Here is a 68,761-nt window from a genome sequence, read left to right as displayed (position 1 = left end):
AGCTTGGCCGCACTTCCTCCTCGAGTTTCCCCCAGGAAAACTCCCCCCTTGGCCGCCCCCCGCCACCCCCTTTGCACCCCCTCCTTGGAATGCACCTGTCTCAATTAAGCGTGCAAATCGCATGCCTGTCAAAATAAAATGTTTGGCGTGTAAAAATACGTTGGCAGCCAGCGGAGATCTAAGGCGATCATAAAGATGCTCGGAATATGGCCAAAGTTTTCGAGTTTCGGGATCTGAAAAGGGAGGAGTAGGGCTGGGCATCCGCGGGTGGGACACACCCAGGAGATGTCGTTGTCAACATCACTTTGATCGTGCCCCAGGTTGATTATTTGCGCAGCGTTTTGCGACCAGTTCTGGGGCTCTTGAGGCCCAGAGGAATGCCAGGGCACCGCTAATGATGTTCATGCGCAGAAAAAATATGTGATAATTGAGTGAGGGGGTGTGGATAAGGTCTGGGTTCCCTCCTAAAAAGTGTACTACCCATTTATATATTAAAATCTCAGAAAGCAAGCTTTTTTAATTATTGCTTTTTCGTTTGCTCAATAATAAATAAATACTAAAAAACCTATGCGCCCATAAATCATTTTCCTCTAACATTAGAAATAGTTAAGGAGCGTGTTGAGCGTCTCATAAATTAATTAAAATATAAAAAGGAATAGTATTGCATTTATTTACTTTACATATGTTTTTGATCGTATACTTTATTAGGTAATGAAACTAATTTTGGAATAACAGCCGCATGTCCCCGGTTTCCAAACTCCTGATGAATCCAACGCTTTGTCAGCCTTCCCCTGACAGCGTTGATGTTTTGATGGATCTCATTAGGTCCGCACTGAACTCGGCAATCGGGCAACAGTCTGCCTCAAATCAAATTGATTTCTTGCAAAAAACTGCGCCGAAACGCGGCATCAACGCCTCGTTAATTAGAGGATGGAGCTGAGGCCAGGGCTAAAGATCCGTGACAGGCGGCGGGGCAATTGACATTTTGATAAATCCCGGGGAGGGGAACTCCACTGCGCGGCTACACATGTTGCCAGGTCTTTAAATCAGATAGACGCAGTGCAAAACTTAATGATCTGTGCCTAAATGGAGAGAGCCGAAGTCAGATATGACAAGTAAAAAGAATTTATGGCACTAAACAACATCAACAAAGGCGCACAAACTAACCGAAGCAACCACCCCGTATCGCGTTTCCCATTTTCCACCCCGCCCGCCGACTTTTCCAAATTTTATCAGCCTCAACGAGACGGAGAAATTCGCACAAATCACGAAAAAATGCTGCACACTTAACGTGAGGGTGAAATGTTGGGAAAGTAGATGTGGCAAGTACATTCGGTTCAGGGGCTGCTCACCCTTGTCACCCAGGCGCTGATAAGAACTTGCAGCCTAATGCAGCGGGGCAACGAATTTTGCAACAATTTCCGATTTCCATTCGGGAAAGGGACAAAGGCTGCCGGCCAAGTGGCAACATTTCAATGGCCCCGAATCAGAATCGGAATACGAGTCCAAAAAAACCGAATTGAAAAGTCATAAATTGCAGAGCGGCATTTAGGAGCGGACCGGCACGGAAATGCGCACCATGCGTGACCAATTATTGAAATACGACTTTAATTGAATTTCAATAAAATGTCGAGCATTTTGCACTCGCCGGCGGAAGGGGAAGGGGAAGAGCCGGGATCCTGCGACCAGGACCAATATCAATATCAATATCGCCACCAGCAGCCGAAAGCGTTTCATGTTTATTTATGGCAAATGGCGAAATGTTAAAACTGTGGCAATTGTTTTATTCCGCGCTTTTGTTGCCATTATTTGCTCGCGCTTTGGCCCAGCCGGAAAATTCACGGATGCCTCCCCACGTATATATCGATATAGTCTCGGCCGATTTGGGGGCAATTTGTTTAGAATATGGCGGGGCCAACTGGCTGTGTGCGAACCTGATGTCCGCGGATCCCGCTGATTTATGGCCCGAACGGGTTGTGTCAATAGTTCGTGGCTGATTTATGGAGCCCCTGGCAAGGTAGCTCCGCCCTGGGGCAGGGGAAGTTATGAAAATTACTGTGGGGCCAAGGTTTACTGGAAAAGCCCTCATATGGACGAGCTCAGCCAACTGCGAAATGTCAACGTGGCCCACCCGCAGAGCAGTTTCCGCGATGATTACTCCATAAATGCACTGGGAGAAAGCCCTATAAAAATCCATAATAATAAGCTTACCATATACTCGCATGTTTTAGATATACATCTTAAAATTATTTGGAATTATAAATGTAGTCTTATAAGTTTAAGTTAAATATCTTTTATTTGTTATAAATATTACTTGATTATATATTTTAATATTTCTCATATAGTAATATTTGTTACATATAACATACCTAATGGGAGGTCACCTACATTTCTTGTAAACTTTAATTAATCCATTTTCTGAACCTGGCTCTTTAAAGCAATATGAGAATATATTCTTCTCTTCCAAGTATTTAACTATATGCTAGTGGAAAAACCAAATTCAGAACCATTTTTTCTGAAAGTGCAATGCCAAGTCAAGGGATTACAAGCGGCCTTCCGAAGTGAACACTGGAATAAATCGAGGGGAGGTAAATTGGGGGTGGAGAGTCGGGGTCCGTTGATTGAAGGTGGAAGGCCGCTCGGCCGTGTGTTCGGGGTGGAATCGAGAGGAAAACCTTTGCCATCGGATTGGCAAGGGTTCATCGGCTGTCGTGTGTCGATTGTCGTTTTTCGCCCGTACATATAGGTAGCGTTTGACATCGGCGCATGACAAAAGTCACATGGCCAGCGGATTAGTTACACCTTCTGAATCCGCATTTGAATCCACGTCGCACGGTGAGGTGGAAGGTTTTTCGCGGTGGTTCGGGGCTCGGGGCTCGGAATTTGGGATTCCCTTCCGGAAGTTAGTACATTGTTGCTGCCCGCTGAACTGTGAATGAAGGGAAAACCGAATGCATTTTCCGGGAGCGAGTGCAGAGCGTGCCTTGATTTATTCCCGATTGTGCGGAGATTAGCGCTAATGGCCGAGGCCAGTGCGCCGGCAGCTGCTTTCCGGCGGTCCCGAAACCTTTCAGCATAATTGAATTGGGCCGGGACATTCACCTACTTAAGCCCAAAAAATGGCCTCTGATAACTAAGCCAAATATTAGCCGGGCGGCCAAAGACAAATGCCATGTGTGTCAACAGTTCATCGAGGCGTCAATTACTTTGCATAGCGCTGGGGATTGAGTCCTTCAAGACAGCAAATGAATTTTAAGTGTGGCCCGGCCATACATGTTCCATACGGGTGGGGCCAAAGAAACGGCCGAGAAACGTGTGCGTACGACTTAATCTGCTCTTGGCCCGCTTAGCACACACATGTACGGCCTTATGTGGCGGCTTCTAGGCCTTCCAGATATTATCCGCTTATTTATGGCCGTCGTTAACATATCTTAGCCAACTGGAGTTTATCTGGCGGCGGGCTCTAAGTTAAATGAGCCGGATTTCGAGTATACATTGGCTAAGTGAAATTGTTTAGTTTTTGCACGCCTCCCGCTGACAGTGCAAGTGAAAGTCTCCCAGTACGTGACGATTTGTTTTATTTTAAGCGAATTAAAAGCCAAATTATTTGTGGCCCCGGCAGATGAGTCAGTTGAAAGCCTTGCCGGCCAATCAATAATGAAGTTCCTCGCTGCCGAGGATAAATGCCAGGGCATTAGGCCAGACCAGGGGCATATTTAGAAACCCATTTTCGCATGGCTCGCAAACCAAAGCTGACCCAATCTGCCAATCTGAATGCCAGCCCGGCCGAAAGATAATGATTAATCGTCAATTTAGGTGGCTCAATGACAACAGGCCGGCCCGAAATGGCCAATAAACGGTTCGTTTTGGTCCCATTCGCTCGACAGTTACCTTAAAAGCCTGCAACAATTTCGGCATTCGGCTCTGCTAAGCCTACCACTGTCCCATCTCAGGGCCACCAGATACCAGATACCCACTCACATGTCCATCAACATGAAGATGCGGTCTGGAGTTCCCAACTCGACTGGCCTGACATGTGGAAATAAATGTACTAGAAAATTACCAACTTATGTAATCTTGGTTAGCATCATTTATCAAGCGGACGTTTTGCAATTTTTCTTACTTTTGCGGCCAGGAGGCAGCCAGTGAAACAGGACGAGCTCTCAGGACATGTCGAGAAGTCGGACTCCGGAGCACACATGTGTGCGGACTCAGTCACAGTCGCAGGAAACTGCCATTTCTCAGTCGCCCTGGGCAGGGATGGAGGTGAATTTGTCATACCTTGGAGAAGGGCTCTGTCGGCTAATTGAAAGAAGTGGGCCTTGACTTAGTCACGCATTTCTGGGATTTCTCGAAGTTCCCTTTACCTGAAGTTGAACTGTTCAGGGAGTATTTAGTTAGAACAAACCATTATTAGATATCGCATACTGCTTTGATTTTAAATATCACCTTTACACCTATCTTTGCTTAATATCTAGTCTTCCAAGAACGACCGAAAGAAGTCCTCCGCAGCCTTCGTTTCCCATCAAGGCTTTGAGCCAGATGTCACTGACTATCTGATTATTGTGTGAAAGTGATGAGAATCCAAATTCCAAGTGAATCAAGCGCCCATTACCGAAAAGACCGGCCACTCAAAATCGCTTCGCTAGTTCAGCTCCGCAAGGGAAGGCATTCGCAAAGGCGCCGTAAGATGCGCGATTGGCCGGATTGTGGACTGCTGTTATGAGCCAGCACAATACGCAGTACACCTTCAACTCCAAGGAAGACTACAGCACCACTTTGGACAACATGAGTCGCGAGTTCGACGAGCGATGGAACCACCAGGTCCAGTCGCCCTACACCAACCTGGATAACTACATAACACGGGCGGTCCTCGGCAACGGAAGCTTCGGCACTGTGGTATATGCAACGCGTATTCTTGGGTACTTCTTACCATTACAGTGTGGCACCCTTAGATGCTGGTCAAGGAAAAGGGTGGCAAGAACTACTACGCCGCCAAGATGATGAGCAAGGAGGATCTGGTGCGGCTCAAGCAGGTGGCCCACGTGCACAACGAGAAGCACGTGCTGCACGCCGCCCGATTCCCGTTCCTCATCTACCTGGTGGACTCCACGAAGTGCTTCGACTACCTCTACCTCATCCTGCCCCTGGTGAACGGCGGGGAGCTGTTCAGCTACCACCGCAGGTGAGTATCTAAGTCCTAGCGAGGTCTCACCATCTGATCGCAGATGGGTATCCCCCACCTTGAAGGGTTCGCAAGTTCAACGAGAAGCAGGCCCGATTCTATGCCGCACAGGTGGCTCTGGCCCTGGAATATATGCACAAGATGCACCTGATGTACCGGGATCTCAAGCCGGAGAACATCCTGCTCGACGGGAAGGGCTATATTAAACTCACGGACTTCGGTTTCACAAAGGTGGGTAGCGGCGGAGCGCAGCCAGAAACCTTTTTATACCTTTGAGTTTCCTCAGCGCGTTGATGGCCGCACTTCGACGCTATGTGGGACCCCGGAATACTTGGCCCCCGAGATCGTGCAGCTCCGGCCGTACAACAAATCCGTGGACTGGTGGGCCTTCGGCATCCTGGTGTACGAGTTTGTGGCCGGGCGATCCCCCTTCGCCATCCACAACCGCGACGTGATCCTGATGTACTCCAAGATCTGCGTCTGCGACTACAAGATGCCGAGCTATTTTACGGCCCAGCTGAGGAACCTCATCGAGAGCCTCATGCAGGTGGACACCTCAAAGCGGTGAGTGGATTGGGCGGGGACCTGCTCTTCCCAGGGGAGCCGCTCATGCCAACCCTTCTCAGTTTAGGAAACTCGAACGAGGGCGCCGTCGATGTGAAGAGCCACCCGTGGTTCCAGGGGGTCGAGTGGTTCGGCATCCTCAACCAGGAGGTCGCCGCTCCCTACCTGCCAACCATTTCCGGCGCCGAGGATCTGTCCAACTTCGAAAACTTCGAGTTCAAGGATCGCTTGAAGTCCCGAATAAATCGGCATCCCGACCTGTTTGCGAATTTTTAAATGTCAATATGTTGGTAATAATCGTCTTCTTAAGGTTTTACTTGATTTGTAAGTTAATGGGGAGAACAAGGGATTGGATTTTATAAAGTATGTTACTATGCATTTAAACACTTTTTTTTATATTTTTATCTGACTAAAAGTATGCAACAATACATTTTAAACTCAGAAGTGAAGTAATTTCTTTGGAAAGGCGACTATCCATCATTGACTGCATACTTTTAGGACCCTTCAATGACATTTATAAGTTATTTAAAAATGATATCTTGAAATTCCTAAAACTTTTTTAATAAATACGTAGCCCTAGAGCCCCAAGTCACTTTCCACCCGGTTTTTTGATAATGACCTAGACAAAAAATTCGAAATTCCAGTGTAGTATATTATAGCGATAACTGAAAGCCCAAAGAAGCTAATTGGCATCGCAATGGGACCGCAGCCTGAGCAAGCGCAGATGCACTTCAGTCCCAAGGTGGACTACATCCTCATCCTGGACAAGTTGCGCGAGGATTTCAACAAGAAGTTCGCCGTTAATGTGCCATCGCCCAGCACGGGACTGGATGACTACGATGTGAAGGCCACCCTGGGCTCGGGATCCTTTGGCAAGGTGCAGTTGGTGAGGGAGAAGGAGTCCGGGGTGTACTATGCCTCCAAGCAGTTGAGCAAGGATCAAATCGTGAAGACCAAACAGGTCAGCCACGTGATGAGCGAGAAGAACGTCCTGCGATCGATGACGTTCCCGAACACGGTCAATCTGATAGCCTCGTACAAGGATTTCGACAGTCTGTATCTCGTACTTCCTCTTATAGGCGGCGGAGAGCTCTTCACCTATCACAGGAAGTGAGATCTCTATAGTAAAGCTTAGAACTTATCTCTAATATATACACTTTTTTTAGAGTGCGAAAGTTTACTGAAAAGCAGGCTCGTTTCTATGCTGCCCAGGTTTTCTTGGCCCTGGAGTATATGCATCACTGCAGTCTGCTCTACAGAGACCTGAAACCCGAGAACATAATGATGGATAAGAACGGGTACTTGAAAGTAACCGATTTCGGATTTGCCAAGGTTAGCTATCGCAACTTTTTAAAACCAAGAAGTATCTTAAAGTTCTTAACACTCTTAGAAAGTGGAGACCCGTACCATGACCTTGTGTGGAACTCCGGAGTACCTGCCGCCGGAGATCATACAATCGAAGCCCTATGGAACCAGTGTGGACTGGTGGGCCTTTGGGGTCCTGGTCTTTGAGTTCGTGGCGGGTCACTCGCCCTTCTCAGCCCACAATCGAGATGTTATGAGCATGTACAACAAGATTTGCGAGGCGGACTACAAGATGCCTAGTTACTTCAGTGGAGCCCTACGCCATTTGGTGGACCACTTGCTGCAGGTGGACCTCTCCAAGCGGTGGGCTCACCACTTATAATATATAAATAGAACAAAAGTTATTTCTATTACAGCTTTGGAAACCTGATCAATGGCAATCGGGACATCAAGGAGCACGAGTGGTTCAAGGATGTGGAGTGGATCCCCCTGCTGAACCAAACAGTGAACGCCCCCTATGTGCCCAACATCAGCAATCCGGAGGACATATCTAACTTCGACAAGGTCTCCGAAAAGCCAAGGCCCAAGGCCAAAACCATGCGCCACGAGGAAGCCTTCGCGGATTTCTGAGCTTTGTTTGACTTGTGATAGTGATAGACCCTTTGGTTCCGTAAATTTCGACAGCATTAGCTAAACACTCGACCCCAGATCCCCCAGTCTTTCTTTTTGGATATGCGACAGCTGCTGCTCACATGTGTGATGTCAACAGCTCTGAATTCAGAGGGGTATACTTTTCCCTTGGAATTTTCCGGGAAAACAGCTGGCTTTCCCACACTTGTTGCGCTATTTTCCCCGATTTCTGGGCAGCCCCAATTTTCAATTCGACAAACTTGACTTGTAATTAGACTGGCGGCAGTGCCATAAATCTTGTGCGTTGTCGCTGTTGCAAGTGGATGGATGGATTTATGGCCACTTTGTTTATTTATCTCCAAGTGGGTGTAGCTTTCGCTGAAAGAGTTCGCCTTCATCGGGAAACTTTTGCACGAAATTATGTTAAACAATATTTAAACGAGCTCGCTTGCTGGGCAGCAAGCACCATAAATCTTTTATACCTTTTTCTGCTCTTCTGCATATCGGGCCACATTGATTTATATGCAAAGACTTAATAAAAATAGAGCAACGGCCAGACGGCAGAAAAACTAGACGCCATGTCCTACGGTCCAAGGTCTACCTTTGCAAGGGTCCTTTGTCCGGCTAACAAAACAAGGGACCTCGGCGATGGGGTGCGTGGGGGAGAAAGTTATGATTATCATAATTTTCGTTACGTGAGTTTTCATGTGGAAAAGATGAAACATCATCGTCTCCGTCGCAGTTCGCCCCGGAGTCACCCGGCTTTTCCTTGGCTTTCCTTCGGGGTGGAAGTCGTCATCGCTGTAATCATGGCACGCATTTACTCCTGTTTTTACCTCTGCTTTTTGGCGCCCGCCAGGCCGGCGCCACTTTCAGTTCAGCTCCAGACTCCCAGCTATCCCCCTCCCATATAGCAGATGTATACATCTTCTATGGCTTCGCAGCTTCTGAGCTTCAGACCTTCCTCCAGACCTCCAGTCCTCCAGACTTCCAGACACATTTTCTCCGTGTTGTGTTTTGCTTTTCGCATGCGTTTTCGGTGGTTTTCTGCTCGCAGGAAACAGGGGGCTCGCACTTCCTGGCCAGACTGCGAATCAGATAGTAAGACATCATGCATTCTAATGAGAATTTTAATTGCAGCCCATTGACCACTTGAAGAGTCCTGTCAGCGTTCGTTCCGGCGAGCAGTTCGCAAGACACGTGGCTCGGATGCGCTTCATGCCCGAGTGCCCTGGGAATCGCGAGGATAACTCGTCACCCGATGACAAATTTCGAAATTAGCGATGCCCCGTGCCCAGATACATTTCACATTATGGATGGACGATTGAATACTGTTTTCCGGGGGTTGCTGCTGCTCATCTGTAAGTGAATTAATTGCTGTTTTGATTGCGCTGGGAAAGTAGTTCTGTATCTTTAGGAAAATGAATTGTGCACGTTTATTGCATGGATCGGTGAAAATTCGTTACGAAACTTATGAGAGACTAAGGCTAAGCAGACTACGACTGCTCCAGTTCCACCTCGACGGAAACCGAGGGCAGATCCTCCTTGAACTCGGGCGTGTATACTTTTCCCGAGGCCAGGACGAACTTCTCCTGGCAGTCCACAACGAAGTAGGCAAAAGGACGATTGATTTCGAAGCGTTCCACGCCGGGCTGTTCGGGTTCGGGTTCTGGAACAGGAAGAACGGTGGACTCCACGCTGGGAGTTGGAGACCTGGCCTGCGCGTTGGCTGCCGACAGGGAGTTGGCACTGCTGCCTCCCTCGTCCACGCGCACATTCACGAACTGCACTATCTCGTCCACATGGACGTCGGGATCCTCGGAGAGCAGACCCAGCTGAGCCTCGGTCCTCGAGAAGACCTTCTTCAGGCCCATCTGCTTGAGCATCGCCTCTGAGCGGGAGGTCTCCTCCACCTGGAACTTGGGCAGTGAGACGTGCAGGTTCTTCTCCTGGAACTGCTTCTTGGCCAGCAGGAAGTCACTGGGCTGCAGCTGGGCGATCACATCACTCAATCCCTCGGTTTCGTCAGGCAGGACGATGCACAGGGCGTAGCGGGATGTCTCGTAGGGCAGACTGAGGACTCGAGCCTTGACCTGGGGAAGATCGGCCACCTGGAACTTGCCGCGGGCATGCATCATGGGCGCCTTCATGGCGTCCTCGTTGGTCATGAAGAAGAACTCATCGCTGCCATCCCTCAGCTGGAAGAAGGGAGTTTTCCAGCTGCCGCGGTAGTAGAGCCCGTTGAAGAGCAGCATCTTGGACTTGGATCCCGCAGAGCGACCCGTGATAGAGTTGGCACTCAGGGCGGAGGCGATGTCGTCCTGGTGGAACAGACTCCGGGCACCATAGACCTGAAAAATATTAAAAAATGTTAGTTTGAAAGCTCTATTTTATTATTCTACTATTATGATAAATTGTTCATGGTTTTGTGAAATTTAATCATATTTTCGATTTTTTGTGAAATTGTTCTTAAACAACTATATTCTTTTGCATTATAAATACTATTCTCGCTTCTAAAAACTTATTAATCTAACTGATTTATATGCAGTGTATCACATATTGCTTTCTAAAACCTTTTCTCAATTAAATTTTGGCATATCTGCATAAGGAATTCAACTCACCCGACTGACAGAGGCCAAGTGCGACTCCAGGGCGAGCATGATTTCATCGGCTCCATCCTTGGTCGCCGACTTGACGGCGTTTTCCAGCTTCTGGAGGGGCAGGCGCACCTTCTCGGGTTCACCGGCGGTCACCGCGGGAGTCGCGTTGATCTTGGCCAGCTTCTCCGCCTCCTGCACCGTCTCGTTCTCCTCCAGGTTCTTGATCTGGCTCTCCTCCTGGTCGCTGCGCTTGTTCTGCAGCTTCTCGGCTGGGTTTTCCTCGGCTGCCATGTCTGGTTTTTCCTGTTTTTCCACAGCCAGAGTGGTGGTTTCCTCGGGCTGGGACTCCAACTCCGATTCTGTGGTGGTGGCCTGTTCTTTTTGCAGCAGCTCTGCCTCGGCCTGGGCAACTGGTTTTTCCACATACTGCTTGTCGTCTATGTCGCGATCGAACTTTGAGGCCTCTTTGTCGATGACTTCCTGGCCATAGCCATCAGCCGGAACGGCGGGGATGTCCTCGTCGTCCAGGTTGATCCTTTTGAGGGTCTCGAATCCAATCACATCCTTGCTGTTGCTCTGCTCGGTGCTTCCCTCGGTGGAGTCCGCGTTGTCCTTCTCCTCGGAGAGCTGCAACGAGGTGTTGGGCTCGTTCCAATCGTACTGCTGCCTGTTAATATCCTTCACATCCACGTAGTAGTGCTTCTCGAGCAGATCCTTGAACTCCTCCCTGGCACTGTTGTTCCGGTAGATGTACAGCCAGGTCTGGAAAGAGGGCAGGGCGACGGCGGCATCCCTGTTCTGGTAGCTTCCCAGGACCCTCTTGTAGACCTCCCTCAGCTGAGTGCGATCCTTGGGATAGCCGAAGACCTGCTGGAACTCCGAGTAGGTGTCGCCCTCGGAAGCCTCTGCCAGAACGGCCAGGATGGAGGCCACTCCCAGCGGGGAGTGCACCTGGTTGGCATCGATGTCCTTGTTGAACTTGAGCAGCTGCAGGGCAATCAGCTGGGAAACCCTACCGGCAAAGGATCCCTGGCCCTTGCCCTCTTCCTCCAGCTGGGTGGTGGGCAGACCCCGGCCCAAAGTGGCCAGCAAAGTGACAAAAATCGCGCAGAGAACCGCTTTCATGGTGACGACGAGCGCGAATGAAGCCCAAGAAAGTTGGCCAAAGACTTTTTATGAAAGCCAGAGCCCGAGAACCGGCGAGAACGAAGCGCCAAACTGGTTAGGAAAACGTCGGAGATACGCTCCCCAAGAGGGGGCCTCCAGAGGAGGGGCTTTGTGTTTGATCAAGCCCCGATCACAAAGAAAGCCAACGAAAGTGGAAGTGGCGTGGGCCGCTCTCGAGGGCCCAGGCAAATGGGTCAAGCCAACAATCAATATGTAAATGCTACACAAAAAAACAGCTCACAGAAACCAGCGCAAACAAAAGTTCAAAGTCATTGAAATGTTAGAGAGCCAACAGGTTTCTTTGAACAGCAACAAACTACGTGATTGACATTTGATTTTCTGGCCGGTTAATTGCATTTTCTTGTACTTATCGTAGTTTTTACAGTGTGTGGAAATTGTTTCCCCGAATCGCTTGAAAACGGGATGTGGATTGCCTCACAGCCTCAAAGAGCTCCGAAATTTGGCAATCTTCGGATCTCGGGATCTACCTGACCACGCTTAACCCAGTTTTCTGCTAGGCAATCAAGTGGCCAGACACATAAGAACACAAATCATATCCCAATCACAAAAAGCTGGCCAAAACAGTTTCAACACACTTGGAGGCCACTGAACTTGGCCATCGCATTGTTGCTGCCTCTGCCGCTGATTACCAAATACGATGGGCGGGCGAAAGCGGCCAGAAGCGAGAACATGGTAAAAATCTAGTACCAAGCACAGCAAAAAATTGGCAAGCTCAAGCATAATAACGAACTTCATCAGGTAAAACTATTGCATTATTAATGTTAAATACCCATTACTAACCCCTTAAAAATATCTGATTGAAGAATACTATGGAAAATAAACCTTAACCATCTCAACACTCCCAACTTTTCTCAAAGTGCAGACGGCAGAACCAGGTGTGACGCTTATACTTGCTAATAAAAAGTGCTAAATTAAAGCACGGCTAACAAACTCTGGTTCTTTTGGAGGCTTGTAAACGAGTTTTCCGCTTTAGAACGAGTCACACTAAACGTTGCACAATTTATAAGACGACGAGGTGGGCCTTTCGAAGGGGGCGTGGGGATAAACACATATACTATATAGTGAGTCGCCAGTGCAGCGAACTTTCCAGAGAGCCACAAAGAATCCGAGGAGCAAAAGATACTGAGCGGCTTATGTAATTTATTCGACAAGTTCCGCATTTGTTCTCCATACCCTCGATATAAGAAAAGGTTACTGAACTTCGTGATTAATCAGAGGTGGTAAAAGTCCAGTTTAATTAGCATGCATTGGAATCGGTTCGAGATTGATACAACTTATTTGGGGCGATACAAAGAGTTTGAAAAAGTTATTTTTAAAAGCCATTCATGTTTGACTTCAAAGTTGCTTCTTTGCTTCCTACTTTCCTGGTGATACATGAATGGGTTTGTATTGCATTAAGCATTTTTACTAAAATAAATATTTTTTAGAACAAGACAATAATAGAGGTACACTTTTCTTATAGAGCATTTCATCTTCGACCCAATCTAAGCCACCAGAACTTTTTCAGTGGCTGTCACCTTGGGCCGGCCGTTATATTTTGAAACAAATACGAGTATTTTGTATTTTTGTTCGGCTTTTTGTCCATAAATTTCAATGCCCAAAACCATAAATTAGTGCTTCTCCGAGTGCTGAGTGGTTGAGGCTTCCGCCTCGAGTGCGACTCCGCACGAGCAGCCCGAAAAGGGTCGAAAGTCGGGTTAGGTGAATTAGAAGTTATTATGGCAAAACGGCAAACTAGCAAATGTCGCATAAATTAGAGGAGGAATCCGGCAGGACACCTTCCCCAGGACTCCTTGCAGGCGGAAACCTTGTAAGACGAGGCTCAAGCATCCAAACAACACCGCGGGGACACATTAAGGACCAAAATAAGAAGAGTCCTGGCAGTGGACAGCAGTAGTTTTTGGGCTGGGAATAGTTGGGACCACTCCGGCATTCGAATTACTCTTTATAGACGGCGTGACTAATTGTTTGATTTATGCAAATGTACTGGAAAACTTGTTTCTCAACTTTCAGTAATTAGTGGGGGCAGGAGTTCTCTTTAAGAAAGTTCTCTGGGCCCAGCTTTAAGAGTTGAGGAATCCTTTCCGACTGCCTCTCTATTTGTCAAGAGGTGAGCTGTCATCTGTCAGCTGTCGTACGGAACGCAATACATCATAAGTCAAAAGGTGAGCCCTTGGCTCAATCGCCATTGCCCCGAGGCAACTCGCAAAATAATTAAACTTCTGTTTATTCTCCATGGCCCGTCCTTCCCCTCGGAGAACTTCTTAATTATGTTTGATAAACTAACACAGGCCTCCTGCGGATCCCACTCCCCGCTATCCTCACACATGTCACGTTGACATTTGGCACTCGACAGGACTCGAGGTGATGAATCTCCCTGCTCCTGCGGCGGCCATGTGTGCGACATAATTACGGAACAAAAGGCTCGGGGAGCGGAGTTAGGCAAGGTGAAAGGCACTTGGAGAAATGTTTTGGAAATAGCCATTTTATATTAAACATAAAAAACGAGAAAAGATTCCAAAAGAATTTTTTATTATATGTTAAATGCAGCGGTATCCAAAAGTATGCTACAATAAATTGTCAATGCAGAAGTCCGTTGATATAGATCCGTTCGTTTTTTCATTGCATACTTTTAGATATATTTATACTCTGAAGTAAATCTAATTCAATCTTAATAACTCTCGTTTAAAAATGTTAGAAGTTATCAATATAATATACAAAAATAAGTGAAAATTTTAAAATTTTCCTACAAATGTAACTTTTTTTCCAAGTACCCACTTCAAGGGTGTTATTAGGAGGTGGGGTCCAAAACAGTTGACGGAATTCATGCGCTTCATTTGCTCCACTTAATTTGCTACCCTGGCAGTCGCAGAACTTTTCGTTGCCTCAATTTAGTCACGTTTTAAACTCGAGACTTAAAAGCTACGACGCGAGGGGGAAAGTCTCTGCAAGGGGAGTCACCTCTAACGAGTTGCTCGCCACGAAGGCGCAAATCCTGGCGTATCCTGTCGTATCCTGGCGGTCCTGGGCTCGAAACTTGCTGGCAACGTGGCGGCAATCCCACTCGTAATTGATTTATGACATCAAAGACATATTTTTCGCAATGTTGCGTGGCCTACGTGCGTGACAGGCCGACTGGCTGGAGGTCCTGGTTCCTCTGGTCTGGTCCTGATTTGGTCCTGCTCCTGGCCTGGCCATCTTGTTGATAATTTTGACTTATGGCTGGTGCGGCTGTTGGTTGTTCGCTTTTGGCCCTTGGCCCAGGATTTGTCGCATAACTCTGTCAGTCAAAAGTCGCCCAAAGAGCAGAAGCGGGGCCCACGATCCAACCCATCTGTTTCTGTATCTCTAGCCGCCTTCTGTATCTGTATCTCTGCACTTCAACTGGCAATCGGTGGCAAAGTTTTTCTATTAGGCGCAATTATTTCAAGGTATTATTGCTTTTAATTAATTCAATTAAACGCTTCATAAATTTTTACTTTTTGATTTCGCTGCCTGCGGCTGCCTGGGCTGGGTTTTCCTTTAATGGAAAAACTTTGCCCACAGATTTCCAGCAGCCGAAAAGGGTTTAATTAACGGTTGACTGGGGGGTTGGAGCTCTCCCTGGAATTCGCTACTTTGGCAAAGATTTCGGATGTTTATTAAGGGATTCCCGTGGCTCGTCGTAAAATTTGATTTCGCAACTGCAGAAGGCAACCGAGTGGTCGCGTTTATTTGCATTTTTGTGTGCATGGCTGCGAATACCAGAGATACAAATTACATTACCCAGAAAAATGGGAAATAAGAGTGCTCCCAAGAAAGCTGTAACTTCAATTAAAAGGCCATCAGCAGTCGACACAGCAGCAGGGAAAATGACCGGGGGGGCTTACCTAAAATGTTATTGATATGTACGAAGCATGCTCGCACCTTCCCCAGAAAAAACAGAGGGAAAGCCCTCCACATGTGATGACTTCCATCATTATCAACACATAGACGGACAGGAAAACTTTCCCTGCTTTCTTCTGCCACCCCATTGGGGGTCGAATAATCGAACTAGCGTCGAACAACAATTTGTTTTAAATGCCAAAAGTGAGGGCCGGACAATCGAACCCCCCCGCCCGAGCCCCTTAATAATTTATGAAGAGCGCTCCACATGTGGGTCCTCGGCAGGCTGGCAAAGTTTTCTATCACTCCGCTCTAATAGAGATTAAATGCATGTCGAAAAGGCAATTAGTTGGAGCGACCAACCCTCCGGAGGAGGAAGTCCCCGCACCCTCGCCACTTTGCCAACTTGAAGTCCAACTTTCGACCTTTGGCCGCTCATTGAATCAAAGTGTTGCCCAATTCTCCTTACGGCCTAGGTGTTGCTGTGAATCTGAATGATATGGGGGTTGGTAGCTGCCGGAAGCAATTTAGCCGAACCCTTCTCAAAGGGTTTCCTGTTCCTGCGAAACTCAGACGCCGCGTCACTGCTAATTAAACTCGCGCTGTCGCCGCTAATGAGCAATGAAAACAACGTGTTGTCCGAGAAAAGCTCTCGAGGAAAACTCAAAACGAAAACCCAAAAAAAAAGGCTCAAAACTCCATCTGCAGCTGGGCGGGAATGGACTGATAAGGGGTTCCTTCGGAGTCGTCAGGTTGAATCAGCCATCAAAATAATGAAGGCACGGATTTCTCATTACTTTTAAATATTTTCCAGCAATTTTTCCGGCTTTAAGCCATTTAAAAGGATTAACTCGCTCATGATTTTTTCAAAGGATTCCGCTTAGGGGTTCTATCGCATTTTCCACCTTTTTCAGCTAGTTCTAAGCCCCGATTTTTTGTTCACTCAAGAAAAGTACGTGAAAAGAACGTTTTTAATTCAATTTTCTGCCTGCTGGGGGAGATAAGCTGAGCCAAGGGGTTATAATTAAGAGCGACAGTGGGTAGGACGGCCAGGAGACATATATTTCTCCACCGTTTTTGTCTTCCTTGCCATCTATTGTTTGGCCAATAAATTCGCACACATTACAATTGTCATTTTTATGGGCCAAGAAAGTCGAATGTTACAAGGAAACCCCGAATATTCGACTGGAAAACACTCTGCAGGAGATGCTTCTTCCCATTTGATCTGCGAACTTCCACCTGACGACCGGCGAATGCTACCCCAGATATTCGAAAGTGTATGGTCGATGTAATTCATATTGCGTAGCACTTTGCCATAAAAATTACAATTGACTTTGAACTCGGGCGAGCGAGCAGCAGGACATTTCCACATTTTTACATTTTGTCAGGCAGCCAACAGGGCAGCGATACATGGAAACTAACTCAGGACCCCGACTCCGATACTCCAGTCCCCGTAGTCCCGCACTTTTCCTGCTGCAGTTGTTGGTCTGCTTCCTTTTATGACACCAAGGTACACGGCCGAGACGACAGCGACTCCGACAGTGGCAAGGACTACGGATGTGTCTGGGACTACGCTGAGATAAAAAACTAAACCTATATTAAATTGTTAGTCCACAACTAACAACATTTAAAAAAAATGTCTGTGAAGCTGATTTAAAGACGTGTCTAAAAGTATGCAACAATATATTTCCATACCAAACGATGACCTTATTTTATTTACTGCATACTTTTAGACAGTTTTATAAAGTTTTGTTCGCCTTTTTCTTTCAGTGCCCCACGGCAATGCAGCTTTAGTTCCAAGGTGGCAGTGCCGTCCTGGCCAAAATGTTATGGTGTTATGGCGGAATTATGCGACGCCGCCGTTGCCCCTGGTGCGTTTATGGCCCCCCTGTTGTGGGGCGGAGTGCAAGGGGGTTGGCCAGATGATGAGCAACGCACTTTGCCGACACCCATTTCCCACCCCCTTTGCTCCCTGCGAAAATTATAAATTACATCCTTGGAAGGAGAGGCCCTCTTCTTCGTGCGGCCCGAAAGGAGAACTCCTTGGTAGTCGAGAGCTTTCTTTTTCCGTGCAGTTGAACACGAGATGCATGACAAATGGCGGGCAGAAAGCTGGGAAAGCGCCGCGGGCCAGGGAAAACCCTTTAAAGTTTTCCATCTATCGCCACCGCATCAGTTCATTAGTCCTACACAAAGATGTACATAATTGCCAAGGATATTCGCAGATTCGCAGCCCGATTGCCGTGCCAGATTAATTGGTTTGCTGAGCCAGCCGAGTAAATATTTAATTAATCGCCGATTTGTGCACTGAGCTCTCTATAACTCTTCGTTCCCATTTCACCCGAAAAGCGAGCGCCTTGTGACTAATCGAAGCCATCAATTATGTTGATAGATTGGCCCACGTACAGCAGCGGAAATAGTTGTGGAGTCCTTGGCGAAGGTCCTTCCACTTAGTGGCCACAGTTTGTCACCGAAGCTTACCGCTGCCTAAGGTACTTGTAATTGAATACCGGGCGGTGAACGAACTGCGAAAATCCAGGGAAAATCTATAGAAATAGCTGGGGCGAAGGACAGTCAAGGGGAGTTCGCTTATTCATAAGCTGGCTCATGCAAAATTGCAAGTGGCTGTTGACAAAAGTTTCAAGTAGCCACAGCAGCTGAGCAGGAAAAAAAGGCATAGAGGAGTCTGGGAAAAAGGACCAAGGACCTTATAGCTGGACAGACGTGTGTCTGATCTGAATGCTAGATAAAATTATTACCCTTTTTATTCTCGCCGCTGCACGCTGGGATTTGTCCGAATTCGAATCCGTGTCGGTCTTCTTTTTCAGCAGATGAAGATGGCAGGGGCACCGGGAGTGGGACTGGAAGATGGAGATGGAGCCGTAGTCCGTGTTCAGATCCAAATCCAAAAGCAAGTCCGAGTCGGCGTCGCCTGTTTATTTCCTGTTGGACACTTTCCGTTTGTCGTTTGTTGTATAAAAAGTCGCCGCTGTCGGTCCACCTCCCTTTTTTTCATTTCTCTGAGTTTTTGATACCCTATATAGGTCGCAGAAGGAGTCGATTACCAGGGAAAAATCACTAAAATATTTTAAATTGCTTTGGTTTTAAATCCGTAATATAGATGCCTCAAAGTAGGCAGTGAAAAAGCAGCAATTTGGATTTGGAATACATTGTTGCATACTTTTAGGCACCTTTATAACTGTTACAAAAGCTCTCTTTATTTCTTTGTCGATGACAGTCAAAACATTTGAATGCATAATCAGAAGAAACCAGTTAATTTTTAGCTTATGAAAATAAAGAAGTTTTTAGGTAAGGTATCAGTAAAGTCGCCAGTCTGCATATCATTTCCCATACTTGATTTTTTCCCGCTCGTTTTTTATGGCTCACACAATAAGCATCATCAGCAACAACAACAGCAGCGGCAGGGACTGCAGGAGCACTCGACGTCATCAGCAGCACATTGTGTCCTGGCGAGCCGAACCGAAATAGTCTCCAAGTCCGAACCAGAATCCGGAGCCCTGGCCAAGGAGTCGGAGACGATGGCCGCATGCCGATAATGTGCGGCCATAAGGTAATGAAAATTTTATCTGATTCTGGCAATAGTTGCACCCTTTCTGCCCTGGCCTTTGATTTGATTTCGAAGGATCGAAGGGGTTATTACGGGGATTGGGAGTGGAAATGTGAATGGGAGGATAGATGTCCCCGAGGTTCGGCAAATGATACAATACTTTGTGGTCAGCATGTGTGCCAAAAGGTACGAGTATTAGTATTGGTCGCATTTGATTGAAATTTGAATTGCCACCCCCTCTGCCGCACAAAAGGATTCGCATCCGAGTGGGCGTGTGCATACTTTTAGGGGCAATCGTTGAGTACGTGCTGCGGCGACAATAACAAAAACCGAAAATCCAAACCGAGATCCGTTCGAACGACAATAAGACCGAGCACTATTTCATTTTAGATTTTAATCAATTCCGTTTGATGTGACACGTTTGCGGGCCGCTCTCAGAGCCCATTCCCCAATAAGTCCCCATAAAGGATCTGCAACATATGCAGGCAATCCGCAGCACTTGCCGTCTAATGAAGGTACAATCAATCCCCGGCAAACCTATCAAATCAGGAATGGCTTCATTATGGCCATTATTGTTCATAATTCGCCTTTGATTACATTTTGAAAAGGGCGTTTTACAAAAGAAAAGACAATATAATATTGTTTAATAAGATGGAGAGAAGTATATTCAATTTCAATACAACTCCTATAATGACCTTACAAATACCAGACCTTATCGAATAAAGTATTTCAAAGCACACCTCAGGGTATTCAATCTGTTGTTTTGCAGAATCAAGAGGTTTTGCAAATAAAATTAAGGTTCATAGATCACAGAGAATTATTAAGAGCGCAGCTGAGTTCGCAGTTTCGTTATTGGCGTAGAAAAAACACTCACTAAACAAATGTCACCCAATAACCAGGCAATTATCTGCAGCTTCATCCCCTGAACCCCAAATAGATCCCCTAAGCAAGCCCATAAATAACTACTAAACAATCCAATTGAGCAGAAATCGACTCTTTTCCACCGCCATCCAAAAAAAGGAGCCTCAATAAATTCCGGGCACACACCTGCAACTTCCTTAGGACAAACGCTGCAATTATCGGAGGTCCGCAAGTCCAGAAGTCCAGGGCTCCAGACCGACAAGAGCAACAAATCCAATAAACTTCACAATCAAACAGCACATAAATATTAAACGATGATTGAGCTGCAACCCACACACAGAAATTCGCAGGAAAGCAGGGAAAAGCTTAGGGAAAAATTACAATTTATTGGACATTTCCGGTCAGTGACAAAAGTGGACAGTGCAAGATTTATGCCCTCGACGATTTGCTGGCCCTGCGATTTATTGAGGAAAGTTGCCCCCAGTTAATACCTGATCACTTAAGGTTAAGTGGGCACAAGCGGCCGGGCTTAAAGCCACTTTAAGGACCCTTTCTCTGGGGAAAGCAGGACCAAGGATGTGGCCAACTCGATTATTATGCAGGCACCTCAATTGCATTTTGCAGTTCCTCAAATTTGCATATCATTCCACTCCGAAAACTAAACTAAAACTAAATAAATGCCAAAACAAACCGAAAACTTTCCCTGGGGCCGCATAGCTAACTTTATTATGAGATCAGGGGGTCTGGGGATGGGCCTTGAGGATATTACGTATCTGTGGCTCTCTGGCCATCGCTCAGAAAAAGTAAAGCGCTCTGATTCCGGATTCTATGCTGCCGACATGTGTCACTCTGCAGTCCAGCAGGCATAAAGATTTGCGGGCCTCCAGTTCTCCATCTCCAATTCTACTAGCCCCCCTCTATTTCGGGGAGCATGCGAAATTTGCATTTTCTAAAAACTCTTTGGTGAGTGTGAGGTGTAGCTGGTGGGAAATGCTGAGCTGAACACAGGGAGAATTAACGGTGAAGGTGTTTATATTAATTTGTGAACATTATAGCTAATTTTAAACCCAAAATCGGTAGCATGGCCACACTGGAAATTTTCTTAAAAGACGATACATTTTTGACCTAATGGTCACACTGGTAAATTGAAGAAAAAAAGATTGGAGACGTTTGAAAACATTTCTATGCCAATATCTTACTAGCCTGCATACTAATTAACCTTAATTTTTCTTTCAGTGCATGGCTACTGTCCAGGACAGTCCAGTAGAAAGCCGTAGAGTCCGGAGCAGAAAAGAGCCTTCCAGGACGGGCTGGTCTTCCATCATCGTCGCAGTCGCACTAATTCCTCAGCAGCAATTTATCAACAATAAACAGTTGCAGACATTTTGCTTAGTTTCGGCGTGTGAGGGTGCGTGTGTGTGGGTGTGTATCTGTGTGTGTGACGTGTCCTGTCCCAAACAGGGATGCATGAGAAAGTTTGGCTCTCGAGTGCTGCGGGCAGGCTTTAAGTGCCAGATGATTTAAAGGCCTCAACGAAAGAGAGCAAAAATCCTGGGACGTGGTGCGGGTTCCTTATTGAAATTCCTCGATTGATATCCGCGAACTTCTTTGTCACTTCTCGACGACTGCGCGTTTAGCTAATTGCGCAAATTGGCTAAATAATTTGCACATTGTTCGAAGGCCTCGCACACGTAAAGTGGCAGTAATCCAATAAGCGACATCAACAATTTTCGCGCTTGCATTGCCATTTAATTCCATTTAAGCCTCATTTGCTGCCTGTCAGCAGGAGCTGCTTTCGCAAATCTATACTTGAAAAAATCAAGGACATACTTAAGAAAGGTATATGATTAGATATTAACTTTATAATATTAATATTAATATATTAAATAATATAATAATATTATTAACATGTTTACCAATACCTAGCTGAAATTTTCAATCTGCATACATAACACTTGCTTATTTTTCTCTCAGTGATAGTATAGGGAATAGCCTTACAGACATCCGTTCATAATAATCGAACCTGCTTTTTTTGCCTCTTGATTGATTCGATTTGCCATCCTGGAGGTGGAGAGTTTGTCACTGGGGTGGCGAGATGCTAAGTGGAAGGCTAATGAAATTTCTAATCATTTCGTTAGCTTATGCTAATGAGCATGTGTTGTCCTCGAATCCAGGTTTAACTAGCTACATCCCGACTCACGATGACTGGCCAGTTTCGTAGGTTTTGAATGGCGCCCGTCTGGCTTTTGAAATCCACGAATGCTTAAAACACCTTGGGCCTGGCGCCACTGGATCGCTTTTAATAAACTTGTCGCACAGTTAACTTTATTAAGATTAATGAGCATGTGCGATGGGGGGCATTGGAAAGTGTTCCTTCTGTGGAGTCTGGTCGACAAACGCCACAATAATAAAAGCACATTTCACTAGCTTTAATGACGTCATTACGTGGCATTTACTTGCACCGCCACCCACTAGTCACCCCAGCATCGACATCAACCACCCAAAACCACCCACCATGTCTGGCCTTGTCTGCCTCTGCTGGTGCAGCAAAGTCAAGACGTTAATGTGTCCAATAATTTAATTTTAAGTACCTTGCAAAAAGAAATACGGCCACATTTTTACAGACAATTTCCTTTAATGGCCAGACAAACTGCAAGCAAGTCGAACCTGTGGCAGGTCCTGTTTTCCTTGGCTCCTGATTGTCCTGTCGAATAGGAAGGACACCCCGGTCCGGAGGTAATTGCATGGAAAAAGTCAATGCCAAAGTTGCCCTGCAGTCGCCTTTGTGTAATTGAAAATTTAATATTTATTTCGCAGTTAGTAAATCAAAGTTTCAACGCAGTGGATAACACACTGCCATTACATATTCATCATACGCCCCGTGGGTCATAAAAAAGAAGCCAAAAAAAGCAAAGAGTCAAGCACATGTGGAGAGTGGCGATAAATCAAGTCAACCTTTGCATGAGTTTCGCTTTCTTTCTGCGCACTTCTCCATAGAACTCTCGTGAGTCAGCGGAAAGTAATAAAGTTGGGACTAAAACATCAGGGGATGGGTTCCAGAGGGCCATTATCCCCCAGTGTAACACGCTCATACATGGATTAGTGTTCAATAAAGTCAGGGGTCCTGTTAACACTTTTGATACTTTTTAAATTTCCAGTTGCTATTGTTTTGTGCTTTTAGGTTATTACAAAAATAAAATTATATGACATAAAATAGCCTAAATTTGTCATTTGTTTTTGCTGCATGGTCACACTTAGACTTAACAATTTATTGGAATAAAAAGTCCTTTGCTGAGAGCACCTATTTGTTTTCTCGACAACATTTTTGAAGATATATTTTATTATCAGCATGCCTGTGTATTATTTACTCAATCTTTTTCAAAAACCAGCTGTTGCTGCACAAACTCTATTTTATTCCCAGTTTTGAGGTGTAAACAAGCTGGCAAAGGAGCCGACGAGTGGCAAATAAATAAGAAAGTAGAGACCGGACGAATAATTCACAGAGCATTTTAGCTGCAAAATCATAAATAACAACATGTAAATAGCTTTTATCTAACAGCTCTCGTCACAGCGGAAGCGGCCAAAAAACCTCACGGAAAAGCGCTCGAAAAAGTTGCACAAAAGCCAAAAAATATGGGGAGGGGAAATGGGAATCCCCGGGGGTCAGAGAGAGTTCGAGTTCGAGTCCGACACTTCAACTTGCTGCTGCTGCAGCTCGCATCAATTAAACCTAAATTGTTGCAGTTGTTAACACGCAACAAAATTGTCTGCTGCACTGCAGCTAAAAAACTCTGGGAAAAAACGATCAGGACTGGCAACAAAAAGGAGAAGTGTCAACAAAAAAAATCGAACCCACTGAATTGCATGTGATGGCTATCATAACCCAAAGATACCCTAGATGGCGGAAAAAGAACTTATACCTTATATAATAAGCTAAGTTCATTCGCAATCCATTACCTATTTTAACAGTAATTTTACACAATTAAAAACTAAGCTACTAAAATATTCAGTGCAAAATAAAACAAGAGTTCGAAAACCTGTTCATGCTCTCCAATTCATACCCCCATTTCCTCAAGTACAGGGTGCAACAATAAAAAGAACTCCGAAATTGGTAAAACGTCAAGTGTAAAACGGCATAGAACTGCATAAAGCCGCAGCTGGGAATGTGGGAAAAGTGGAGGGGCAAGGCGGAAAATGTTTGAGTGTACTTCTGCAATGGGATTTATTCTTTGCTGTCCTCTTTTCGCTGCATCTCCCCGCAGGAGTGACCGAGTCCAGAGCAATTACGCCGCTTGAAATATTGACAATTACTTAAATTTATCTTTTCTAAACGCGCCGGATGCACCTTTTGCCTGGCATGGGAACGGGGAAAATGGCGGGAAAACGTTTGTCAATCAAGCGGCAGACAGGAGGCTTCACGCGTGATATATTTGAAGTGGCCAGCAGCGGCACCACCACCAGGCTGCACTCCAATCCAAAACAGCATCCAAAGAGACCTAGCCCCATTCCACCACCTGATGCACTCGACTGTGTAATTTTTGCATATTCCAAGCGCCAAAATTCATGGCGTGGGGCATTCCACGTGGCTGCTCTCACCTGCGGATCGCCACGAATGAATGAACGAGCAAATGGATGAATGAATGCCTGAATGCTGCATGGGTGTGCAGAGAGATAAAAAAAGTATGATATTGAAAATTCATTGATAATTATTCATAAAACTTCAGATTCTTCAATAACAGTTAGCATAGCTTAACTTTATTTAATAAAAGTAACCTGTTTGTTCTGTTGAAGCTATGAAAAAATATGTTGCGCCCAACGTGGGGCTTCGTAAGTAGACCACTACAGTGCACTGTAAGAGTGGTAAGTAAAGTTGCTTATGCCTTTGAACTGCTTTTATAAAAATTATCAAAGTGTTTGACTCACTTAATTATTTCCCTTAGCTGACCTGGCTCTTTACTATTTTTCTTTCGGTGTAATTCGGCGGTTCTCGGTGGTTGGGCGCCATTTCATTGCGGTGGCAACGGCGGCTGTGAAATGGCCTGGAAATGATTTAATGCGGAAAGTGCGGTCGGGCCAGAATTTAAAATTTATTCCCGCCCGCCAGGTGAGAGTGGCCTGAAATAATATAGCCCAGTGGAAGGCGGAAAAGTGCAGAAATAAATCACGCATCTGGGGAATTGAAACTATTCGAAATCCAAAGTGCGTTATTTCTGGACATGGCAACTAATTAACTGTAAAGTTGGTTCTGCTGAATTTTCGCCTGACTATTTCTGGCTTTTTGCTGGCTTTTTGTTGTGTAATTAATCACTGTCTGCCCCGAGTGCAGCGTGCTAACAAATTAACACCAGGGGCGGGGCAAAAAGGGGGGCCAGCAGGATGCAACAAGACACGGCAACAATGTAGCTGCAGCTAGCGGGTCTAGACTTCAAAAACTCATTTGGCCAGGAAAATTGCAAATTGCTAACTTTTTGGTCCGTTTTCGGTACTCTTTTTTTTGGCATTTTGAAAATGCATTTCTCATTTCATTTTCATTCGAGCCGCGTGTGAGTTACGAAAAGTCATTTGCCCGGCCAGCTCATTAGGGGAATCGCCCCAAACCGTAGCCGTTTTGACAGTCTATCTCCAAAAACAGCCAGGGAAAATCCAATGGGAGCAGGCAGCCAGCCAAAAGATTCTCGGGGACTACTTAAAATAGACATCAGGTTTCTTTGGCCCTGGAATAGATATATACGAGGTGGAAGGGGGACTCTGACGAGCCATAAGTGAGCGCTGGCCATTGTCCATTGAAGAGCTAAACCACAGGTTAGCCCCCGCCCCAATTGTAATCCCAGGACCATCAGCCGCATCATCGTTTTCATTGTGTGGGCATTTTTATGAGCGTTTTCAATGCCCGAATGCGAAAAAAGCACAATAAAATCAATGAGGTGTGTCTGCGTCTGACTGCAGCACCTCAGCTCCTCAGTTTTCCTGGGCCACAGCCACATCCACATCCGAACCCGCGTCCATGGGGCTGGGCAAACAATCGGGTATCTGATGGATACACAGACACAACAGCTAAGCAATCAAGCGCAGGTTCAGGAGCTGAAAGGGGGCATGGGTGGGCTCTGGAGTTTGAGTTCCAAGGAGCAGGAGATGGAGGTGGAGATGGAGATGGAGATGGAGCCACCTACAGTGCAATCAACGACGGGGGCTGAACCACGATGAACAACCCACACCATAAAGGGCAGCTTGTACCCTATAACCAGAATATCCCTTATTAAACAAGGGGATAAGTTCTAGGAATCCTGGAAACAGGATTAAAACAATCGATGTTTTTCCCTTGTATAACTACCTTGTTTAAATTATATTTTGGTGTAGGAAATAATAAAATCAGAGCATAAATACGAGTATATATAATATTGACCTAATATCAATACTACCAACTAGTGTGATCATATAATTTGAATATTTTAGAAATATTTTTAAATGCAGGATCATCTTTGTATCCAGTATCCTTACAGGGCATCAGTGGCACATACCTTTCCCTGGAACCTTTCCCTGGAACTCTCCCACAGTTGTTACCTATTCATAGGTTATTATTATTATCCTGGCACACTCAGCCACACACCCACACAGGCGCTCTAAGCTTGCGTAACACGTTATCCTTATTTCCCTGCCCGCTTTGTTGAGCACTTTGCGAGCCGAACAAAGAATGTGCTTTATTGGCACTTTTTGCACAATTGCCGAGCCGTCCCCTCTACTTTCCTTTTGCCCCTTATGACCCCCTCCCCAGGAGCAGTAAATGAGCGTGGAAAACTCGGGGTAGGGGGCGCAGGATATAGGATATAGGGGAGCCGCTCGACGGCCAACAAGGTAGTCACAAGGAGAGTTTATACACAGAGAAACATTTATCACAAAACATTAAAAGATATTTTTTTATTCTATGATACAAACATTAAGTTAACTTTAAGTACCCTATATCAAGGATATCCCCTATTAAACAAGAGGATATGGTTCTTTATTATGTAATCTTCTATAACTAACTATTTATAAAATGACAATCTAATGTCAAACTCTAATAAAAACAAGTTTAGATCATTTATACTTATAACCCCAATTTTATTACAATTTTTGTTCAGTACACCTACAACTTCGCATCATCGCTTCCTTTTGTTGGCAACAGCCGGTTTTGATGTGTGCCACGCCCCCGCTCAAACTTCCGCCACCGCCCACATCCTCAGGACCTTCAAGAAGTAGAGGGAGGGAGAGAAGGAGTACTGGAACGCAGAGCTGAGCAAAGGATAAACACATTCATGGTGTGCAATCGATTGGCATAATGCGAGGCATTTTATTAAGGTTATCAATCGGCTATGAATATAGGTATACGTACACCCCGTAGGTGGCAGAGGTGTTTGTATTTGTGAGGAGCAAACAGCGCCAGGATCTGCGGTGACGGCGACAAAGGGACGACCTTATTGCCAGTGACGCATAAAACGTTCCACGTTCGCCGCCATGAATTATGCGGAAATTATTAGAGAGCATTTAAGCGGAATTATTAATGAGGGGGGATGGAACGCCGGGGATTTCCCCCTTTCCAAAGGATGTCCTGAGCGTGACTTTCTATAAGGATATTGATATGATATTATTACTTTCCTTGGGCGTCTCAGACTTCATGACTTGGCCACCCACTTAGAAAAGTTTCAGTGTCATGTCACCAACTCTAATGAACCCGTTTACCTTATTAAATTAAACTAAAGAATTTAGGGGGTATGATTATGCAGCACTTCCCATCCCTTAACACGGATCTACTTCTGGTGATTATGTAGTTTACAATGCCGAAAATCGACCAGAAATGTTTGCTGTCTTTTCAAGAGGTATTTATTGGAGTCAATGGGTGTATTGGATTGCCAAAAACTATAGATGTCGGAAGTTTTTGGCTGAATAGATAGGAACTTGTGTTATTTGATGTATTGTTTTTTATTTTCCAGGTTCCAGGATAGTTATCCCACACCAAAATATATTTACCCCTATATCAAACATCCTGGGTATACAAAATTCCTTCATTATCCATAAACCGCATCCATTTGTTTTACCTTTGGGCGGCGGGAAACCCGAAAAACAAATTTCAGTTGGCCAACGCAATGAACAGCATCATGTACTCGAAAGGGGGCGTGGCCAGAGGTGGGGGCCGTGGAAAATACAATCAAATGCATTCGGGCGGAAAAGCTGCTAGGAAAAATAAATACATATGCACGGACCTCGTGCGTGTGCGAAAGCCGGGCTGCACACAATTGGATTAAAATTTACACGCTCCGACCAGGCGCAATTATCCCGGAAAATCGGCGGGAAAACGGGGTAACTTTGCGTGACTGCGTTAATGTGCTTAACAATAAAATGCAGCGCATTAATTGATAACGAAGAGCATTCGATGCGATGCGATTGGAGAACATGGTCGGCTCAATCAATTAAAAACGCCGCCAGGGTGGCCGCAACCTGAGTTCGGTTAAGCATTTTGGCTAAGCAGGGGCGGGGGCTCCCCCTAGACCGTTTCATGAGTTCCATAAATTGCAGTCAGCCAGCGACACTTGCGCGAATTAAAAACACTTTTGCATATCATTTTGGAACGCGGCCAAATCGCCGGCGCGACGCAAAAAGCAGCGCAGAGAAATGCTCATTTAATTTGCCTTAATTTCGCTTTCGTTTTAGCCAAATGCAGCGGCGTCATTATCAATCCCTCAGCCCTCATCCGATCCATTAAATAGCCATAAAGCTGCCATCTTTGTATCGGCAGAAGCGGAAAAACTCATGTGCAAAACGCAAAGGTCGCGGGCTCGTGGCAAACCGCAGTTTATGACATCCCATAAACATGCTTCCTTTGTGCATGCCTAAGGTGAAATTCTTTGAAATTTATGCTCAGGATATTGGCATAGACAGCAATTTTCATAGAGGCCTGTGCCAAATTTTTGATTGGATTGTAAAAATGGGAGCAAATCTTTCATTAAACAAAGGTGAAATTGATGGGACAGGCATATTTACGATGGAAACATGATTTCATCAGGAAACATCTGTATTTTTGGTAGCCTGACTATAACTTTTTGTTGCCTCCCGGTATTACAAAAATAATCTTCGTTGTATAAGTTACTTAATGTATTCGTTAAAAAATATACAAAATACTCTATTAGTTAGAATCTTATACTTAAAGCTTCCGCTTGCAAAGCCGATTAATTATTTAAATTGAAATATATAAAATCCTGAGACCGCCAATTTTCAAGCCCCAAAGTATGCTGCGGGATTAGACGAAACCGCCGCTTAGCGGTTGATTTCGGTTTGGGGCAATTGAAAAACGGCTAATAGAGCACACTGCCAATAGATAATAATAAATTATTATCATGGCGACATAATGCGAACAAATCTAGCCACGAGCGAGAGTCGTAAAAACTGCTTAAACCGATCAAATTGGCCTGCGATGGCGATTTGTGCCAGCGCCTGGAATTTTATTTATTTATTCGCATGCAAACAAATTGATTCGCCCGCCGAAACTAAATCAAAGCCCGGGCAAACATAAAAGTCGCACCCCGCTTTCCCACCCAAGATGGGAAATCCCACTTGCTGCACGCGATAAGTTGCAAAAAAATAAAAATAAGAGTTTGTACATCGTAAACAACAACAAACGTGGCAACGGCAACCCTTCTGCGAATCTTCCTCGGAGGCGTAGCGGGGGAAAATTGCACGTAGTATTTCAGCATCAGGAAAGCGAGAGAAAGGCGAGCGAACTGTGCGCTCAGAACGGCTTATCCGGGGCAATGAAAATTTATACAAATTCGAAAAAAGTGACAACATTTTGCTTTTATTGGCCATTAAAACGACTTAGCGACTTGGCGGACTCCTCTGCTCCGTTTCCCCAGCCTCGTCGCAAGGAGATCGCGTGTGATTTGTACCTTGTCCACCCCTCTTCCCTTTCTCCTTTCCCTTTTCCGGCCCCATTATCCTTTCCCACTTTGCATATGGGAATCCGTCCTGATGGGTGGTATGTGATGACCAGACATAAGCGCAGTTTACGACGCCAGGAACTGGAGGAATGGCTTCAGCAAATTGAAAGCCACACATGTGCTCGATTCTGATAAAGTTCAGGAATCAATTGAATTCATTAAGTGTCAAAAAAGACATTGTAATAAGATTGTTATGTTTGAGAAAGAAATCAAATGGGTTTTTAAATATATTAGAAAAACGCCCCAAATTATGCAGCAAAAAATAATTCGTAAGCAAATCTAGAATTTAAGGAGATTATCTTTCAGTAGAAAGATTGTTAAAGCATGATGTTTCGCTTATTTTATTTTGAAATCATAGACACAGAAAAAACATGTTTATAAATTTCTATTGGAGGTGTCCAAAAGTATGCAGTAAAAAAATAACCCTTCCTCCTATAATCAAAGCAGCTTGAAGTTAACCTTTTTAAATTGACTTTTTCTTAGTTTAAAGCCCATTTCCTCATTTCCCTTTATCTCCATAACTAATATCGATGTCCTCCTCCATCTGCTTGCTCAGAACAATTTCTCGTGGCACATTAAGCAATTTTCGGCGTTTAAGACAATGGCATCCAAGGTGTTTTCTTGCCCGTGCTAAGCAGAAACAAATGAAGCAAGCTGCTGGGAAATTGCTTATCGGCAGGAAAATGTTGCCGCAGCCGCCGAGCAAATTTATTGAGTGGAAAATGCTGCAAGGGAAAAGTGGAGGGAGACCGAGTAGCAGGAAAAGTGAAAGTGAAACTGCGGCGTCAAATCCATTAACCTGATATTTACTTTTCCACACGCACACACACACTTTGTGCCGCAGTGAAAGTGTTTTTCCCTCTCACTCCGCATTTCTCCACCAGGCCTATTTCCTGTTGTTGTTTTTCTGGCCTGTTTTCGGGTTCGGAGTGGGCGAAACACGATATTTTTACGTTTAGTTTGCAAAATTGAATAACACGTAAATGTGTTTAGCACCGAGGGGGGAAGGCAGTAAATTAAGCCCCTGCCCACGCACAAAATAGAGATTGTAGTTGAGGTAAATTACTTACATAACATTTACGCACGAGGCCGAAAGGAAAGGAGCAAAAGGACGCAGGACCTCAGGGAAAAGGAGCCTATGAAACGCAGCTGGTGGGACCATTGGCCATTTTGCCTGCTTTATTAGCTAGCATATAACCTTTTGAAGTATATTTGGTGTGTGTTCTCCTTTAAGAAATTCAGGAAGTGGTTTTCTAACCTTGCCCTTTAAATTTTACTAAAAATAGAATTTTAAGAACCTTATTTCTGAAATAAACATCTTACTATGCACTTAAACAGTATATAATTACAAATATAGAAGAAGTTGAAGTTTACCATTTAAACTCAAGGAGAAGACCTCCTCCTTCTTCGGAACTTATTATTTATGTTTATAAAACTCTTACAATTTTCCCTAATTTTGTTTCCTAAAACATTCTGCCAGCTTAACCTTTAAAGTTACCCCTTGGTATTGCCTCCCCAAACAAATCAAATTAGGAACCCGTTCGAAATATCTACAAAATAGGACAGCTAGCCAAATGGCAGGCCAAAAAAATTACCTTTGCCCAGAAATGTAACCCTGTTTTTTCTCCTTTTCCCCGTGTTTTTTTTTGGGGAGCGGGAAAAAGCAATTAGACGCACTTTTTGATGGACACGCGTTCAATCATTCGGCCGGCTGTCAAGTCGATGGATGCAGCAACGTGCCGGGAATGGGAAAACCGAGCGTCGAGCAGGGAAAAAGGAGTAAAACTCATTACGGGAAAAAGAGCGGAAAGGTGCGCGAAATGTGGCTATTTTTCAAGTATTACCCAGCGCAATAAGCACATAAATAATGACCAGAAAATGCGGGGGTGAGGGTGTTCAAGCACTGAAGCAGCAAGGAAGCACTTGTCCCCACATGGGGGTGGCTAATTGTATCAAATGGCTCATCAATAGTTCAAAGGCTCTGCCGTTAACCAAAGACAGCAGCTGAGGCAGGTCGAGTTGTTGTACTTTTTATGGGCCAAAACTTTGCTCAAGTGTCTTCCGTTTGTCATAAAAAGTTGCCCTGACAGCATATGAATCACAGCAATTGGCAGCATTTAATAGCGAAACTTTCCCCATCGATGTGGCGACAAATGACAGAGATACTCAGATACTTTGTGTCGTTCCCATGCGAATTCGGTGTGTGCACAATATATTTATGGAAAAACCTGTGGTTGCGTCGGCGGCCGCCTGGCGACTGAAAGCCCTGACAAAATTACTGGCCTCATCCGGCGAATCAGTCAAGAGAATTTGTAACAGGGCTGAAACAGATTCTGTTAGGGGAACAGCACTTCCCCTTACGATATTGGGCCAAAACAACGTAAGAGCCCGCTTTCTTGAGTTATTCTACTGAATCATCGAGCCTCGTTTTAGTCTATCTATTAACTTTCGTACATATGTCCCAACTATAATTTAGATCCACTTTTTATGGTCCTCTGCGCCATGAGTTATTGGCCCTAAATCATTTATTTATTTACGGCCTGGCCCATTTAATATTGTTAACCTTTGGCCCGCTCGCTTTCGGTTTTCCATTCGACATTAGATATTTATGCCGCCAAAAACAACATTAACATTCGCTCGGTAATTGTATGAATCATTTTCGCTCCGCGTAAACATTTTCCACACATTTATGAGGCGCAATGTGCAAAATATAATAATAATAATAATATGTTTCGTTCGATATTAGCCGCAAATGATAAATAACCGCATAAATTGCCCCCTCCCCTGGCAACACACCAAATAGCATACGTTTTGGCCATTGGACCATTGTATTAATTTGTCATAAAATTATACAACCCCTACAGCCGCGGAGACGGCGGCTCATAAAAATGTTTTCGTTTTTTGCGCACCCAAAAAATATATAAAAGTGTTTATCAATAGGGGTTCCAGTTCCTCAGGGATCCTTCAAAGCGGCTGGAATGCCACCTGAATTGGATGCGGAAGGAGATTGATCTATGTATTTTATGGCCATGGCTAAGGAATTTAATTTTGAGTATCTACAGGGTATTTATTCTCGCAAGTACAACTCCAAGAAGTGATCAAATCGTCTGAGATCCGATGGCTAAATATAAGGCCAGGCGGATGTTTCGGGGCTACAAAGTCTCAGCTAACCCATATTCCTCTGCGAATTGCGATTCGCGTATTTGTCAGCAGCTAATTAAAAGCGAATTTCCAATGCATAACTTCCACGGCAGCGGATCTGCATGTGGAGCCATAAACCAGGGCTAATTTGGTTGCGGTTTGCCGTCGCTTTTCCCATTTCCACATTGTTTTTTATGGCCAGAACACAACAAAGTTGTCCTGGGGAAGGGGTGGCTGCCTTAGAGATGGGGAATCGTAAAGTCAGATGACATTAATCCGCGCATAAAACTCTGCCGGCAATAGGATTCATTTGCCGACAATGTTGTGACCTATTACCTTGATTCACTCACTCATGGCTGTCAGCATGTCAAATTAGAATCAGGCGATTTGTCAAGTATCAAATATTATTCAATTATTGTGGGGGGAGTGCCAGCAGAGGGAAAACCCAGATACAATGGCATGCAAATAACTTTGTCAGGACAAACGCTCGCTGGGGAGCAATTTGTTTTGTGTCCCCAAAAACTCAAAACACACCTATATTAAAAAAAGAAAACCTCCCTGCGGCGCGGTATAAAATTCAAAACCAGTCTGCAAAAGTAGTGGAGAGTGGAGAAAGGTATGAAATGGCAAACTCACTTGTTTATAACTCCAGCAGAGCAAATCTGACAAGTCCGAGGGGGCTGGTGGTTAAAAAATGGGGAAAAGAAGGAGCTCTACTTTGAAATTGGCGCAGCAGCGCAAATAAAGCAATTTGTATTCAAAATATGAAAGCAAAGGAAGCGACAAACTGACTACTATGATGCTCCACCCCCATTTTCCACATTTTCCACCCCTCGCCAAATAATTCGAGCTTTAAAGAAAATTCCTTACTTCGACTGGCGCCAGTGCGAAAATTGCGTTTGATACGAATTGGCGATTGAGAGCGGGAAAATTCGCAAAAGTGCAGGCACTAAAACTTGATGGCAGCCAAAGTTACGCATACGCAGCGTTGTCCGCGAGAGAAAAATACCAAGAGGTGATTAACTCGGATACGATATATCGTATTTTAAGTTATTATATAAGATTTTTACAATTCAAGAATTAATGCATTCCCTTTCATTGCATACTTTTAGACAGCTTTGAGGTCTTTTGGATATCTATTTTTTTTTTTTTTTTTTAATTAACATCTTTATTTAATATAATCCAGGAACAGATCTAATTAAAGCCTTTAACCTTTATCTACCTAAATTTTTCTTAGTGCCTCGCTGACAGCGCGGGTAAATTAACATAATTAAGCCGGTTGGCTGTGCTTGTTTTTGTGGCTCATTAGCAGGCAAATTAACGCCGCCATTGTCGCCCTGGAGTCGATGTCTTGTGCAGGTGCTGGAAAGTATGCTACACTGCGCGCCATAAATTAGCGACTGTCTCCGCTCCGCCACCCCTTTACAGCACCCCTCCCCGGGCAGTGTGTGTGCGTGTAATTACCGCACAATTTGCGGTGCATAATATATTTTGGTTGATTTGTGACTCAATTAGAGGTGCACGGCTCGGAGCTCTCAACAGGATTTCCACTGCGAAGCCTGGTGGCTCTCAAGTGGCTTTGTTGGTCAGCCGGCGAACAGGACAATGCATCCTGCATCCTGTGTGCACGGGTATCTGTGTGTGATCAGCTTTCAGGGTGTGCGTGGCCGGGCTAATTAAAGCGGTTAGCCCAAAATGCCACATAATGAGGCGCACAAGTGCTGCCAAACACCGTTGAACATTGCCAGTCATTTGTCAACAGATGTGAGCACACAGACAGCCTGCCCCGCCCCCTCCTGTATCTTGTGCCGCCCCTCTGGCCTCGTGAGGGGCTGTTGAAAGCATCTAATTTGCTGTGAAGTGGCTTAAAATTCGGCCTTGAGTCGCCGGGGTGTGGGTGCCAGGATGCTCGGATGCAAATTTGGTCTCGGCTGTATGCAGCTAGTGGTTAATAGTTGGGTTAAAGCTAGTCTTTAAGAAGACCACAACTCACTACCAAGGATCTCCAATTATGTAAAAAACTGCCTCAAAGTATGCAACCACATTATTCACTGCCTACTTTTAGGCACCCTTATGTTAAAACCTGGTTATTTGTGGATCCTTAAATAACTAACTATCAAATAAATTACGAACACACCATACTTTTTTATTATTGGCGTATGCCACACCTGTTTGCTTTCCCCAAAACCCCTCCAATAATAGTCCTCGACGCCGCACATTTGTTCACTTCCGATGCCCCACCAATTGCAGCTTAACTCGAATGGTTTTTGCCCCTGGATCTCCCACCTACTTCACAAACTTTAAGCCAACTGACAAATGTGTCAAACGACATGTTCACATATGTTCCGCATCGATATTATCGACGGCAGCAGCAGCAGGCGAAAAAAGGAGCCAGGCCCGGGGAAAGTTTGGCAAAAGTTTCGCTCCTGCTGCAACGTCACCTTTTCAATAAACTGGCCAGAGGACCTGGAAAGGACCTGGGAAAAGGAGCGGGCGAGGCATTAATCCCAAAACCGATGCCGGGATGCGCCGGCAGACAAAACGATGGGGCAACAGCTGCCGCCCTCGACCTTTGTCTTTGTCCGGGGACTGCCCCCCCTGGTTTTCCTACTCCTGGAAACTCCTGTTCCCTGCTCTCCGGCAAAAACAAAAGCTGCAAAATGCCAATGGTCAGCAGAAATGCGCATAACTTTGAAAAGTTCACATGCTGGGCAGACAGGCGCAAGGACACATACCTTCCTCGCAGAAAGGATTGCTGGGGTGGCAGTGGAGGTGGACGTCCTCCTGCTCATAGATAAACTTCGATGTGCCGTGCTAATGTTCGCACATTTGGGACCAGGAGGCCAGGAGGCTGGGCAACTCTGCCAAGTTCAGTTACTCTTCGAGGGATCAGGATAAATAGATTTTTAAAAGGGCACTTTTCACTTTAAATAGATGGGAAAATAATTTTAATTGGACATAGACAAAATCTATTAAACTTTCGGGTAATGTTATTTAGTGCTCTGAGGTGTTTAATATTCTGAAAAAAAATGTATATTAGTTCTCATTTTCATTCTTTTTCACAGAAAATATTTACCACAGAGATGGGGTGTGTGTAAGTCCCTTAAGTGGAAGGGTATTAAGCTGATCACTTAGTAACTCCCTGGCAGGTTAACCCGCCATTCGCTTATGAATTGCAGCCCAACTTGGAGCCAGTCCAGGGCCAGCTGCTTATCGGCCAGAAACCGCAGAGGGGAAACGGAATTACCTGCTTACAACAATATTAAAAGCCAGACAAGGTTCTTCCGTCACCTCATCGCCACCCCCACCCCAGCCACCCATCCACTCCCTTTCAATTTTCCCTATCTGCGCGAGAATTTTCTTGGCAAACTTTTTAATGTTGGCCACTAAAACGACGCATTAAATTATTATCTGCGAGATTATGAAATTTTTAACAGCAGGTAATAATCGTAGAGAATTTGTTAAGCAGACACCGCCGGCCGGGAAACTCGGAGGATGGGCCAAATGAAAGACAAACATTTTCCTACCCCCGGAAAACTCGGATGCTTGGCTGAGCAACTTGAAACGGCATAAATGAAAACGGCGCCCAGGCTCGAATGTTGTAACGGTAGCAATTCCCCAGCCCAAGGACCCCCATCCGCAGGACCCATTTCGAAACTCCTGGGTAACTGAGGTAATTCAAAAGTTTCTGCCAAGGCGGCCCACATTAAGTGCCGCTCCCCCCATGGATGGCAAATGACAGCCAGAAGTATTCACTTCAGACGCCAGCAATTAACTCTCTTCGGGCGAAATGGGTGGGCTTTCACCAGGCCGGGCTCAGAAATTCCATGCCCCCTCGATCGCCCCAAAAAAGTGCAAGATACATTTGGCGACATTTCCTTTGCGGCAATTGGCAAATTGCTTTTGCCTACGTGTGCAATTGTTTTTTGCAACAGTTTTTTGGCCCTTCGGCCCTCAATTACAACACACACCTCCCTGGAAGTCTAACCGCCCGACATTTCTTATCACGTGTCATTGGGCAAGAGCCCGTTGGAGCGGGAAAAATTGGCTCAGCATCCGGGAAAGGTCTTACAGATACCCTGTAAAAAAATAAATGGGAAAAGTAAATGTTATGGTTTTACTATCTATATGTTTACATTGTTATACTTGCCTGAGATTCAATATATGAAGTATAACATCCATTTATATAGGAGCTTTAAAATATATTTAAAATCTTTAATATAAACTATTAAAGTACTTATATAATGGATGGGTCTTAAAATGATTATGCTATATAATCCGATTCCGGATTTTACAAAATATATATTTCTAAATTTTAAGACATAGGTTGAAGCCGAAAAGGCTACTGATACCCTTTAAGCTTTCCCCACAATAAAACGCTGACAAGTGGCTCAGGCCACAGTTGAGTTTCGTCCGATTTCGATTCCGAGTCCCAGTAATTTGCACCAGGCAACGCGGCCTGCCACGCCCCAAGTGAAAAGCCCCGCCCCCTGGAAAATGCCACAAATGAACGCTTGTCCGGCAGGAACGGAGTCGGAATCGGTATTCGAGGGGATATCCAGAGGTCTGGGTATATGGTGTGCGTATGCAACATTGACATGAAGTTAATGGATGTTTTATGACCGACTAACTTCGCCAACGATAAATCGGTTTTCCATGAGCCAGTAAATTGCGATTTGATTGTTTCTGTTGGACATGCAAACAATTCCTGCTTTTCGCTTTGCCTGGGCACTCTCACCGAAACGAATGGGAAAAGTGAGCGATTTTGGGGAAAACTTTGATTAAAGCTTCTTTCGGAAAACTCAGCCAAAGATCAATGGCCAGGACCTCCCTGGGCAGTCGGCAGAAAAAAACCATATAAATCAAAGCCTGAAATTTATGAAAATTTATGCAAGCAATGCTTTCTGCTGCTCGCTCAAGATTTGCATTGTCCGGCATTGGTCACCCCAATATATTGGTCCACCCTCGGGGTCCCATCCCCCGTTTCGGCTCACCTTTTGTTGTAATACACACATCAAGTGGCAGCCGAATTTATGCAACATTTGGCTTTTGTTGTTTATTTTTTTGGGGGAGACATGCCGGAGAAAGGAAATTCATATGATAATGTCTGGATGGGAATTTGTTTTGTCCATATACAGTTTTTTTTTGCAGCTGACAGTGTCCTTTTCATAGGTAAATTTTCGGCCTGATTTATTGGCCAGTCAGAGAGTGAAATGTTTATCCCTGGTCCTTCTTGGGCAATCGCCATTTCAACATCAATTTATTTGCTATTAATCCTTCACCTCTTTATCGCCGTCCCGAGAAGTCCTAAGTAGTCCCCAGTGCCCTGTTCTATTTGCTCTGTCCAGGCAATTAGATGTTTGCCCTCGTCTCCCGGCCTTGTTTTCCTTTCGGAGGTGAAATGAGCTCACGGCTATTGGCCATCGATTGGAAAAGAGTCCTGGGTCCCTTACTTTGGGGGTACCCCTCCCTTTCGATACCCCTGCCTTTCGATACGCCCACAATCGAAACGTGCTCGCCATGGTTAGTTGCATGTTAGCAGAGGAAACTCGAGGAGGGATGGGGAACTCGACTTTCCTTTAATCTGGCTGCTTGTTTGACAAGCTCTTAACACTAATTGAAGACACAATCGAGGCACACTCCAGATTGCTCTTAACTCTTTTGTCTTCCAGCAGCCAAAAATCGGAGACTTCAAACGACTCAAAGGCGCGTGATTTATGCCGCGTTGCTTTGAGTCGGAAATCCTTTGCGTGCTTTTCGATAAATCAGTTCAATATGCTGGAATCGAGTCAAGTGCGACTTAAAAAACCGACGGTAAACATAAAGTTTCGCTCGTATTTTTTAACTTAATAAAATCTTTAAGAGCTGCCAAACAAATTGACAAGCATTCTGCAAACTTTTCTATACCTTTGTTTGGCCTTTTTAAAGGTACAACTTTCGACTGGCCCAAAAAACTTGTGGTGCCTGGCAAATAAATTGCCTTGTGAACTTTATGAACTCACGCGGGATTAACTTTTACCTTTGATTGAATTTCCTGCAAAGTTTCCACCGCAGTGCAAGGCAGCACCGCACGTCTCAATCCGATAAAAAGCATTTCCAAGTCACGGGAGCCAGCCGAATATTTTTGTGCCGCCCAGGGAAGCCCGCGAATCCGGGCCCTGTCTGCGGAACAGATGCCAGACACCAGGACCAGTCTACAGGTCTCAAAGGATCTGGCCAAGATGGAGTGGGGCCGAGGCAGCTCCATCTCAATCTGGGCAACGGGAATTAGTCGTTTCCGTTCAAGTGGCCCAGGCTAACAATTCCGAAATTTTTGCCACCCAGAAGGAGGCTGAGGCTGATTCTTGATTGTGCAACTGGGAGTGTGGAAACAAGTGCACTGCGATATGAATCTAAAGATTAGAATATTATTACAGCTATTGTATAATTTGAAAGATAATGTATTTATATAGTAATATAATATATTATTAAACGATATGATATGACTTAACTTAATTTAATTTTAAACACTTTCCTTTATTTCCCACATTTATTTTCCTCAGTGCAAGTTCCACCTTTCTTGGACTGCCTTAAGTGGCTGCGCGTCTAACAATTGGTCGGGGACTTATTTCAATTAAGGCGCATTACGATCTTGGCTCTTCGGCTTTGGGCCTGGTCCAGCGATTGGCCTCGAGTGCCGCCGAATGGAGAACGCAGAGGCGAATGGGGGGAAAGTTTTTCTGGTCCTCTGGCCAGGAATTCCATTAAAAAGTTTACGTTTAGGTGAGTTTGGTTTCGGCTCAGCTCGGCGGCGATATCAAATAGTTTCTGCCAGCGCGGCGAAAAGTAATTAAAATTCAAATAGCAGACAAACATTTACATTAGCGATTGTCGGTTGGATTTCGGGGAACGGAGTGGCAATGGGACTGAGGGTGAGAACGGGGTATTCTCCTCTATAAGGACCGGGGTAATATGTATCTCGCTTTTGTTGACGGCTCTTTGTTTTGGCCTGGCGCCAGTCTGCGGCTCAAAGTCTGGAAGTATTTGCTCCCCGAGTAAGGTAAAAATCGAGTGTGTGTGGCTGAGTGGATGACTGATGGCTCTTGGCGGCTGCTGTCGACACACCCACCCGAAAGACCTCCCGAAGCCAACCCACCACCCACCGCACATGTGAGATTATTAATATTGTATTTAATATCTGAGCGGGGACGAGCTGTGTGTCCTTTGTCTACGGAATGAAGAGTCGGCGTCTGTATGTGAATTTGTATCTAAGTCTCCTCGTCGCAGTGGAGTGAGTATCTGCGAGTGCGTGTGCTCAGGTTTGAGGACAACGTGGTCACAGAAAGCAGATGAATCTGAAAGGATTTTCGCTTGTGTCGCGACTTTATTAAGTGCCAAACGTTAAGAGCGTGTTTGCTTAGGGTTGAGGTGATAAACCTTCTGGAAAACGCGATTGCACCTTTAACCTCGGGGCTTACATCTTAATACACTGTGGCTATTAACTTGAATATTATGATAAGCTTATATTTGGTGAGCTGATAAACGCTATTTGAACCTTGAACGCATTCAGGGTATCCTGGTCGATCGTTCATTAACTTTCAATCAGAGTGAAGCTCCTCCTCCCACGAACATATAGTTTATGGAGGCCCCTGCCCCGTAAATCACACTGAAACGGTGATCACGCCCAGCTCTGCCCTATAACATCCGTACTGCCCGTGGTCAGTATCCGTATTTCATTTCGCGGAAATTCAATATCAAAGCCAACCGCCCACTAAGCTGCAAAGTTCACCCAGATGAATGGCGGTCAGTCCTCGCCGAACAGCATGCAATGTCCTCATCCTGAATTTGGGTCCTGGGTTCAGCTCCTCCTCCACGGCCATCCCTGGCCTGCACCTCGTATGCAGAGCACGCTCACGATAACGTGGAGTCCGTTCCAAAAAGGCGGAATGAAAGGAGCCCAGGACGGGAACATCCCGGAGCACAGCATGGACATAATTAATTTGAATCCTTTTTTCCTGCTGCTTTTTGCGGTTGTGTCTCTGTTTTGCTTTGCATTTTTTCGCTTTACTTTTGCGTGCAACCAAAAATTAATCAAGTGCTAGTTACGCGAAGCGCGCAGTTTTTAATTAAAGCAGCATCAAAGCGAACTTTTTCCGCCAGTAAATACCCATATAGGAAAATCATATTTTTTACGGCCCGCGATTCCCTTTGCAGTGTGCTCGTTAAAGCTTTAAGACACCGCCGACACTTGCTGAGGTGTTTCTGCACAAGTAGCGCCAACGGCGAGGAGCGACTGCAAAATCATAATACAAACCAATTTCATGCTGAATTAAACAGGAGTCGGGGTCCTGGCAAACAATAGTTGAAGCATCCTGTCAACAGGCGGCGGCTAGCAATTACAACTACAACCACAGCGCGATTCGCACAAAGGCAGCACGTGCATTTTGCGCTTTTTAACAAGGGGAATGCCACACACTTGGCCTTGGGCGAAATGAACAGCCACCGCAGCAGACCTATACAGAGCCTCTTAATAAGCAGGGTAGCAAAGGTTGCTGGGAACACGGAAATACTCTAAAGGGATTTTTTGGATAGTAAGGAAAATACCATTTTAACAAATAATTTGTAATCACTTAGAAGGTTTTCGAAAAGTATGCAACGAAATATTTGATTCAATTCGAAAAATGTATTTTTTGTAGCATACTTTTAGACACCAATTAAAGTTATTTTAAGCTCCACTTAATTTTTTTACATTCCCAATTTAATTTAAGTTATACAAATTAATCAACTAAAACGTAAAGAATGCAATTTTTAACAATCCTAAGAATATGCTACAATATCTTTTTTAATTTCTCCAGTAAAGAATCCCCCTTTTTTAGATCTCTATTATGAGGTATATTGTTTTCTTTTAAAGATATTCCCTTAGCTAAAAAAAACTTTAGCAGTGCTAGGATTATCACACGTAGGGCTGTCCAAGCCAGTTGGCCTGGGGGCGAGTCCGGCTCCCTTTTCTTTTTCCCGACCCCTCTCCCTCCCCGTAGAGAAATGCACCTCAGGCACACCTCCAGACCTCCGGAGCGCTGGCCTTTTTCGATCTGTTCAGATGCGAATAATGCGGCTGGGGCGACGTGTCTCGCATAATTTGCAGCAAAGTGCACAACAATGGCAGAGCCCTCTGTCAGAGGCATTAGCATGGCTCTGGGGTGGCGCAGACCTGGACGGGGCGTACTTTCCGATGGGTGGGAGTGTGACGCGTGAAATATTAGAAATTAAAAAACACATGACAAGCAATGTTGGCACTTTGATTTGTCTGCCAGCCGCAGACAATGTTCTCTGCCCCGCCCTTGCCGGTTTTAGTAATAATTTCGCAGGAGGTACAAGTGAGAGCCGGAGTGGTGGGATGGCAATTACGATGGGATGGGGAACGAGTGTCTGCAGGCCAAGCCAATAAATTAGGAAACACCTGTTTTCAGCCGGCCAAAGGCAAACGCGGCGACAGATGTCTGCGAGGGGGAATCGAAACTGTTTTCCTGGCCGTAATGAAAATATTATTCCGACTACATAATTTGTGGGACCCTGAACACGCACACCTCCCCCCGGCGCCCTTAACCCCACCATGGGCTTTGGGGGTTTGTACGTAATTTATGTTACTTTTTTCTGCCGCTACTTGGCCGCATTTCGCGGTTTTTTATTGCTACGTGCGGAGAGAGAGACGGAGAAAAAGATACAGTACAATGCACTGGAAAAGCACTTCTGGGGATTACTGTATCACAGTGAAAGGTTCCGCAGATATAACTTGCGATTTTAAATAACTCGCAAAGGTGCCTAAAAACAGGCAACCGTTTTTTTGTAATAATTAATTAGGACCTGGCTTTTTAAAGCATGCTTTTAGGCATTTTAAAAAGTTTTTTTGTGTTATTGTAATATTTGAAGAAGAAGAAGAAGAATGAATTTGATATTCATAAGACACCATTGCTAAGTGATCCAACTATTAAATCACATATTATTTTATACATGATTTCTCTCTCTGTTCAGGGAATGAGAGGGTGATGGGATGAGCGGAAAGGACGGGAACCAGGAGCAGACCACGCCATAATGTCGTCATGACAGACGCGGCCATAAAAGATAATTATGATTCCGGTAATAGGTTTTATTTTTCGCATGTACCTCTTTTGTTCATGGGCACAGCTCCCAGTTCAAAGTTCCCGTCGCCGCCTTGCCCACCGCTCCGGGAAAACCATTGCCAAAATCCTCCTCTGTTGTTGTTTTAGTCGGGAAAGCGGTTGGGTGGTGCTGGCACAAAGGTCGACCTCGGTGGTTCCCCGTCTCCCGACGGACGACTTTGCTGTGTCTACATTTACTTTTCGGGTGACCAACGTGGCATAGAAATTATGCGCATTATACGCGTCGCGCTCCAGCGCCTCGCTAAAAAATTATATCCGCGTGGAAAATGAGGAGAATAAGGGGTTTTAGTGGGCGGCGCAGGGGATAAGGGCTTTATTTTACATACTCTTTTTGTGTTTAACAACCTGAATAAAAGTCGTGGCCTGCAGTATAAGTCGTTATTTCAATTTCTGACACATTCAAAACAAGATTTAAGTCAGCTCTTAAAGTAAGTTTCGCTGCAGAAACCTATTGATAAATTGTCAGCCCAGCATAAGCTTAAGATGACTTACATTCCCAATTAGCAGCCCCTCAAGGGGTAGAGTTTTCCGGGGATGGGGCATCAGTAAGTGGGAAATGAATGCCGTGTTTGCTATTCTAATGAACTTGTCACGCTTATGAAGATTAATGCCACCTTGGCGCAGTTCCATTCGACGGATTCTCAGTTTGAAGTTTCGCAGCTTGAAGTTGCCGGCGAGAAGCCAGCAGTTTCAGCTCCAACCTAACAAAGAGTAATTGTCCCAACATGATAATTGCTTTAATGACGAATGCAAAACGAAGCGGGGCTTCCGAATTTGATTAATGTGCTACCCGGCAATTGACCCAGTTTTCAATTAGAAGCCCGGAGTGACAGGTCTCAAGTTGGCTTGTCCAAAAGCACCCCGACTCCCGGGGATTCTCACCCATGCCGAGCTCAAACAAGGAAGCGCCGAGGGAAATAGGGAAATGACAGTCCTGTTGATGTCTAATGGAAAACGTGTGCGGGCATAAAAATGGCCGCTAAGAAAATGCATAAAAATGTGTGCGAGTGCGAGTGTGCGAAGAAAGGACATGCAAGGACAAACGGAAGTCACACACATGCTCGCTTATCGGGCAAAGTAACTTTTCCCCAGCAAAATGCCAAAGTCCATAAAATATTTTTACACACCAGATCCGGATCTGGAGATACTCCTTCGGTCTGCTAACTGGAGTAAGCAGAGTTTTGCGAATGGGGTCGCCGGGGCAGGGGCAATGGCAGGGGGCGGGCATACCTACACGTAGAAGGCTATCAAAGGGACCAAGGACTTTGGCCAAATTGTTTACACAAGTCATAAGCATTTTTTAGCGAGCCATCGCTGTCTGTTTGCCAGTGTATAAAAGCCCTGCCGGCATTTGCATAAACCTTTCCCTTCTGTTTGCCCAGCCCATTATCCTCCGGACCACCAATCCGCCACACCAATGCTCCTCGCCAGTCCCCCGAAAACTTTCGACAACTGCAATAATCATAACTGCAACCGCTCGACATTGATTTCGATTTCGGAGAAGATTGGCGGGCGGCACTGCTCGACCGTTGGGCGCCATTAATGGGGCATTGTTTCACAAGTCGTTCTGCAGACCGAGTGCTTGAGTTTCCGCATGATTTGAGCTCAGCGCCATAAAGCAGGGCTAGAGTTTTGCGAGTTTTTAGCGTTTCGAGTTTTATTCACGCGTTAGACTTCAGTGGGTCACCACTTGTAATTGATATGCCCCTGAAGGTGGTTCATGGTGCACCCCCTATTGAATCAAGTTCTGTGTGTTTAGGTGTGCGCCGGGGGTGTTTTGAGGTTCTGATTTTCCGAGAAGGCAACTCCACATCACTTATCCAACTGAAGTAAATAGGTTTTGTGTTCCTGGCATTTTAGGTTAAACGATATTTTGTACCGTGACATGTTTGCCCGTCGCCGTAGTCGCTGATTTTGATCCATCCACCAATGATTGATGACGCTTAATTGATGAACATCCCAGCGCCTTCTCTGGGGGAAGCGCCGGGGCAATGCCTTGGGTAAATATTTGCCATGTCTGGCTTAAAGTGGCCCGAAAGCGGCTTAAAGGCTCGTCCAGCTGTTGACAGCGGACCCGCAAAGCCAGCCCGGAATCCCCGAGCACCGGAGTCTACGGTCACGGACACAAACCGGACATTTTCCAGGTCACAGGTGCTTTTGTTGTCCGCATTAGATTTGCCTTCCAAACGCCGCACCGTATCAACTACACGCACACAAATCTCTGGCCTCCGTGCATTCGGTCTTTTTGTTTGGCCGCCCTGTCCATTTGGCTGTAAAATTTATTTCATTTGTCCAACAGCCCGACCCCGCAGAAGGCATGACGCTGACAGTTTTATGGCAAAGTTAAGCCGATATCAACGGCAGGACATATGACCCGGCCCCCGTCCGCAGTGCCGCCCATAAAAGTGTAAAATTTAAAGCCTTTTTTGCCCTACCTTGGCGCACACAACAAGTGGGCCCCACCGAAACAAAGCGGTATTTAGGTTTTCCGCAAAAACCCTTTCAACGGATTCACTCATGGCGAAAAGCAGATAGCAATTGTTCAGCAATGCGAGCATTAACCCATAAGAATGCACGGTCGAGTGCTCCGGCTGCCAGATATCCGCTTGCCATTTACATTGCGGCACTCTTTAAGATCGAAATTAATTAGGTTGTTCCGAAGGAGTGGCAGAAAAGACACTGATATCACAGAAATCACAGGGGTTTCGATACCATTTAAAAGGGTGCTTAAAAGTATGCAACAGTAATTTCAAACTTATTAGAGCTTACCAAGGTTATGTATAAGTTCATGACCAATACATGTTCACATTATTAAGCCTGTAAAAATACGTACAAAATTTGGAAAGGAACTCCATGGGTCTGAAAAATCTGGCACTAGAATTTGGCAAGCTATTCCCTGCTCTTCAAAGAAGCACTTCCAAAGAACCAACTACAGGTATATGGTTTCGTTCTCGCAAAAGTCCCGAAACCACTGGAAGGTGTTCAGCCTGGCGTGGATGACCCGTCCCAGGACGAAGAGCGGGATGGGCATGTAGTCGCCCTTCACCTGACCCTTGTTGAGGTCGGTGGTCAGCTTGACGTCGATCATGATGGTGGCGTGGAGCAGGTAGAGCATCCCGCAGGCCAGCGAGGAGATGGACTGGCCGCGGAGGAAGTGGAAGACCGGGTGCACGGGCAGGTCCTCTGTGAACTCGGTGTCACCGTGCTCGTTGTGCGTATGCGGTCTCTTCGGGGTGATGAACATGTGGAACTGCCGCTCCGCGTCCCACATCGTGGTCAGGGAAATCAGGGTGAAAGCCAAGGCCGCCGACGAGGCCTTCCAGATCTCCATGCACACGGTGGGCGTGTGGCCCGTGCAGATGTTGACGCTCTGGAAGAGGGTCAGCACCATGAACACGTAGAAGGTCACCAGGTAGAAGTAGTGGAACGCCTGCGCGTCCCAGCTGAACGTGTCCAGCTCGATGGTCATGAAGCCCGAGATGTGGTAGCCCATGCAGTACATGTTGAAGACGGTCTCCAGGGTGTACGAAGAGCACGGGTCGCAGGGCCTCAGGTTGGTAGTTTCCAACCACGCTGTCTGCCCGAGTGAGGACACCAGTGGCGTGGACCCAAGTGAAAAGGGATCCTCCGGACATAACGAAGTAATTCAACAGAAAACAAAAGAATTATCACCGTTTTTTCTGTGACATTTAACAGAAAGGGTATGTATATTACCCCTCAATAAAATGAATAACGCGTGCATTTTCTAAAGCTTTGACATTTAATTTATTATCGAAATCCTATTTTTAAATTTTTTACGTGGAGCCATATAAAAAATTTAAAAATAAGGCTTCACAGCTCAGTACTATCACACAATAAAACCTCAATTTTTGGACCTTCAAATATCCATAATGGTGTTGTCGCAGAAATCCCGAAACCATTGGTAGGTGTAAAGTCTCTTGTGAAAAGCACGTCCCAAGACGAAAAGAGGGATGGGGGCGTGCTTGCCGTGGTCATTGAACCGCGAGGTCAACCTGACGTCGATCATTATGGCCGCGTGGAGCATGTAGATCAGGCCGCAGGCCAGCGAGGAGATGGACTGGCCCCGCATGAACTTGAAGAACGGGTGATTTGGAAGGTCCTCCCTGAACTCAGTGTAGCCATGGTCCTCATGGTCGTGGGCCACAATCGTGGCGAAGAACAAGTAGAACTGCCGCTCCGCGTTCCACATCGTGGTCAGGGATATCAGGAGGAAGACCACCGCGCCCGCCGACGCCTTGTAGATCTCCATCAGAACGTTGGGCGTGTGACCCGTGCAGATGGAGACGCTCTGGAAGGGAGTAAGCACCATGAACGCGTAGAAGACGACCAGGTACAGGTAGTGGATAAACTGTCCATTCGGGCCAAGGTCATTGAGGTTGATGGCCTGGAAGCCCGTGACGTGGTAGCCCATGCAAAACATGTTGAACACCGTCTCCAGGGTGTAGAACAGGAACAGCACGGGGCGCAGGGCTCCGGGCAGGTAAGTCAGGAAGTCGGTGCTTTGGGAGGACAACTCACGTCCCTGACGGGACGCTCTGGAAATCATGCTCTTTGGGAGCCTTAATTTTTGGGGGTAATATTTGTCGAAACCAAGTAGTTTTAACCAAGTGCCAAGTGAAGTTAAAATCAAGTGGGACCTTGGAAACATAAGCGCCTTTACCCATAAACTTGATAACATGATATTAATTAGCCTATTTGAAGCTACAAGTTCGCTTACAACTTATCCACAAGCTCTACACAAATGGTATTTATTATCTGTAGTAATATATAGCTGTCAGCGAGAGATTACAAAGCGGTTCGACTGAGCTTTGGCATAGCTTTTTGCCCTATCAGCATTTTTCTGCTTAGAGTGGGGGATTCCGCCGCTGACCATTACACACCCCATAGACACCTCGCGGTTCTTGCCGGTGGTCAGTGATCTCGGCGAGCTGCGAGCACGTTCTTTGGTGACGCAGCTCTTCGCCAGTTCACCAGCACGTAGCGCCAACGCGATATTGTGGTTCCGGTACTTCGGGTTAATTAAATCGCTGCGTGCCGCTATCAATGCGCCGCTTATCAGCCGTCGAAAGAATCGCTTTGGTCGGGAAAGGGGGGGACATTTATCTCGGCCCGATGTCAACTTGCCAACTTCCACTCTTTTGGCTTTTTGGCTGCCAACAGTTGGCTCCGGCACGTAGACCCAAGCAGAACCCCGACCAGAAAGGTAACCCACGATGCGCTCTTCCAAGTGGCCGCTTCCGCTGCTGGTGCTGCTCACCTGCCAGGTGCTCCTCCTTCTCCCAATCCGGCAGGCGAGAGGCGAAGAGAGCCACTGCACCTCGGTGGCCGGGATGGTGAAGCTGCTCGATCTGGAGGCCCAGCTCATCGAAAACCTGGAGGACTACGCCGTCGAGCTGGAGAAGAAGCTGGAGACCGTGAGAAGGTGGGTGATTATCGGGACTAAAATCAAATTCCAATTCAGAAACATAACCGTTTGATTTTGTTGGACAAGTTAGTCTGATTTTATGTTTAAATAATATAAAATAATATAATAATGTTTTTTCTAGGAGCTTAGCCAGCTTACGTTTGGAAAATGATAGAGCCCGTAGCTCCACGGAGGAGTATCTATCCAACCCGCTGAACTCTTTTTCCCTCATTCGCCGCATGAATCGCGACTGGATGATATGGCAGCTCTATATGGAAGATCCCACCGGTCTTTCACAGGTGGAAAAGATTCAGGAACTGAGGGAGCATATGCCCACCAACACGGATGTGGAGGAGGCTGTCACTGCCCTGGATCGAATTCAGAGTACATATGGCCTCAAGGTATCTCACATTGCCCATGGCCTGCTCAATGGAAAGCAGTACAAGTACGTCAGACTTGTTTAAATTTGGAATGATAGACTAATGTAGCACTTCACCCCTTACACAGTGTGAGTTTCACAGCGCTGGACACCTATGCCATGGGTCAAATACTTTTTGACCAGGGAAACTATTTCGCAGCTGCCAGCTGGCTCTATCAATCGGTTGTTTTGATGGAGGTCTATAAACTGCCTGCTCCTCTGGAGCTTTCCAAGAACGAAGTGCAAATGGTCTATGCCGAATGCCTGCTAAAACTGAGTAAGTTTGGGCTAACAATAGAAATATCCATAATAACAAATCGCAAATAGACCAGAACGCGGATGCCCTGAAAGTTGTCAACATTGCACTGACTGATAAGCCACATGATATTAAACTTTTGCTGAAGAAGTCGGAAATCGAAACGTTGATAAGGACGGGCACCAGCAGTGCGCCCCTGTCGAAGGTAGGTAGTTGTCGGCAGGCTGATAAGGTCCACCTCTGAGATAGTGCCAAACTAACCGAAATGGAAACAGAGAACATTGCAGGTTCAGGGAACAGGGACTCCAACCGCCTACCAGAGGGGCTGCCGAGGTGAGTTCCCAGCGTCCGCGGATGGCAGGCTCCACTGTCGCTATAATAGCACTACCTCGCCCTTCCTGATCCTGGCTCCCCTCAAGATGGAACTGGTGGGTCTGGATCCCTACATGGTGCTGTACCACGACGTGCTCTCCGACAAGGAAATAGAGGAACTGCAGGGCATGGCCACTCCGGGCTTGCAGAGGGCCACTGTCTTCCAGGCCTCCTCCGGCCGCAACGAGGTGGTCAAGACCAGGACCTCCAAGGTGGCCTGGTTCCCCGACTCCTTCAGCCCCCTCACACTTAGGCTCAATGCCCGGATCACCGACATGACCGGGTTCGATCTCAATGGCTCCGAGATGCTGCAGCTGATGAACTACGGGCTGGGCGGCCACTACGACAAGCACTACGACTTCTTCAACCAGACGGTAAGTAACTCTAGATGGTCTAGAAGCAATGTTATTAATAATATGTTTTATAAATGCCTACAGAACTCTAATTTAACTGCCATGAGTGGCGATCGGATTGCTACAGTACTATTTTATGTGAGTAATTTTAAAAACACTTCATTATTTAGAATTTATTGAATTATTTGTTTTTCTATTTCCTAGCTGACGGATGTGGAACAAGGAGGAGCCACCGTCTTTCCAAACATTCAAAAGGCCATCTTCCCCCAACGCGGATCGGTCATAATGTGGTACAATCTAAGGGACGACGGAGTACCAGACACTCAAACTCTTCATGCCGCTTGCCCAGTTATAGTGGGTTCCAAATGGGGTAAGTAATCTTAAATTATAATTTAACCCCATAATACAATGTGTATTGTAACTTACTTAGTTTGCAACAAATGGATTCGAGAGCGACAACAGCTATTCCGCAGACCTTGCCTGAAAAAACGAATGTGATTCTCAAGTACTATTTTAGAAAAGTGATAATTTACGACCACTAAGAAACTCAATAAAGTCAAGCCAAAATCGATCATTCTGTCAATTAAAGCCTCTTTTCCAGCGATAAGAACAATTTGCAGTCAAGTCTCAACACATCTAGGCGGAATAATTAGAGGTGTTTTCACCCAAAAACCATTCATCATAATCAACGAGTGGGAATACCTGCCACATATCGCGTATCAATCAGCAGTAATTTGACACTATGTTTGCATTATAATTATAAGATACCGAGTTGGGCTCTTCAAAAATTCTGCTGTTTCAAGACTTTCTGACGGGGGTATGATCAAAAATAATGCCGATTTCAATATTGTATACCATCCCTTTTATTTATAAACTGAAGCAGTATTGTGTTTTATGACAATAACATACAATTTAGATGATGACGTATCTGAGTAGATCATGCAATTACAATCTTAATAAAAATAAGTTTTGATATTTCGAACACATTTGTATTTAATTAAAATGTCAAGGCTCCAAATGGAAGGCAAAGGGAGGAAACTACCAGGGTATATCTTGACCTTGCTGGTACTCTTGGCTGTTGTCCATGGAAGTAGTCGACAACAAACATTCCACGCCTTATCGGTGGCCTCTATGCCTCCTCTCCTTGACCTCGAGGCGAAGTTAATCGACAACCTAGAAGACTATGCCAATGAACTGGAGCAGAAGCTGCAGATGCTTCGCAGGTGAAGGTTCCTCCAAGTGTTTTATGTAGTATTCTGTATCACTTTGCTCCTTAGTTACATTCCAATTATGCGGATGGAGAATGAAAAGGGTCGACTGGATACTATATCTTACCTGTCTAACCCCCTGAATAGCCTCTCTCTCATCCGAAGATTGCATCAGGATTGGTCAAAGTGGCGGAGTTACATGGCTCAGCCAGTTGGCACTGTCCAAATGCGAAACATTGGCGGTTGGCGTAAGGATCTTCCCCAAAAAGAAGACCTTACGGATGCCTGTGCTGCCATTGTGCGCATACAGAGCACTTACGATCTCAAAGTTGAAGATATTATCAGGGGCAAACTCGATGGCATACAGTACAAGTGGGTATTTTAAGTGATGATATACTTATTCCTCATACAATTTATGATACTCCCTCAGCTTAAGCATGAGTTCTGCGGATATTTTTGCCGTAGGTCATCATCTTGCCAAGGGAAAAGCTGAAGCAGAAGCTGTTCCATGGTTGCAGGAGGTAACCCAGGAGGTGGGGGTCCCAAAACTACTTGCAGAGTGCCATCTAAAACTAAGTAAGTGGTTTCATTGTCTACCATACAAAATCTAATGTACTCCGCCAAGAGCACTATTCTCAGGCTCTGCCTTTGCTGGAAAATGCCCTGAAGTTGGAGCCCCACAATGCTGATCTCCTGCGACTGCGGAACAAAACAAAGATATTGATTGACATCACCCATAATACCACTCTTAGGGAGAAACATAAGCCTGAAGATCCTTTGGCAAAGGCATTTACTTTGGCTTGCAGGGGCTTGGCGAAGGGCTCCACCAGACTCCACTGCTCCTACAACTTTAACACCACTCCATTTCTTCGACTTGCTCCACTGAGAGTTGAGGAGGTCGGACTGCATCCTTATGTGGTCCTCTACCACGATGTGCTTACGCAAAGGGAATCGAATGAGCTAATCGAACTAGCTCTTTCTAGCTTAAAGGTCAGCGGTGTCAGCGGATCCGAGGGTTCAGCCTTCAAGCGGATGAGAACTGTAAAAGCTCGCTGGGTAAGCAAGGATACGAACGACATGACCAGGCGAATTACACGGCGAGTTCGTGATATTGTCGGTCTGGATTTAATCACTTCAGAAAAGTTTCAGGTAAGATTATGAAAACCTAAAACCTATCTTGAAACCTATCTAATTTATTTACAGATCATCAACTATGGCATGGGTGGCCACTATAACATGCACAAGGACTTCTTTAACCTAACCAATATCGATAGTACCAAACAAAGCTGGATCGAAATATTGGGAGACCGCATTGCCACTCTTCTGTTCTATGTGAGATTGGTTCAAAATTGTTTTTTTTTAAGCTTCCCTATCTCTGTATCCCTAGCTATCCGATGTTGAACAGGGTGGGGCCACTGTGTTTCCCAAGTCAGGGTACACCATCTATCCTCGAGCTGGCACCGCCCTCTTATGGTACAACCTTCATACGGATGGCAGCGGTGATCCTTCGACCCTACATGCCGCCTGCCCTGTAATTGTGGGCTCCAAGTGGGGTAAGATTTTTTCATTTTCCTATCTTAAGATAACTATAATATCAACTTTGCCAGTTATGACCGAGTGGATTCGCGAACTGGCCCAGGTATTTGTTAGGCCCTGCCTAAAATCATCACCTGAGCAATAAATTTAATAAAAGATCTTTGCTATTTATTTTAAATATGAATGTATTTCTGATTAAACATAAAGTAGGCCCGAATAAATGTCAAATTACAAACTAATACTTCTATAATAAAGACAATACATGGCATTAAAGATTAAAGAATGGGTCCGTTTGCCAGGATACCTCTTGGCTGCGCTGATCCTCGGCTCTGTGGTTGTTGGGAAGCCTCCGGTAGAGAAGAGTCACTCCCTGTCACTGGTGACAATGGTGCCTCTTCTGGAACTGGAAAGGAAATTAATTGATATCCTCGAAAACTATACGAATGCCGTTGAGGAGAAACTGCAGGCCGTTCGCAGGTGAAGTTCGACTATCCTGAAGAGCGTTTATCTTCTATTAAGCCCCTATTCGTAGTCAAATCCCTCTGATGCGCTCTGAAAACGAAAAAGGAAAACAGGATGCCATATCCTACCTATCCAATCCTCTGAACAGCTTTTCACTCATCCGACGACTACATGTGGATTGGTTTCAATGGCGCAAGTTCATGGAACAACCTGTGGGCATCCCCCAAATGCAAAACTTGGACAGCTGGTTGCAAGAGCTTCCCACGAAAACGGATCTATGGGAGGCATGTACAGGAGTAGCACGTATTCAAAGAACCTACAACCTTAAAATCAGCGACTTTATCGAAGGGAGAATCAATGGAAAGCAGTATAAGTGAGTCGCATTGGAAATGTTTAGTTAACTAACATTTAATTAAAATTTTTGTAATATTTATTTTAGTGCTAGCATGAGTTGTGGCGACATTTTTGCAGTGGGCCATCATCTTGCACAGGAAAATAAAACATCAGAAGCTATTCAATGGCTTCAGGAGGTTTCTCCTCTTTTACAGGAAGATCTTTTAATAATACCAAAGCACCTGGCTATCGAGGAATTCGAGGTTCTAAAATTACTCGCCGAGACCCACTTTAGAGAAGGTTGCTGGATTTATTTTTCACGTATACAATAACTAACCAAAGCTCCCTAGAACACTATTCAAAAGCCTTAACTCTGCTGGATAATTGCCTGAAAATGAAGCCCCAGGATGCTCATGTTCTCCGACTACGAAGGAAGACAAAGGACCTTTTGGAAAATCAACCAGTACCTACGCTTGAAGAAACTAAGCAAAAAGAAGTTCCAGATACTTATAAAATAGGTTGCAGGGGAATGTTTAAGAAACCAACTAGATTGCACTGTTTCTACAATTTCACCACGACTCCATTTCTTCGGTTGGCACCTCTTAAGACAGAGCAAGTTGGATTGAACCCTTATGTAGTGCTGTACCACGACATGCTCTCTGCTCAGGAAATTTCTGTGCTTATAGACAAGGCTGCTCAAAATATGAAAAACGCCAGAACCCATACTCTTTACCCTACCAATAAAAGCCGCGGAAGAACTGCCAAAGCCCACTGGTTTAATAAGGAAAATAACAAGCTGACAAGACGGATTACGAGGAGGATTCAAGATATGACTGGTTTTGACCTGACCGATTCGGAAGAACTCCAGGTGAATTATAAAATAAGGATCATCTTAAAATATTACATCTAATCAACTCTATATACAGGTGATAAACTACGGCATAGGTGGACACTATTATACCCACTCGGATTACTTTAACTTCGCATCTGCTAATTACACAAGAAAACTTACTACCCAGGCCGCCATTTTGGGGGATCGCATTGCCACAGTGTTGTTCTATGTAAGTTGATACCTGAAGATATATAGGAACTACAATTTCCATCTCTTTCAGCTGACTGATGTTGAACAGGGTGGAGCCACGATATTCGTAAATGTAGGATACTCTGTGTATCCCCGTGCTGGAACGGCCATCTTCTGGTACAACCTGGATGCAGATGGGAATGGGGATCCCCTCACCAGACATGCCGCCTGTCCCGTGATTGTGGGCTCCAAATGGGGTGAGTTTCCTGCCAGTGATTAACCTTAAATTAAAACCCCTCAATCCCAAACTTTTAGTGATGACCGAGTGGATACGCGAACGGCGGCAGATCTTTATCAGACCCTGCCTGCCCCGCTCCAAGGAACCCTCGCCAAAATCATAGGCAAACAAATTTCCGGCATAATCACTCTGCACACTTAACAAAAAACCCTCGCAGCTCAGCTTAAATGCCTTTTTAAAATGCCAACACGGAAAAAATAAAGTGCTGAGTGGTGATAGTCCCTGAAAGTCGACGCGTTGGGGGTGCTAGCAGGAGGGGTATCTGCTCCAGGACCAAGGTAAAACCAAAGGCCACCGCAGCCGCATTTTAGCATACTCCTAGAGAAGCTCCTTCCCCTATTCCGATCCTGATTCCCGGATTCTGTTGTTGGCGTCTAGTGTCTGACACCGCGTACGTGATGTGCAACTTAATGTTTCAATTAGAGGTGAAGTGGCGCCCGAACAGGGGCCATCGTTATCGCTTCACTGCACTGCGAGAAACTAGTGATTAACTTCTTATTAGCATAATTGGTTGAATGGGAAGTTAACAATTTAGATACATATTTTAAAGCTTCTGTTTTAATATATAACGGTTAACTTTCTAGTTTATTTTGGGCTAAAGTGGCGCCCAAACATGGTCCTTCCTTATCAAAAGATAATTAGTTTTAAAGAGTGAATAATGAGTTATGAACTTTTAGTTATTAACCTAAGCAAGTGTAATGGTTTTTATTCTAACCATATAATACTGCAAGTAATAATTATTATTAAGGACATTGTTTTAAGTGTTACATAATTTTTTCTTGTGTACTTGGGTGTGTTTGCCCAGCTGGGATACGAGTATCTCTATCAGTCTGTGCACTTATCTGCTTTTAAAAACTTTTAATAATGAACTCTCGCCCACCGCCAAGCGACGTGTTGGTGTCAGACCTTTGGCCCCCGACCTCTGACCCCCCAACCCAGCTGACTCGGCAGTTTTGTTAGTTAAACCCACTGAGCCCACCCCAAAACACACCTTTTGTTTGAGTTATTTGCATGTGAGGTAGTTACTATCTAAATTAAGTTTTAACTTGAAAAAATACAGAAGAACTGTAGGAAATCCCCACAATATCTTTCATAAAATCTTATAAGGGGGTTGCTCTGCCTGGCCGTCCAACACCTTTTAATAAAGCGCAATGTCAATAAATAAAAATTGCCGACATATGCGAAAAAGTCCTGCTGACTATCAAGTGGCCAAAGCCCGCCAGAGGTCCCAGTGTCCCGTACAGGAAATCAAGGACGATAAAGGAACAGGCCCGAACCCAAGACCGTCGCACACATCCCAACAGCCGCAAAGGAGTTGTACCTAAAACGAATTTCGATTTGATTGTGTGCACTTTATGGGGCGTCCTCGGGCCGAGAATCCTCCACTTTGCCACAGAGATGATTACATATGCGCAGACCAATAATTTTGCCCACAGCCAAAAGAGTAAAAAATCGCATCTAACAAGGTTAAGATATGTTCCGAGGCGGAGAGCATTGATTGTGTAAATCTAGTAAAATGTTTTATATGCGCACCGAAGACGAATGGGTGGGTTGTGCGGGCGGAAAAGGGTTGGCCGCCCACATTTTGTGGTCAATGAAGGAAATATGATTTGGATTTTGTTACTTTGATTACACACATTACATGCGAAAAATGAAAAAGTAGCAGAACAGAGCCCAGACAGACGGGCCAAAGGGGTCAGGGTCGAGCAACGTGTGTTAAATTTCAAGTTGCGGTCCGCCGTCGTAAAGCATTTGATGGGTTCCCCAGTCCTCGCGCAGGAAATTGAGTTTTTCGAGCAGCTGGCCGGCTAGAAAAGTGTGTGCATCGCCAGAGAAAGAACCGCCTCGCTCAGGGTCAGCTGGGGCAATCGATAAGTTGCGTCGGGCTGGTTTAAATTTAATTCTAGAAGTGCCACCGATCGGCCGATCAATCGATGGGACCGCCTTTCAACACCTTCATCGGCAAGGTGAGCTGTCTATTTATACGCGAACAAGTCACCGAAAAGCAAGACGTTGCCCCCGGTCTTTACTGTGGGAAAATCTTTAATATTGAAAAAAATTTAGGATATATAAATATCATTCCTTTATGACTTTTCCAGACTTAAATCTTTCCAAGCATGGCTCCATTTCTGTTTTAGAAATACAACAGCTTAATCTTTGAGATATACTTTTAAAAATCTTCTTATTATCTTAAAGGCAAAACCATGCTTTCATGCAAGATATGAATATGTTTAATATTTTTTACCACTCCAACTGTAAACGTATTGTTTCAAGACTTCTATCCCAGTGCCTTCAACATTGTATCTCCTTCTCCCACCTCCTGTAATTGACTTTTTGCTGGCAGACTGATCACCCGATTGGAGGTGGTGACAGGTGCCAAGGCGCAGCAGCGGGTGCAGTGCACCGGCATCGATCTACTCGATGCTCGAAGTACTCACTCGCCGCAGTGTGGACTGCCAATTCGGGCACCGGGCATAAATTGATTAAATGCCGGGGAGGGGCGACGGCTCACAATCAATTACGGCAGGACGAGTTTGAGTTTGACATGGGCGCAGTGGATGTGGAGTGGAGTGGAGTGATTGCATAATCTGCCGGACAGTTGCATACAAATCGCAATCACAGTCAGCCGGGGACAGCCAGTACAGTACAGTGCCGTCCCGGCGGCCAGTGGAAATCAATGCCAAAGTTGATTTACGTGTGCGGACGTTCGTCAATTGTCCTCCGACGAGGCGAAACAGCACCGAAATCCCCATATCGAAATGATTTGGCCAGGGCCCGCAGAGGGCCGTGCGGCCAATGACAAATGCAGCTAAACGAATTATGTCTAATGGCATTTCAGGTTGAAATGCGATTAAAATGCAATTTGAAATGCAAAACATTTCCCTCTCCGAATTCCCTCCGATTCGGTTACACTTTAAGAGTTCTCCTGTCTGCTGGCTCTGGGCCAGAAGTTCTGTGTTCTCGGCCCGGCAGTCCACAAATTGTGCTTTGTGTTCTGCGGTCTTGTCTGGGAGGCCCTTCTTTTGGCACCTGGCTGACCATTAAGGGGCTGCGATAGATTGACTTCAAATGTTTTAGAAAATCTTAAATCGCGCAGCCAAAATTTATGTGGCCCCGTTGGACAATTAAAACTCCATTGCGCTGAGGACAATGAAGCCAACCAGCCAGGCAGCCGGCAGCCAGTCAGTTAGTCGGGGAAATCTATTTTCTGCCTGCCAAGAAATTTCCCGCAGCAAGTCTCCCATTTGCTCGGTACCTTTTGTCACCTCAGACGATCCGACTGCTACTTCTTCCCCGGCCGACAACGAAGCATAATTTATGCGTTGGCATTGGCCGGAGACTCGGGAAAATAAATGGGAATGGTGTGGTGGCCTGGTGAGATGGTAATGGAGTTGCTCTTGGATGCACAACCTGGCCAGCGGACACATTGCTAGACAAGCGAACATGACAGCGGCTATGTCGTCTGGGCCCTCTTTGTTCTGCGGAGGAATTTCACGTGGAAAAGCGCAGCCAGCAAACGTAAAAATTGTTTTAATTAAAGCAGCAGCAGAAAAGGGATAGAGTGTAGGAAATACGAATAACAAGTTCCCTTATCTTCAAAATTTATTAAGTTAAACATTTGGTAAATTATATAGTATGTATATGTTATACTATATTTTGACTATAATTGAGATTCCTCCGGACAAGAATAGGTATTACTTGAACCACTGTAACTTAAATGCTTGAGCTCAGCATTGACTCAATTTAAGGTCCGTTTTGTATACATAGAAGAAGGTAGAGAAGTTAGTGTGAACCGCCTTAGAAAACGAAATGACCCGTTCCCACTAAAGAGCATCCAAACGAACGAGTTTCGCTGGCGGACAATGAACGAGGTGTCTTCGCCGGCGAAGAGAAAAAGCAGTTGCGATCGGGGGGCGGCACAGTGGGCTGGGGAAAGTGGGAAAGTGGGAAAGAAAGTCCCTGCTCGATTTGCGCTCTGCATTTGTCATGATCTGTTTGTTTTGATGCATGGCCACGTGATTAATTTAGCCAGATCGCGGAGCTTGTGGCTCCGTGTCGCCGGCCCGTGATTTATTTCGCTCGATTTGCACTTTGTTAGCGAATCCCAGCCTGCCGGGGCTTATTTAAATTCATTTGCCCAAACTGCCAAGTAAGTGGCACCGTTCCCTCCCTCTTTCCCCACCCGTCCGACATATTGATTACGCTTTTTATGGAGCCATCACCTGCCATTCCGCCGACAAGCAATTTGCATATCTATGGACTGCGGATGCGGACTCCCCCGAATAGGTAAAATCAAATCAAGGCAAATGTTCGCCCGCAGATGCGACACCTCGCAAGTGTCTTTGTATCTGAATCTCCGTCTGTTTTCGGCATGGCCTTCCGTATCCGTGCCGCAACAGCTGCACACACCTACACACAATTTGATTTTATGTTTGCACACGCAGCAACAATTTCATTGTTTGCAAAATAATTGCAAGCCTTCGCAGCAGCTGTGCCCGCAAATCCATCCACCTTCCCAGCGCCCCCGGTTGCCGAAAAAAGAGGGAAAAAGAAAAGTGGGCGGCGCTGGGAGGGTGGAAAAACAGGGATTTTCCCGGGCAAATTGCTGGCAAAAGTAGTCCCAAACAATTAGCACGGAAACAATGGATGAGCCAATATTTCGGTTTGGTTGATGGCCCTAAAAATGGATTATTGGCCAGTGGGCATAAATTCAGTTGCAGTAGACCCCTCCGCTCTCCCTATCCCCCCGGAATTTCCCGATGGAGGAGCACTCGATGCCGCAGCTTTCACCAACCGGAAGTCCACTCCATTTAATGCACGAATTTCGCGCCATTCCCGCTGGTCAGCTTTGGGGGCCAGTGTGTGTGTTTTGGGAATGCATTCAGAATACCCTTTCTTTTTTGGGTAACAAAAAGCATTGTCTTTTTAAAAGGTATAAAAAGTAATTGTTACAATTTCCCTAAAAAATCTTTTACCTTTTGATTGATTTAAATCTGAAGAATGTATAAATATTGTACTATAAATATTATCTTCTTATTATACTTATAATAAAATTCTATATCATTTATTCAAAACCCAAATGCATAGCGTAATTTTTAAGGATTTTTGGTACTGCAAGGACTATCAAAAAAAGTCCCCTGTAAAGGGTATCCTTTAGTCCCCAAAACCCACCAATAATAGTGTTTTTTCCGCCTTTATTTGAGAGTGCCCTCCGGAAAGGGGAGTGTCACAAAAAGGTACACCGCAAAATGCTGGGGCAAAAGCAAAAAAATATTTGGCACTGGAAACGCTTCCGCTCTTTGGGGCTTCCAACTGCAAACAGAACCGCGAGTGGAGCTCAAACTTAGTTTCTGGATCAATTCGCCATCGCAAACTAAGCCAAAGTGCTGCCCCAATAACGAGCAAGTAACCGAACGCTTTTATGGCCCATCGGCCCCCAATAAACCCGGCCACCTTCACAATTAAGCCTAATTTGAATAATCAAAAGCCAACAAACAAGAGGCAAAACTCCGGGCGCGTGCAATAAAAACTTTGCCAGCCATCGAACCTGACAATAAATTTTCGGGGCGCAACAAAAACAAGCGCAACTAATGAAAGAAAGTCCGTCCGGATGGCCTTCGGGGGGGTTTTCAGCGGGCTTTCCAGGGCAGTGGTTGGTTTGTAAGAAACTTAATTGAAATAATTTCAGCAGGCGTTCCCCGGGAATCAAAGCCTTGAGAGGGTTGAAGTGGGAGGAGAGCCCAAAGTTTTACGACAAACTGAGCAATCAAAGGGAGTCGCCAAAGGGGTGAAGATGCTGGCTATATGAGTATGGGAATTACCTTTAATATTCGATAAACATCAATGGGCGCAGCACATGTAAATTCCTCCCTGAGATCTGCTTAAATCTTGTTCCCCCGTTTCATGGCTTTCCGGATGTTTAAGGGCGAACTTTGGCAGACAACTCCTGGGAGCCTTTGGCTATTTGTGTGCCAAACTTTGCCCGCTTTTAAGAAGGTGCCTTTCCATCTAAACAACGTACCTCCAATCCACCCAAATAAAACGCGTCGAAGCGCATCTCGTGAGCTAACGAATCGCCTCGAGGCTCCTGGGATAAGAGTGCTATACGAGTATCTTCTGCAGCTCATTAGAATTCATTACAAATTTCCACGGAGAGCCAAGGGAAAGGAAAACCCCATAAAAGCAGGGGAAATGCAGACAGATAAATAAGAAACACCTGTTAAGTTTTTTTTAAGATAAGAAACTTAAATTGTCAAGAAAGATGCAGATACATTTTTAACATATTAATTTAAATGGAACTAGTAAAATTAATATCAATGAAGATTTCTCCTGTTTTTGTCGAACTTATCACTTCTCAAAAATTAAGAGCTTTCCAAATATTAAATGTAATCTTTAAAAATACACACCCGAACAATTAAAATCCAGTTGCTCCCTCACAATCTTAAATTCCGGCTGAAATTAGTCGGCAGGAGTAGCAGGAAAAGGACTCGCATGGCTTATTTAACTTAAACGTAACTCAAACAGGAAAAACACATATAACAGGAGCCGGCGAAGAGGGAAGAGCCAGTGCCGAAAAAGTCTGTGGCAAAGTAAACGATTAAAATATGCACAACACGAGTAAACATATTTTCAAGAAGTAAATATCCTCGAGCGGGAAAAGGAAAAGCAGCAGCAGCAGTAGCAGCAGCAGAGGAAAAGCGAGCTCAGGAGCGCATGAAATGTATTTAAAATATGCCAAGTGGCAGACAGCCCCGCCCCTTTTCCCTGCGCCCCCCGAGGACTCAGGACACAGGACACGTAGCTGCAGAGCGACGACAGCGAAATTGGGAAAGGAAGTCGGGGTTTCTGGGCAATATAGATGAAGGAAAAGCGGAAGACGAGACCAAGAAACTGCACGTGGGCACAAAAGGCGCAAGGTAAATAAATACTGAAGCTAAAGATGCCAGGGGCGGCGGGGAGGGCAGGGGGCGTCCTGAAAGGGGCTCTTCTGCCCGCTGAGATACTTACAAGGATTAAAGAGTCACTCAAGTTAAATGCATTGAAAATGAACCGAAAGAAGCGTAAAAATGTTGCGCACTCTGACGGAACTTGTTCGGAGTACTGGGAGGGGGAGGTCCTGTAGGTGTACGGCTGAGTCCTGCGGAGGAAAGTCCCCCATCCGCCTCCTTGTGGCACTTTTAATTTTACTCACAGTTTATTCAATCTTCGGAGCTCGTATTTGCAGAGGGTTTTCCCGCCACTTTCCCGCATTTTCCCCCGACTTCTCCTGAGTGGCAGTTGTTGATTTAGCGGTGTTTAAATTGAGTCGTATTAGTTGGATTAAGGACGAGAGCTGCTTGGGCTTGGGTTTTTTCCGGGGGAGTAGAACAGAGTTTAGGGAAAATCTTGCTAAAGTGATAAACCAATTTAAAAGGGCGTATGATGTAAATGTGGGGAATATAATAGGGGATATTCTTAGTAGTTAACAAACATTTTCACCATAGTTAAAATTTATGTTAGAGGCTTTTCCAGCCGCACGAGTAAATCAGGTTCAGCCTCTCCTCCGCGCCACAATTAATGGATTTTTATTGCCGTACATCATTCAAAATTTGTCAATAGACGGCCAGACCGCAGCCCATTTAATATATATAAAGGGCGCCCGGGTGGGCAGGGGATCCCCCACTCCCGTGGGGACACTCCCTATAGGTATTTTATTATTTATCAGCCGGGCACGATCGAGCCGGGCGCTCCGCGGCCGCTGTTTTATATTATAAAGGCAATATTTCTGTGAGCGAAACAATAAAGTCGCGCTGTCATTGATTTATTTGTCTGCCTCTGCGCGGCAACAATAAACTGTGACTGTGCAGCGCGAAAATGCGAAATGCACTCGCACAATGCTGCACAATGGATGTAGGGCCACCTCAGCGGTGGTTCGAAAATGCAAAAATGCTCCCCGAAACTGCCGGGGAACGAGGTGTCGAGCCTCGAACATAATTCATTTCCGCTCATTGTCAGCGTGCGATTTTTTGCGTTCACTGTTTTAAAATATGCGAAAAAGCATCTCAAGTGCAAAAATCGCGGCCAATAAAATCGGTGGACGAGGCCCAGTGCGTCCACAGGACAATGCAGGTAAATTGAGTGTGGATTTTTGGGCTTTGTCCGGCAAATTTGCCGACGACTCATTGAACAATTGCCAGGTTCTGAGCACTTTTTGCATTTTAATTCTGCCCCCCTGGGACGACGTGTGGCACTAAGCTCCTTCGGGGATGACATAATTAAATCCTTGCAGTAATTAAATTCCCCAAAAAGAGTAAATAGAACCCTGCCAGAAACTACCTTAATTGCAGAGGCGATAAGCCCGGGACGCAATGCAAATTATTTTCAACATTTTCACATTTAATTGCAAAGCGGGGGACGGAAAGGACGACGACTCGGCACATTCATTAGGGCCAGTCCGCCGGGGGAAGGGGGTGTATCTGGCCGGTCAAGTGTCCTGGGCCGTGTCCCTTGTCCCTTATCCTGCGGACAGTGGAATGCGGATGCCCCATGCATGGCGTGCCAGCTGGAAATTAAGTTTTCCTTTCCTACCTTGCTCGCCATATGGGCCCCGCTCTATTCCACTCCGCACCGGAGTTGATAATCCAGCATAATGCGCTTTATTCCGAATAATAATGTTGCTGTCGACATCGGTCCGGGCTCATTAAACCCGAAAAATAAAAAGTGGAAGCCCGAATGGGATTCGCATAAAAGTTGCCAAGTCCCAAAAAGGTTTGTCCACCGAAAAAGTGCTGCACGAGGTGTCAAAGTTCATTCCGTGGCTGGGAATTAATTCCTATGCCGACCCATTGTTTAAATTTTCCAGCAAATTAAATCGGACATGTGGTTGGGCCGGGGGCTTTGGAATTTTTCAGGGCATATGCATATTTTGCGGAGGTGTGAATCCCTGGCATTCCTTGCGCTGGCGAGATGACAAACGCAGTCGCATAAATTCCGATGGAACCTCGGTTAACCAAAGGAGTCCCCAATAAATCTCTTGGGAAACGATTCCCAGCATTTCTACACACACTTTTTGGCTTCTTAACTTTTCTCCCTCCTTGGCAGGCACAAAATTCCTGCGGCATTTGCTCAGAATAATTTATCATTTTCCCGGGGCGACAACTACCTTTTTGTGGCTTAAAGTTTGTGCCAAAACCCAGTTTTACGGCCATTTCAAGTTTTTCGGTTAAATTGCCGAAATGCCAGCCCTGAATTTAACCCCTACCTGGGTGGGGGGTCGTGTAGGCCCGAATACCTCAACATTAAAATGCCATTAATGCATTTGCATTTCCCGGGCACGGGCACAGGCACACCTCATTGAAAGCCCATTAAAGTGACTTATGGACCCGCTCCTCTTTTGCGAGGGCGAAATGTAAAAATTGCATTAAAAGCGAGTGCACCGGGGGCGGAATGGTGCCAAGTGGGCGTGGCAGGTGGCACTGCATTTGTCTTATCAGTCGGGCTCGGGCCATATTCCCGGCTTTCCCGGTTTTCCCGGCCAGCTGGCAAATGGCGATGGCGATGGCCACATTTGCCTGACCATAATGAGCGGCAATTACCGCATCGGCCGCAAATTTGCATTGCCCAACGCGAAAAATGTTGTCGCGCGGGGGTTAAGGGGGCGGGGCGCAGTGGGTGGTGCGAGTAAACATTGTGCAATCTTTTATCAACAGCCATAATAACAGGCATTGCAAATGCAAATGGAAGCGCGAAAATGGAAAGTGCAGCAGGGAAAGGAGTTTTTTAATTGCGCCTACTTGAGCGTGAAGTGAGTGTGGAAATGGGGAAAGGTGACAGGGTAAAGGTTAATATTTGTTTGGAAAACGCATACAGTAAAGGGAAATCGTTTAATATATATATTATCTAAGTAATTTATATAACTAAACATGAATAAATACTATATTTAAAAAGAAATCTGTGCTGTTTCTCCTCATTTAAATATTCTTTAGTTCTGACAGCCACTCAGCCATGAGTCATATCTCGTTTGGCAACCCATTTTAATACGTTTATCCATTTGCTTGAGTTTCACTATCCCCACCCCTGCTTTCTCTGTCCTTCCGGACACTTTCACTTTGCTGCCAGCCCGAAGCGGAAACGGAAACATCTGCCAGAGTCCACTTCCAGGTCCAGACCAGCCCCATCCCCCGAGTCCCAAGCCCAAGTAGTGCGGCACAAGTTTCGAGCTAAACAAACTCGAAAGCCCAGAAACTGAAACTCAATTTTTCGCACAACAATGCGCTCATAATTACTACAGCCAGTCGGTAGATCGGGGAAGGGGTTTCTGGAGTCGGGACCCGGGAACAGATGAAGACAGAGCCTGGCCTCAAATCAAATCAGAAACTTTAAATCTTCGCCGGACCGGCTTCCATCTGCCATCTCGGTCTGCATCTCCTCCTAATACACGGGCTCATTCAATCGTCAGTTCCAGCAATTACACGCATTTTGCGCAATTTAAACCAAATGCTAACGACAGCCAACAACCGACAACCAACAACCAGCAAACGACAGGCGGGCGACTTGTGACAACCTTTGCTGCACCTTGGACAGGGCGAAATATCGGGGTTCGGCAGTCGGGACTGTGGACTCGGCCAGCGGGGTCAGGAAGCTGGGAGCTGGTCCGGGGTCAGAGGTCAGGCGGGGCAGCCAGGCGTTTGATGAACAACGAGCTAGAAGTGTTTAGAAAACTTCGCGACACCTTGGATACCCACTAGCCAAGTAGTTTTATTTTGTACTGCAATATAACTAGTAATAAGACTATTTTTAACTTTATAAAATAAAAAGAAGCCATAAAATCCTTGTTTCTATTTCATTTTTATAGCAGTCTGAAAGTATGCAACAAAAAACTTGTCATTTAAAAAGTACACCATTTGTAGTGCCTACTCTTAGGCTGCATTATTGATTATTTCAAATTAAAAGATAGATTACTTCTCTTTTTTTAGCAACTAAGCATTATAACAAAACAATTGTTCTTTGTCTGAATCTATAAATATCTTCAGAAACAATATACCCTTACCACCCCAGGTAAGGGGTACAAAAAGTAGCATACTGTAAATCAAAAAGTAACTTGCCTGCCATACGGATGTCATCCGTTGCAGATCGTTCGAGCGCAAAATTTAACAATGACACAAACGCACACAAAGTTTGCTGTGGGCGGTGTTTAGCTGGGCCGTGGGTGGGGCATTCCACATGCCTCTTGCTCACCACCAGCACCAGCCCTTTGCCCTCCCAGTCCCCTCATCACACCCCGTACAAGATAATACCTAAACACACCTAAAAACCTACAGACAACGGGCCTTGGCTTTCGGCCTTTTGGCAGCAACATGTTTGCCATAGGGGCAGCTTTTGGAGAGCGAGTTGCTCATGCAGAAGCTGTCATGTCCAGCACCCGTGGAAAGCCGGGCAAAAGGGCGTTGCAGGGGGGTTTTCAGGGGGTGTTCCAGGGGTACGTACCACAGAAGGCAACACTTAAAAGTCACACGGGCGTGGCAAGTTAAATGAAATGCACAATTGATGTGGCCATTGTGCGTCTCCGCTCGCATTGTGTAGGTGATGTGGATGGTCCTTCGGCCCCGAAAGGTCCTGCAGCTGACAGGATGTGCGTGTAGGCCAGAAGGCAGCCATATGGATTCCGAAAGGAAATGGTCTAAGAATACCTGCCCCAGATGGTGACTGCCTGTCCGGGGCTTCCACTTCTCCAAATATCGAGACAAACTCCGAAGGAGTAGAAAACCAGAACAGCAGCTGTCGCTTTCTCTTAACCCTTGGCCGCCGCCGCCAAATGTGACTGTTCCTGGGCCGACAGCGGGTTAAGGGGCAGGAAATGTGGCAACAAGCAAAGTGTAAAAAATTTCAATCAATAACCGTAACGATAACATTGTCAGCGGGAACAGCATTCCGAAATGAAGAAGAAAGTTACTGGAGAATCTACGAATGTTATATACACTTTTTCTTTAAAGAATAAAAATATGAAGCTATGAATAAGAATATGAATCGGTCTTAAAAATGCATAGCACTTTATATATAAAAAACATATAATTTATTTACACATAAATTAAAAGGGCTAAGAGATCTTTAATAAAGGTTTCTGAAAGGTTTAATATTAATATTATTAATGTAATATTAAAACAAATTCACATTGCAAGTGGTAAATTTAAATTAATTTATTTATAGCTCTAGATATATTTACCTTTATTTTGAAAGAAACTGAATGTGCCAAAAATCTCATGTTACTTCTCAAGACCTTCGTGATAGGAAACCCACCCGACTAGATCCACAAACGTCTCCGAGTTCGTGCAACTCTTTGGCGTACATTTGCAATAAATTTTGCCGCCTGTTGACAAGCCGCAAAGTATGCTTTAAAACGGCTAAACCCGTGTCTCCTGCAGCCCCAGGACGAAAAGGAAGAAGCGGCGGGGCGGTTCAAAGGGTGCTCGCTGGCAAACGCGATTTTTATCGCAATTCAATAGAGTTTCCGTTACATTACGCCGCTGTCCTTTGTCTCCGGCGAAACTGCGGAACTAACAGCGCCACATTTTGTATCCCTGCGACGTGTCAACGTGTATTGCTTCCGCTCGGATCCTGTTTACCGGCTCCTTCCTCCCAAAAAAAAAAACAGAAAAACGTATCCTTATTGCTTCCAAAATGGGTGGGACCATGTGGATGCTCCGAGTGCACCTTGTGCCAAAGGACAAGACACGCCGGGAATGTTATTGAAATTTTATATTGTCTGCGCTTTTCCTCTTGCCGGTGGATTTACATTTTGAGACAGCTGATTTATGGTCCTGCCTCGACGTGGAATCCTCAAGGAGCTTATCAAAGGATGAGCACGGTAATTAGCTGAAAAATGGTTAATATCCTTGCTATAAGCTCTTATATTTAAGAATATCTCATTGCCAAAGATCTTTATTGTTTCGAAAACTTTAAAATTATATTTTTTCTATAGCTGTCAGAAAGTATGCTATCAAAATTACTTCTTTCCGAATCAATTTCGTTCTAAATATTTTGCTGCATACTTTTAGGCACTCATATCAGTGATTTAAAAACTTTTGCACCACCCTACACACCTATTTTCAGAAATATTTCTGTTAACCTGTACTTTTTAAAGAGCTCTTGAAAGCTGTGTGTGGCATAATTAGCCAGCCGCAAGGAGGGTTCGTTAGAGCCCCTTTCCTCAGAATACAGAACCAAGAAAGGGGTTGCCTGGATAAACTTTGTGCCTTCTGCTTTTATTTTTGTTTCAGCTTGCGGAAATTGAATTAACTTGCTCAGCCTGCCGCTGAGATGTCAATCCGAAGAGCCAGAGTGAAGTCACCTTGAGGAGAGGCTCATTAGGATTCCGTTTCTGGCGGCGAAGTTATCTGCGCTTGTTTACCTTGAAATTAAAAATGCAAAGATTCCTTCCAAGGCGAAGTCCGCTTCTGCAGCAGCGGGCCAGCTGAATTATTTATGGCACTTGCTGCGGAGTCGAACAGAAACAGATTACAAGATTAAATTATTGTAACAAGAGCATTACGCAACTACTTTGCATAATTTACCGCAGAAAGAAGGAAGGACGCAGGCAAAGGCGCGGAAATAAAAACATTCATCTTGGCTAAAAAGTCGGGACCTCTTGGCCCGGCTAAAATATGTATACAATAGGTATGCCATCCCTGAACCCCCTTTTCGTAGGTGACAGTCGAGGTCCCACGAGGCGAATACGTAACTTGTGCAGTGTTTACAACAATTTGTCACTTTTGCCCGGGACGCGAAAGGGGGAATCGCAGACTGCAGGCCAGACTCCGCGGCAGGAATGCCTAATTTGCATTTTAATTTAATTTTTTCCATACCGCGAAATGTCAACAGACAGGAGACTCCTTCAGCTGAGTCACTTGCAGACATTTGCCACCCCTCCAAGGAGTGTTCCTTCGCGCCACTGTTTGTCTTTCTCGGTTTTTCTTGGCGCACTTTTAATTGAGCCCTGCATATGCATGAGCCCGGGCAACTCAATTAAAGTGAATGCCGTCGCTTTGAACTTCAACTCTTGAACTCTC

The 68,761-nt window shown here is 45.3% G+C and overlaps 7 protein-coding genes and 1 pseudogene across 9 annotated transcripts; 5 read left to right on the top strand and 3 right to left on the bottom strand.

Moving 5' to 3' along the window:
- The first annotated feature begins 4,527 nt into the window (after positions 1–4,527).
- Positions 4,528–6,127, top strand: LOC108025124 (cAMP-dependent protein kinase catalytic subunit 2). 2 transcript variants are annotated; one of them, XM_017095391.3, is made up of 5 exons: positions 4,528–4,899; positions 4,956–5,185; positions 5,251–5,416; positions 5,472–5,749; positions 5,817–6,127. In XM_017095391.3, exons 1-5 carry the CDS (start codon positions 4,723–4,725, stop codon positions 6,109–6,111), a joined length of 1,146 nt encoding a protein of 381 aa, XP_016950880.1. In that variant the 5' UTR covers positions 4,528–4,722; the 3' UTR covers positions 6,112–6,127. The 2 variants fall into 2 exon arrangements, with proteins under 2 accessions (XP_016950880.1, XP_016950881.1); XM_017095392.3 differs by having other exon boundaries at positions 4,534–4,899; positions 5,812–6,065.
- Positions 6,128–6,326: 199 nt separating this feature from the next.
- Positions 6,327–7,763, top strand: LOC108025133 (cAMP-dependent protein kinase catalytic subunit 2). Its single transcript, XM_017095405.2, has 4 exons — positions 6,327–6,859; positions 6,916–7,081; positions 7,140–7,417; positions 7,471–7,763. The coding sequence occupies exons 1-4, from the start codon at positions 6,447–6,449 to the stop codon at positions 7,682–7,684; spliced, it is 1,071 nt and encodes a 356-aa protein (XP_016950894.1). The 5' UTR covers positions 6,327–6,446; the 3' UTR covers positions 7,685–7,763.
- Positions 7,764–9,096: 1,333 nt separating this feature from the next.
- LOC108025070 (uncharacterized) lies at positions 9,097–11,415 on the bottom strand. The gene is made up of 2 exons (XM_017095328.2): positions 10,306–11,415; positions 9,097–10,035 (listed from the first exon to the last, which is right to left on the bottom strand). The coding sequence occupies exons 1-2, from the start codon at positions 11,407–11,409 to the stop codon at positions 9,181–9,183; spliced, it is 1,959 nt and encodes a 652-aa protein (XP_016950817.1). The 5' UTR covers positions 11,410–11,415; the 3' UTR covers positions 9,097–9,180.
- A 34,363-nt stretch (positions 11,416–45,778) lies between these two features.
- LOC108025496 (uncharacterized) lies at positions 45,779–46,757 on the bottom strand (annotated as a pseudogene).
- Positions 46,758–46,775: 18 nt separating this feature from the next.
- LOC108025494 (uncharacterized) lies at positions 46,776–47,690 on the bottom strand. Its single transcript, XM_017096009.3, has one exon. The coding sequence runs from the start codon at positions 47,599–47,601 to the stop codon at positions 46,912–46,914; it is 690 nt and encodes a 229-aa protein (XP_016951498.2). The 5' UTR covers positions 47,602–47,690; the 3' UTR covers positions 46,776–46,911.
- LOC108025493 (prolyl 4-hydroxylase subunit alpha-2) lies at positions 47,394–50,429 on the top strand. 2 transcript variants are annotated; one of them, XM_017096008.3, is made up of 9 exons: positions 47,394–47,535; positions 48,216–48,477; positions 48,602–48,904; positions 48,967–49,154; positions 49,205–49,338; positions 49,409–49,879; positions 49,943–49,996; positions 50,063–50,228; positions 50,289–50,429. In XM_017096008.3, exons 2-9 carry the CDS (start codon positions 48,269–48,271, stop codon positions 50,354–50,356), a joined length of 1,593 nt encoding a protein of 530 aa, XP_016951497.1. In that variant the 5' UTR covers positions 47,394–47,535; positions 48,216–48,268; the 3' UTR covers positions 50,357–50,429. The 2 variants fall into 2 exon arrangements, 1 of the variants encoding a protein (XP_016951497.1); XR_007764645.1 differs by lacking the exons at positions 47,394–47,535; positions 50,063–50,228; positions 50,289–50,429 and having other exon boundaries at positions 47,921–48,477; positions 49,409–49,466; positions 49,553–49,879.
- A 385-nt stretch (positions 50,430–50,814) lies between these two features.
- LOC108025072 (prolyl 4-hydroxylase subunit alpha-2-like) lies at positions 50,815–52,780 on the top strand. The gene is made up of 7 exons (XM_017095330.2): positions 50,815–51,081; positions 51,136–51,438; positions 51,497–51,642; positions 51,692–52,215; positions 52,270–52,398; positions 52,454–52,619; positions 52,674–52,780. The coding sequence occupies exons 1-7, from the start codon at positions 50,861–50,863 to the stop codon at positions 52,745–52,747; spliced, it is 1,563 nt and encodes a 520-aa protein (XP_016950819.1). The 5' UTR covers positions 50,815–50,860; the 3' UTR covers positions 52,748–52,780.
- Positions 52,781–52,814: 34 nt separating this feature from the next.
- LOC108025071 (prolyl 4-hydroxylase subunit alpha-2-like) lies at positions 52,815–54,934 on the top strand. The gene is made up of 7 exons (XM_017095329.3): positions 52,815–53,079; positions 53,135–53,437; positions 53,504–53,697; positions 53,748–54,265; positions 54,324–54,458; positions 54,510–54,675; positions 54,734–54,934. The coding sequence occupies exons 1-7, from the start codon at positions 52,865–52,867 to the stop codon at positions 54,817–54,819; spliced, it is 1,617 nt and encodes a 538-aa protein (XP_016950818.1). The 5' UTR covers positions 52,815–52,864; the 3' UTR covers positions 54,820–54,934.
- Positions 54,935–68,761: the final 13,827 nt, after the last annotated feature.

Source organism: Drosophila biarmipes, chromosome 3R (genome assembly GCF_025231255.1).
Source record: "Drosophila biarmipes strain raj3 chromosome 3R, RU_DBia_V1.1, whole genome shotgun sequence".
Lineage (NCBI taxonomy): Eukaryota > Metazoa > Arthropoda > Insecta > Diptera > Drosophilidae > Drosophila > Drosophila biarmipes.
The sequence above is the reverse complement of the archived record's forward strand: the minus strand, read 5'-3'. Positions and strand labels throughout refer to the sequence as shown.

Excerpts from the sequence above, each read along its gene's own strand:
- LOC108025494 (XM_017096009.3), bottom strand. The coding sequence starts at position 47,601 with ATGATTTCCAGAGCGTCCCGTCAGGGACGTGAGTTGTCCTCCCAAAGC.
- LOC108025070 (XM_017095328.2), bottom strand. The coding sequence starts at position 11,409 with ATGAAAGCGGTTCTCTGCGCGATTTTTGTCACTTTGCTGGCCACTTTG. Across the intron at positions 10,036-10,305 it reads ACTTGGCCTCTGTCAGTCGG|GTCTATGGTGCCCGGAGTCT; the intron begins GTGAGTTGAATT and ends AATATTTTTCAG.
- LOC108025133 (XM_017095405.2), top strand. The coding sequence starts at position 6,447 with ATGGGACCGCAGCCTGAGCAAGCGCAGATGCACTTCAGTCCCAAGGTG. Across the intron at positions 7,082-7,139 it reads CCGATTTCGGATTTGCCAAG|AAAGTGGAGACCCGTACCAT; the intron begins GTTAGCTATCGC and ends TAACACTCTTAG. Across the intron at positions 7,418-7,470 it reads CAGGTGGACCTCTCCAAGCG|CTTTGGAAACCTGATCAATG; the intron begins GTGGGCTCACCA and ends TTTCTATTACAG.
- LOC108025493 (XM_017096008.3), top strand. The coding sequence starts at position 48,269 with ATGCGCTCTTCCAAGTGGCCGCTTCCGCTGCTGGTGCTGCTCACCTGC. Across the intron at positions 48,478-48,601 it reads AAGCTGGAGACCGTGAGAAG|GAGCTTAGCCAGCTTACGTT; the intron begins GTGGGTGATTAT and ends TGTTTTTTCTAG. Across the intron at positions 49,880-49,942 it reads ACGACTTCTTCAACCAGACG|AACTCTAATTTAACTGCCAT; the intron begins GTAAGTAACTCT and ends AAATGCCTACAG.
- LOC108025071 (XM_017095329.3), top strand. The coding sequence starts at position 52,865 with ATGGCATTAAAGATTAAAGAATGGGTCCGTTTGCCAGGATACCTCTTG. Across the intron at positions 54,459-54,509 it reads TTGCCACAGTGTTGTTCTAT|CTGACTGATGTTGAACAGGG; the intron begins GTAAGTTGATAC and ends CATCTCTTTCAG. Across the intron at positions 54,676-54,733 it reads GATTGTGGGCTCCAAATGGG|TGATGACCGAGTGGATACGC; the intron begins GTGAGTTTCCTG and ends CCAAACTTTTAG.
- LOC108025124 (XM_017095391.3), top strand. The coding sequence starts at position 4,723 with ATGAGCCAGCACAATACGCAGTACACCTTCAACTCCAAGGAAGACTAC. Across the intron at positions 5,417-5,471 it reads CGGACTTCGGTTTCACAAAG|CGCGTTGATGGCCGCACTTC; the intron begins GTGGGTAGCGGC and ends GAGTTTCCTCAG. Across the intron at positions 5,750-5,816 it reads CAGGTGGACACCTCAAAGCG|GAAACTCGAACGAGGGCGCC; the intron begins GTGAGTGGATTG and ends TTCTCAGTTTAG.
- LOC108025072 (XM_017095330.2), top strand. The coding sequence starts at position 50,861 with ATGTCAAGGCTCCAAATGGAAGGCAAAGGGAGGAAACTACCAGGGTAT. Across the intron at positions 51,439-51,496 it reads CTCGATGGCATACAGTACAA|CTTAAGCATGAGTTCTGCGG; the intron begins GTGGGTATTTTA and ends ATACTCCCTCAG. Across the intron at positions 52,620-52,673 it reads AATTGTGGGCTCCAAGTGGG|TTATGACCGAGTGGATTCGC; the intron begins GTAAGATTTTTT and ends CAACTTTGCCAG.